Source organism: Grammomys surdaster, unplaced genomic scaffold, assembly GCF_004785775.1.
Source record: "Grammomys surdaster isolate TR1022 unplaced genomic scaffold, NIH_TR_1.0 233, whole genome shotgun sequence".
NCBI lineage: Eukaryota > Metazoa > Chordata > Mammalia > Rodentia > Muridae > Grammomys > Grammomys surdaster.
Genome location: NW_021604678.1, coordinates 6,288,454 through 6,360,542, shown reverse-complemented (window position 1 = coordinate 6,360,542; position 72,089 = coordinate 6,288,454). Strand labels below are relative to the sequence as shown.

Below are 72,089 nucleotides of genomic sequence, written 5' to 3'. Positions count from 1 at the left end.
CTATTATTATTCTTTAATCTTTTTTTATAGTCCAGTTCTTATCCACCTTCTTGTCTACCCTCTAACTGTTCCTCATCCCACTCCTCCTTCCCCGTGCCCCATCTCCAAGAGAATGTCCCCATCCCAACTCACCACACCAGACCTCTCACTCCCTGGGGCATTTTCTCTCACTGAGTCCATACCCAGCAGTCCTCTGCTGTATATGTGTCAGAAGTCTCATATCAGCTGGCATATGCTGCCTGGTTGGTGGTCCAGTGTTTGAGAGATCCCAGGGGTCCAAGTGAGTTGAGACTGCTGGTCTTTCTATAGGGTCGCCTTCCTCCTTAGCTTTTTCCAGTTTTTTCCTAATTCAACCCCAGGGGTCCCCTGCTTCTGTCTGTTGGTTGGATGCAAGTATCTGTATCTGTCTCAGTCAGCTGCTTGTTGGGCCTCTTAGAGGGCAGCCATGCTAGGCTCCTGTCTGTAAGCACACCATAGCATCAGTAATAGTGTCAGGCCTTGGAGCCTCCCCTTGAGCTGGATACCAATTTGGGCCTGTCACTGGATCACCTCTCCTTCAGCCTCTTCTCCATTTTTGTCCCTGCAGTTCTTTTAGACAGGAACTATAATGTTTATGTGTGTGCTGATTTCTTCTTGCTGGAGGATGGCATCTTGGGTCAGCTCATGGAAGTACCAAAGTACATGCCCCTTCCCAGCATTCTCATGGATCAATGTTTCCTGTGCTTTCTTCTAGCTTTTAAGGAGCTATAAGCAAAGACCCCTTAAGGCTTTGCTTGGCTAACAATTCTGGCAGGGATGGCAGCATATTAAATGTCAGAAAGTTACAAAGGCAGGTTGTAAATGTTTCCTATCAATGACCAGAAAGGTAGTAGAAATTCTTAATAATAATTTTAAATGTAAGGGGCAAACCAGTGTTAAAGCAGTCTTTAGCACTGACATAGACGGCTCCTTAATTCTCTTCTTAGCTCTTTTTTTGAAGCAGTTCGTGATGCTACCAGCCTTGCCCAATATGACTCTTTTTCTTAAAACATATTGATTTTTCAGAGTTCTAACTTGAATATGTTCAATTTCTTCACTATCAATGCCTATTATATCAGGCATACAGTAGTGTGTAACATCTGTCCAAACAAACCTCAGGCCATATCAGCTAGTGTGGTTAAAAAGTCCTAACGTACCTTGCAAATATATTTGAGAAAAATTCTTTAAGTTTAAATTTGTTCCTTGGTTTTTAATCGATGAAGAAATTGATGTGGAAATGAATGAAGAAGTGTTCATTTCTAGCAACTTATATGATATGAAGTCATTCGACTCAATCATAAGGTTTTCTATTTTTGAACTACTATGGCACCAGAGTACTTGCTGTAGAATATTCTAACATGGAGACCTGAAGTATAACCCCTCTTTTTAAAGAATAGACAGATGTCTATCCAGGGGCCCACACACTGCAAACTCCTGCAGCTGCTGGGGGCTTCTGAGTTAGAAGAGATGACGGCCACTTGTGGCTCTTACATAATTGCAGCAACAGAAACCAATGCTGTTGAAGACATTGGAAAATTCCCCTGGGTCTTTATGGTCATCACCTTTCTTTCCTTTGGTGTTGTCCTTCAGTAAAAAGGCAGCTACGACCCTCCCATGTTCACTGGAATTGCCTTTAACCAATCAACCACCCAGAAGGCTGCACATGCTTGTAAAATGATGCACCATCATCCCCTTCTACCATAAATCATGATGTTCAAAATCATTAATCTTACTTTCTTGTCTGCACTTCTCCAAGTCAAATGAATTAACTAAGAACTTTTTATCATTAGACTTATGCTTTTTGTATATTGTAATACTACATTATGTAGACATATGTAACGCAAAATTATATTTGTGTGGTGATTTCATATTTACAGTAACACTTAGGCTCTCATTTTCTGCTTAAAAAAACACAAAAGATGGCAAGATAAAAATTATTCCCTGATTTTACAGAGAAGGAGCACTAAGTTCTGAGGTTTGATAGAGGCTGGTGAGTTACTGTGTGTTCACGTCTTGGGGCGGTATGTAGATTGGTTCCTATCATCAGTCTTTAGTTTGAAGCACTATAGGCTTCCATCTTTCTCCACTCATACTTCTTTGCTTTGCTTTTGTGTAGGTAGCACAAAAAGCAAGGTGCATCTGTCACAATGTCCCTATCCTCTGGTGCCAAATCCAACTGCGTTTGATGGTCCTGTGAAATCCCCATAGGGAGTGAGCTCTCATAGGTTATGTGCTGTTAAGTGTGTGTGCACACGAGAGAGAGAGCAGGAGTGGATGCTCAAGGTGTCTCTCCTTCTTGTGTCCCTATCACAGATGCCTACCCATTTACCCAGTTGGTAGAATTGAAGAAAACTCCCCCAAAGTAGCACCATTGGGGCCATTTGCCTCCACATTCAAAAACATGAAACAGAATGCCTGTCCCCAGCTCTTCAAGTCTCCTGGGATGTAAATAGAGGCCCAGAGAATCAGATGTTCTGGCATGACCCCACTGAGCTTGTTTATGCACTCCACACACTTACTGGGTACCCATGTTGTGTCAAGGATAGTTTGTGTACATTGTCTAACTTTGGACAGAGGGAACATTCTGATTTCCATTGAGCTTACACAGTAAGCAACAGATTGAAACAGACAGCTCTCACAATCCTGAAATTCTCCTACAGCAGGTTAGAAGGTGATAAATTGCCACAAAGATTCAAAAGCCTAGCTTCTTGAACAGACTTCTGAGCTTGAACCTCAGCCTTACAAACTACGTAGAATAAGCATGTTTCTTAGCTTCTTTGTGCCTCGTATGTTGTAGATACCTAAAAGATGGTTCCTGTTTCTCAAAAATTTTGTGAGCATTCGATGAATTAGTACCTGACCAGAATGCTTATCTTATAGCACAGGCTTTGTAACATTTGTGAAAATAAAAATAAAGCAATTGCTGTTGGAAAAAGAACCAGAAAGTAGCACAGATTACCCAGAGGGGTTTTATACAGACTTGCTCAGATTTGAGAAGAAAACATCTGAGGAAAGACTTGGAGAGGTAAAGGAGTTAGCCAGATGCCTGTTCTGGAAAGCTCGGTCTCAGCAGAGGAAGCAGCCCTGGTGGCCATCTGGAGGTAAGGAGGTAGTTGCTGATTTGGAAGAACTGAGGGGAAGCCAGTGTGTCCTCAGTGGGGAAAACCTCACCATGAGTCTGAACATTCAAGCCTCGAGTTAGGGCTTGAAGGTCACTGATGACATTTTTATTTTGAATGAAATGATAAACAATGGGGAATTTAAGAAGGAGTATGTTATAAACTGATGCTAACTTTTAAAAAGATTACTTAGCTATGATGAGATCAAATTGCAATTGCCCAGGGCCCAGAGCAAGGACACCTGAGGTTGCAAACATCTACAAACAGTGTTCTGGCTGCTTTATTCTGTCTGAGTGCAATGGGAGAAGGTAAGGAGGATTTGCACCCAAGTTACATTTTGGAGATAAAAATATTCTTGACGAATTGAATCTGAAACATGCCAGAAAAGAAAACCCAGCAATGAACCCAAGAGTAAAAATCCTCTAAATGATTCTTCTGTCTTCCCTCCTCCCTGTGTTCAATATTTTTAACCTACCTTAAATTTCCCTTTGGAGTTAAGCACAAAGAGTGTTCTACTGAGAGTAGGAAGGACCATGGTGCAAGGAGAGGATCTTGGCTTTATGAGAGACAATGGGGCAGAGACAGGAAGCACATCCATCTGGAGGAAGAAGACCGGCTGACAGCTCCTCCCAGAGAACATCAGGGAGAACAGTTACAGCTTCAATAGGTGCAGGAGGATCCTTAGGCGACCCAGCTCTGTGGGCAGTCTTTCACGGCATGAGGCAGGCTCCAGAAGTTTCCCTGTGCCAGTATGAATTTCTGTACATACTGAGCCTGGGGAAGAGAAGGTTAGGACATCTGAGAGTGAATGGTGGTGCTGAAATCTCTTTGGAAAATAAAAACCTGTGAGCTTTTTATTTTTGCTCCTTTTCATCCTTTTACTGTTTGCTCCATGTTGTCTCCTTCCTTCTCCATATGAGGATATAAGCTACTGCCAGGGTCTAGCCTGTCCAGGAAATACTCATTACTTAAGGAACTGATTATGACTTTTTCCAGTGATGTCTAGCACAGCATATTTAACTGTGCTTCATTGCACCAGCCCAGTGCTACCAACTCCCTCAGAACGCTCCTTTTCTGGACTTCTATAGAGAACAAATTTGCTGGGCTTTCCTGTTAATATCATGGCTTCCTTTCCTTTCACACCCTTCATGCTACTCACATCAGGTGGACAATCACACACAAAATCATTCCTGTCTGCTAAACTCGAATCTCCTTTAAAAAGGAGTTCTCCTGGACTCTGAGCACGTTCCTTTGCTCATTAACAGATGTTGCAGCCCCAGGCTGCATTTCTCTGGGGTAGACAGAGGAAAACTGACAAACTCATGGACATCTTCTGTTAGAAGTCAGTAAGCTGCCATTTGTTCCTCCGGGGGCCCTAGGCAGTTGCTCCTCCTTTCTTCTGACAATTGAAAAGGTTTCCAAGCCCCCATGACAGTGTTGAGTGGCTCTCCTAACAGGTGTTCCTCTGAATCACCAGACAACAGGTGTTAGCCTGGAATGGCCTGCCAAAAGCCAGGGTATCTGGAATAGAAAACATAGTTCATTTTTGAACAATGATTACCATAATTAAGATCTATGGTAATGGAAATGATGAACACACACACACACACACACACACACACACACACACACGAATGCACACACACACACACACACGAATGCACACACACACACACGAATGCACACACACACAGACACGAATGCACACACACACACACACACACACACACACGCGAATGCACACACACACGCGCGCGAATGCACACATATTCATGTACCATATTCACCCAAATCCTCGGGCCGATTAGTTAAGGAAATGACAGAGAATAAATTAGCCAGCATTGCAATATACTTTCAAATGTTAAAAGTTCTTACTTCTTTTGAGGAGACCTTTAAACAATTATTCAGCATCACTAAAAAACATTTCCCGTAAGGACCCTACCCAGAATTTGCTTTCGATGGTGTATACGCAGGAAAAGTAAAATACTGGGGCACTAGGGAGAGCACCACAGTTTGTACGTTCAGGAGTGACTGTTACCACACCAAGTTTACTGTGTACCCTCTGGTCACCTAGAAAACTGCTTCTTCATTCATAAACAATAAACTTTTTGATTCTTGAGGAGCATGTCTTGTCTGCTCCTTACTTCTTTCCTTCAGAATCATGCAGAAACCTCTAAGAGAGGGCAGCCAGAGTGATTTACAAAAGCTAACACACACACCTCATTTCCCCTCCTCCCTCGCTCTTCCTTCTCTTCATGAGACAGGATTTTGCCATGTTGTCCAGGCCAGTCTCCAACTCCTGGGTTCCACGTGATCCACCTCCTCACTGAGCAGGAACTGCAGGCAAGCCTTACTGACTGCTGTGCCCAGAACTCCTTCCCTTTCTCCGTGCTGCCCCTCCTCATTCCCCTTCCCCTCTCCCTTCCCCTTCCCCCTTCCCCTTCCCCTCCCCTGCCCCCTCCCTCCCCTCCCTTTCTCCCTTCCCCTTTCTCCTCCCCCTCCCCCTTCCCTTTCCTCCTCCCCTTCTCTCCTCCGTCTTCCCCCTCTCTCTCCCCTCTCCCCCTCCCCTTTTTCCTCCTCCCCCCTTCCCCTGGTCTCTCATTCAGGAGCTAGGCTATGAAGGCTGGGAGCCTTTTATTGCTCTAAGCCAGTCAGCTACAGGGATGGAAAATAAATGTATCAGACCCAGGCAGGAATTATAGTAGCATGATTTTCTGGTTGTGTATCTATGGTCATAATAATCAAACTGACTCACATATGTTAGGTCTGTGTTCTACTTTAGATTTCTTGGTTTGCAAATGAGACAAATGAGGGTATTGGGTAGAGTTCAGTTCCAGCTATAATATACTATGGGTTATCAATAATTTCCACACTACTTTGAATAAACAGTTTGGACTTTTAAATTAGCTATTGCCTAGTTAGAAAAGAGTGGCTTGAAGAAACCAGAAGGACTGTCCAAGTAATCCTCTGTGTAGAGACTGCAGCTGGAGGATATTTTCTTTCTGTTTTCCCTTTCTTTCTTTCTTTTCTTTCTTTCTTTTCTCTCTTTCTCTCTTTCTTTCTTTCTCTCTTTCTTCCTTTCTTTTTTTCTCTTCCTTTCTTTCTCTTCCTTCCTTCCTTTCTTTTAATATTTATTTATTTATTTATTTATTTATTTTATTTTTTCTTAGCATCATTTGGCTAAGCTAAAACAATTTTTCAATTTCTAAAAGAAAGTATGCAACAATTCTTTCTCTAGAATGCTATGAGGTGCACACCTTTAATCCCAGCACTTGAAATACAATGACTAAGTGAGTTCAAGGTCAGCCCGGTCTACATAGAGAGTTCTAGGTCAGCTAGGGCTACATAGCAAAACCCTGTTTCAATAAACAAACAAATAAATATGTATTCATTTTTCTTGGAAGAACAAAAACTACCATCTTAACCAAACTTAAGGAAGTATTCTCACATGCTATTGTTGACAGCATCTTTCAAAGTTTGTATATACTCTCCAGATAGTTACCTGGCTAGGTCTTTCTCTTTTCCGATCACATGGAAAAAAATATCACCTGAGCATACACACCTAGTTTGAGAAGGCATCTTCAGAGTCCTTCTCTGAACAAAGGCTTTGGGTAGGCTGGTGAATAGACAACACTGTGAAGTCAGCACTCTCCTGTCAGCTTAGGGACTGTCGCTGCTGTTCACTTCCCTTTTCCATTTATATGAGAAGAATTTCCCAGGTGACAACTCAACACTTTTCTTCTTCCTACCCCATCCTCCATCTTCCTTAATGCTTTCCCGTTTGCCCTGGCTTGCCTCTCTGAATACAAATAAACTATTCAGAGTGCTAGATGGGCCTATCTGAAGAGCAGACCTGATTTTCTTCCTTCTCCTTCTTCACAGATGGGAAAAGCCCATGATTTTCCACCCAATGTCCCACGGTAACCTGCTGAGACTCTGGACACTGCACTCACCCCACGTGCACACAATATGTTCTTTGACCTGATTGGAAATAGATAGTACCCGTAACAACAATCTGCCCCATACTGCTGTTGTCTGTGGACCTTGCGCTGGGTTGCAGAGGGCTCTGTAGTGAAGGAGAGCTTGAGGTAAACTGTGAGTTATGATTCTTGCATCCATATGTAGTAAACACCAGACATCTCATCTTCTACAACTGACCATCTAGTACTCTTAGAGTAGTGATTTTTCCTCAGTTGGATCTTGTGCTCTGAGATAATTTGGCAGTGTTTTGAGGAACTGATGCATGACTTTGTGTAGAAGCTCAAACATGAACAGTCACTAGGTTAGCTCAAAAGCCTAGGAACTGAGCTATATTGAGAAAGATACAGCTGACTTCATTGAGTTCATTCAGGTTACAGAAGGTCTCTACATCTGACGCCACAAACGTTGAAGAGGGCAGTGACAAATTCCGACTGTCACCCCTTTGTAGAGAAACCAGTGGACTCTAAAGACAAGGGAAGAGAGCTAACCCCCTGCTGCTCTCCTTGGCTTTCTTCTCTCACAGAAGGCCCTGCCCACCCTTCTCAACCTGTTCAGCCTGCTCCTATAGCCATGAGCAATCTTACTGCTGTGGTGGCTGCCAACGTGGCTGGTGGGAAGCCAGGCCTGGAGGTGATTGACAGTCATGGCAACAGCATGGTCTGAGGGCCTTATAGGTCAGCTCCAAACTCTTCCCACAAGACAACCTTGTTGCCTTTTTGTCTTCAGCTGTTTTAACAAAGTATGGGAGAGTGGGTGGCTTAGAAAACGTATAACAGAGCTACACAGTCCCAGAGTCTGGGTAGTCTGAGATCAACATATCTTATGGCTATGCTCTTATTTTTTAGGTGGTGTCAGGGATGAGTCCGGAATCAGGTCTTTCCTATCCCTCCTTATAAGAACACCAATTCATGAGGAATCCATCCCCAGGGTCCACTTTCTCCTCAGAGTTACATTACCAAATACCATTACACTGGAATTTAGGGTTTCAATATGAACTTTGAGACAACATACATGTGAAGTCCACAGCAAACTTCTTGAAAAACTGTATGGCATCCCTGAGAACCTGGTTAGCCAAACATGATGTGTATTGTTCTTTGAATATAACCTCTGAGTCAGAAAGGGAGGCAGGAATGGTGGGAGCCTCATAGCCCTTTAAAACCAGAGTTAAGACAACTTTTGTAGGAAAAAAAATCTGATTGTCTCCTCATATCAAGGAGAGGCCTTACCTTCCAATTTTATGAGTCACAGACCCTCAAAAACACGAACTTCAGCAAGAACTTGCATCTTCAGGAACAGAGATTTGGCTCAAGTGAAGCTTTGGGGCAAAGGTTTAGTCTGCTTGCAGGTGGGAGGGCATCTGAGAGGGCTTACACTGCCTTGGGTGATGTACCCTAAGCCCTTATCTACATCTCTGCCTACATCCTGGTCCTAGCATGATACACATTTAAGAGGGATGCCTCAGCGAAGCTAGGCCTTGGCTTACAACCAGTGCAAGGTCATTAACAGTGAACCTGTTTCTTAAAGAAAAGGAAGTGTTTACCTGAACCTCTTCTGAGGTCTAAGCTTAGGGTAGGGCACTATGTCTTCCTTACAGATGAGTTTTAGGTCTAGAAACTGGATCAATGAAGTAGCTGATACTCTTCTCAAACAGGAGAGGCCTGGAAGGGCCTTCCTTGCCATGGTCAAGGAAAGGAGAGTCTGGGGCGTTGGGACTTTCAAATGTGAGGTTTAAATCAGTGAAGTGACAGCAAGGGAGCCTGAAGAAACAGGACAGTAGAAGGCTGCCATGATGAGATGGGGCCGAACAGACTGCACACCTCTACCCTGGAGCCTAGGTGATTGGTGGAATCAATCAGCTTCCTGAGCTTTTTATTGCTCTGTCAGGCAACACTGAATACATGCACAGGGCACTTCTAGAACTACTAGCTTTACAATGCTGACAGCTGAGAGCATGAGTTTTCCCCAGGTCCAGCTTCTCAGCTCTGAGAGACCGGGAAGTGGAGAACGACATCATGGTGCTGGCCATAAGCACAGGTTTTTAGGAATGATGTCCAGGTTTCAGTGGCTCATAAATAGCAACTGTGGAACTATCCCCAGCAGGGGACTTAGGGGGATTGCTTTACATATAGACTTGCACTCATTTTGGGAGCAAACAAGAGACTGAAAGGAGCGATTTTCGCCTCCAACAGTGAATGTTCTCTGAGCCCAGCTCTGGCTGAGACCAGCTAGTCATGTGTGAGGAAGGATGTGAACACTGTAGGCATGCACAGCACTGGTGTGTGGAGCTTTAGCTGAGCTGCAGAGGGAAGCTGGCTGGCTTGGTCACTCAGCTCACTGGCAGGTGACAGGCATGCTGTCACAGTCTCAGTTCCTCTGGCTAGGTTCTTGCATCTCCCACCCCTTAAATAAACACAATCCAAGTTTAATAGTCTTTCATAAATATTAAATTAATGGCGATTTCGCTATTTGCTTAGATGCAGCAACAGGGGCAGGGTTTTATACGCACATGTACACGTTTTTTTGCCTTCTGAGAAGAGAGCTAAGTTGCTTTGCCAAATTTAATCCCTTCCCAAAGCAGCTGAAGTTTGTCTCCTTTTAGTGAGTCTCACCCAAACTCTTGAATGCCAGAAAAAGTTCATCTTGCCAGGCCCTGAACTGAGACAGACTGAAGCCTGAGCAGGTGGTACCCTTTCTAGGTCTCCCTTAGATAAGGAATTGACCTTCAACTTGGTTCTTGCCAGGAGCAAGAGTAACAGAGATACTGCCTCAGTTAAGATGGAGCTCAAAGAGTAAAAAGTCAAGAGGCTGGGTTTCAGCTTTAGAAAACTCCCAGAGTCCTCTGCTTTCCCTGACCCTGCAGCAAAAGGAATGATCAGATACGATCAGATACCTAAGGGAGAAGTTACCCAGGTGCTCCTTCCATAGACTCCTTAGGATGGGGGCTGGTGACCCAAGTTAGTTATGGGCAGTGGATTGTGGGAGACTCAGAAGTCTTACTGATGTCATCCAGAGACACCAAAAGTGGCCTAAACCATGTAAGGCCCATAGTTTCCTCTTCAGAAGGGATACACAGTATGTCATCGTGCTAATTTCATCCACCTTGGAAGACATTACTCCTCAAAAGGACCCTTCGGTGGGAACCTGGTGTTGTTCTAAACACAACAGTCTATGGACTGTCCCATGAGAGACTGTGCTGAGGAGCACACCAGGGGCACCCAGTCTCAATCACAATCTTTTGTTTTGTATATTCCCTTTATTCCCTTTGGTGACTTACCTGTGTTGATCAGGTGGGTGGCTGTCTGTTATAAAGCTGACTTGCTATTCCACACTCTGTCGCCTTTCTATGGAAGATTTGCAATTCTGAAAACAAATCTACAACTGTTTTATAGGTTTTCACTATTAAGATAGGAAATCTGAAGCAGATACTCAGTAATGAGTAAAGTCAGGGACATCAAGCAAGATTGATGTGAGTTGACCCCATTGGCCCGCTTCATTGACTTCTCATTTAAATGACCAATGAGTGATATATCATAGCATAGTTTAAAATTTCAAATATGTTTTCAGACAGAAATATTCCAAGAATGCAAGCCAGGTATATTTCTCAGATAAGTAACAGCCATAGCATTAGGTACAAGGAAATTCTCCCTTCTCAGGTTTCCCTAGGTTGAGATTCAGGGGCCATCATTAATCATTCATTGGGGTCGGTCCTCCAGTCAATGGAAGTTGAAGAGAGCTCTTGGCTAATTCCTCCAGGCAAGGGATCATGGGGTCAGAGAGGACAACTGGGCAGTCCTGGTATTCAGACTCAATTCATTCTTGCTTGGAGTTCAAGTGGTGTGTGTGTGTGTGTGGGTGTGTGTGTGTGTGTGTTTGGTGTTCTTAGGGTGTTCATCTGTACCAACACAGACACAGAGTTTTCCTAAGAAAAAGTTGGACACATTGTGCATTGACAGAGTTTCTTACATGGCAGCCTCTGAGTCCTGGCATAATGATTCGGGGTGGCTTTCTAACGGAGAAATAAACTCACACCTTAGTTCTTTAATTCATCAATAACAGCAAGAAACCAATCTTCGAAACCACCTGGCCCACCCCAAAACCTTCCCAAGTTCTGCTGCCAATCAGTTTTTGGTTCCCTTCTGAAAAGTGGTTCCCAGGCTCCAGATAGCAGGGGCCAGCAACCTGGAAAGCGGGTGCTGGTGAAGAGTGAGTAGCTCGGGACACATGTGACCACGGAGGACGGGAACCCATGCCCACGCTGCCGGCCGGCCGTGCCCCTTGCGTGGAGAGCGGCGCGTGCAGAGCAGATTCTAGAGCCGCTGGCTTGGGCAGGGGGTGGGGTGACCCGGTGGATCCTGAGAACCACTGGATTGCCTGGCCCGTGCGTGGTGGCAGTCAGTGTCTCGGGGGCAGCTTCTGAGGGCAAGACACCTCCTCCCACTCCCGGGATAGCATCTCCCTCCTCCTTCACACCCCCGCCCCCGGGACCGCGGCGCTCCCTCCCCGCACCGGCCAGTGAGTACACAAAGCGGCGGGTGAGGGGAAGCTTCGCAGGCGTGCACGGAGCAGTGAGATCACTGGCGTTATAAATATCCCGGTGCCAGCGCCGAGATCCGCTCGGGTGGCCTCTCTCTCTCTCTCTCTTTCTCTCCCTCGCTGTCTCGCGCTCTCTCTCCCCCCCTCTCCCTCTCCCTTCCCCGAGGCTATGTCCACCCAGTGCGGCGAGGGAGGCAGCGCCAGAGGCACGCAGCCGCGCGGGGGCTACGGAGCCCGGAGCCAGCCCTGCAAGATGCACTTAGGACCCCCGCGACCGGAAGAATGAGCCTGTCCTTGCTCTTCCTCATCTTCTGCAGCCACCTGATCCTCAGCGCTCGGGCTCACGGGGAGAGGCGTCTCACTCCCGAAGGGCAACCCGTGCCTCCTAGGAACCCGGGGGACTCCAGCGGCAGCCGGGGCAGAAGTAGCGCGACGTTTTCTTCGTCTTCTGCCTCCTCCCCAGTCGCAGCTTCTCCGGGCAGCCAAGGAAGCAGCTCGGAGCACAGCAGTTTCCAGTGGAGCCCTTCGGGGCGCCGGACCGGCAGCCTGTACTGCAGAGTGGGCATCGGTTTCCATCTGCAGATCTACCCGGATGGCAAAGTCAATGGCTCCCACGAAGCCAGCGTGTTAAGTAAGTTGCTCACTGTCCAACAAAACCTGTTCTGGGAGGGGACGGTCAGTGTTCCCTTGGACCACGGGGCACCTTTAGGAGCCCCAGAGTCTGGACTCAGCTGGTTCTGGAAATAGTCTCGTAGGGTTTCGTGGAGATGCGAGCAGACGCACCCATGTCTTGGATTAGCAGGCATGGCTAACCCCAGGTGAGGTTACCGAGGTGAAACAGACAGCTAGCTCCTTTCCAGAATGCCCTGGCCGAAAAGACCAGCCGCCCACCAAAGCTGGAGGAAAAAATAAAACAATGAAAGAAGTATCAATCTTTCACTTGGTACAATTTCTTTCTACTTATGAACTAGAACCGCATTTTTCTTTAAGCGTCAAAGTATATCTCTATTCCCTGTACACAATTTACGTTAGTTTATGAAAAGAACCCATTTGAGTACTTCCAGTCTCCAACTACAAATGTCCTATATATCCCATATTATGTTTGCATATTAGTATCTCTGTGTAACTTTACATAGTCATCTCTCACACGTATACATACATATGTAGATACACACACACCAACTCCACATGTCTACGTAGAATTTATGTGTACATATATATTGGGAAAGCAAAGTTCTGCTTGCAAGAAAGTAACGTGATCTGGAAAACTAGACAGGCAGTGTGATGACTAAGTCCGGTGCTGGGTTTAACAACGTTTAAGTAGGCTGAGACCCTGACAATACCTTGTTAGCCTTTGGTTTCCAGGGACAGTTGGAGAAAAGTTCTTAATTTTAAAAGAAATGCAGAGGAGGCGGAAAAACGGTTGTAAACTGAGTATAACTTTAAAAAAAAATCAAAAATCCAACTTAAATTTTTTCTGAGTTCTCTCTTTCTCCTTTCCTCTTTGCTTACCCCACCCGCGTTCCATCCACCCCACCCGCTGTCCTTCCACTCCATCTGCCTTTCTGGACCATCACAATGGCCATTCGTACTGCCCTCGCCGCTCCTAGGCTGCTGAAGTGAATGGTGGTTTGCAGTAGTCGTCTCTGTAGTCCTGCGAGGTGTTTTCTCTCTCGGTTCAGGTCGCGTTTCCAGCAGGGCTCAGTCTTCCAGATAAAAGCCACAGCAGGGACCGCTCAGGCTCCCATGGAGAGCGGAAATGGGGCCAGGAGATAGTGCTGTGCAGTCACCTGGCCCCTCTTGTCTTTCTGGTGGCTCTCGGGTACACCTCACTACAACAGTGTCCCCTGAAACTAGAACACTTCTGTTTATTCATCTCCAAGAACCACGGACTTTATTTGTTGGGCTGACAGTCGGCTGGGGCCTGTGGAGAGGGTTTGGGAATTCAAGCATAGGTGGGATGGCTGACCAACCAGCCTCTTTCAATGAGTTAAGAGGATCAGGCACGTAAGATCTGGCAGTAGCAGTCCCGACAGGTGCTGTTCCAAGCCTGTTGGCTGCGTGCTTTGTCTTTGGAAAGCAGCCTTTCAGCGGACTGAAGTGCAGGTGGAGAGGCAGTGCACAACAGAGAGGGCCCTCATCTCTCAACCCATTGAGTCTGGGGCTTCCACTACGGTCTACATTGGACCCCCTTCCCTTCAGGTTCAAACTTCGGTCTCTGTGTATGAAGGGAAACAGTCTGCTCTGGTAAGGGTGGGTTTTCTGATGCTTCAGGGCGATATTACTTCTGTTTCAATATTTCTGCTCACTCTCCTCATTTTGCAGAATTCAGTTCTACCACAAGTCAGCCTTTAGTCTCTTCCTCCAGCAATCTTCCTAGCTCTTGTACAGAAACTTTTTCTAGTTTGTTGCTGTGAGTGAACACCAACTATACATAACCTTTGCTTGCTCTGGAGAGACCCCAGTAGCAGGTATCCAGCAGTAGATTGGGGTCTATTGTGGCTGGAGTAGCTTTAGGATACTAGGGAGTTCTGGAAGAGGAACAGTTCCTTCTTCATTACAAAAACCCACTGAAGCTAAACATGGCTGCAGCAAAGACCTTGCTAAAAGGGAATTTACAGAAACATAAATGAAGGAAAGCAAGAACAGATCAACAGACTTCATTTATCTAAAGTAGAAACTGGCCAGCTACATATTGTTTCTAGGGGCTAATTTATTTTAAAATCCTCATTGAAAGGTGGACACAAACCAGAGGAGATGTATCCTAGGCAGAGACTAATAAAACTTTGTAAGTAGCTTTTTCCTGAATACAAACATTGCAATTTTAAAGGCCATTCAGAGTTTAATTTGTATCTTTTAAAAGACTGGCATTCATTCATTCATTCATTCATTCATTCATCCATCCATGTAACTAATGTAGTGCACCTGCCTCAGAATGCATGTTTTGGTTACTTCTGTGCTACGTTTTCTTTTCCTTTTTGCATTTTTTCTGGCTTTGCCTTCCACAGTTTTTTTTTTCTTCAAAGGAAAGCATAACTTAAATCTCACAGTCACAGTCCTTTGGTATCAGGAGTTCCTAACACACCTCTATGAAACGATTTTATGTACAGCAGTGGAAAGGAATGGAATTTGGAAATTTAAAATGGCTCTTTACACTTAGGTAGTCATGGAAGAAAAAGCAATATCTACTTGCAATTGATTACTATAGTGCACTTTGAATGTCTGTCTATCTATCTATCTATCTATCTATCTATCTATCTATCTATCCATCCATCCATCCACCTTGGACTATGTATTGCTTAGAATATATATGGAAACATGTGTTTCTCTCACAAGAAAGGGTGAAATGCATTGGGGGAAAAAACCTCTTAGTAAAGGTTTTTGTTTTTTTAGATGCCACAATAAGACTTTTTTTTTGTCAAATAAAATGGCGATTTTTACTTGATAATAAATATATTTGCCAATCATAAAGATTTGTTTAGTTTTACTATCAAAGTCATGCTCTAGCCACAGATACTAAAACACCCCTTTAGGTACTTCAATTAGTAAGGCCCTGGTTTGCCTCATTCAGTAGTAGTACTATGCTTTAAAGACAGAGTACGGAATCTAGCATCTTGCATATGAACCCTTGTTGGAAGGAAAGAAATGCTGGGGATAGATGAAGAATAGACAAGACAAGGGGTGATAAACTCTAACCCTGAAGAGAAATGAACAGTTGCGTTAACTTACAAGCTTTCAAGTTTAGCTTCGATACAGTGCTTTCGTTGACATACCTTGTGCCATTAAAACTATGAAATTAGGTAGTTAGCAGTTCAGAGGGAAAACTTTAGGTGATGGCTATACAAAACAGTCACACAAAATATGAAAATTCCATTAACATTTTGACTAAGAGAGTCCTCAATTTTACACTTTGTTTTGAAAATCTGATTTGACTATCCATTTTGGTATCATATGCTCATCAGACATCTCCCCAAGCTGGATAAACCAGAACTTACTGTACAGAGAAAATCAAGGGAAAATTTTGTTACTAATTTAATCAGCAAAGACTGAGCTAAATTGGATCATTCAAGACTAAGATTTGATAACTTGGCAGAGGAGCATGTCTGTTACTATGGATGAGAGTAGAGAGACTTCAATGTTGCCATGTTTTTCTTTGGGAATTTTCAAATGCTTTATTGAAAAATGTGATATCTATGTTGTTCTAGCTTTTATTCTCCTACTCTATAATAATGTGTTCCCCATTATCGATAGCAGCACCTTCTTATATTAAGAGAGCTAAAGAGGAACAGGAAAGAAAGCTATCCATGTTTTTTGTGGGTTTTTTTTTGCAAGATAAACTTATTCATAAAGTGTAATCATTCTTTGAAGTAAGTAGATTAAGGACCAATGGTAGAGACACCAAGAAACTTTGTCTCTTTCAACCTTGATATCAACCTTGACATTTTACTAAGAAAGGCTTCTTCCTTCCATCTCGGTCTCTCCTTCTCTCTTCTAACCATAAACATCTTGGGAAAGAGGATACACCATCTTTAGTACCTGCATATGAATTGATTAATTCTCAAACAGGAAAGAGACACGATAAATAATAAGAGCAACTCAAAACACATGAACCCACATGGGGGATGTCCCCAAGACAGTGCAACATCAAAAACAGTCACTGACCCCAACAACAAGTCCACTTGGGTGTCCCTAAGACAGTACAGCATCGCAAACAGTCACTGACAGATCTGTGAGACAATTGCCTTCCACAATTTTGCTTATGGACTGTCTTAGCATCCACAGGGTGAACAAGAGATTTCCCTTCAGTTTGTTATCTCCAACTCCTAAAGATTAGTGCACAAAACCATTGAAGGTTTAAAAGTCAGCTTTATAGAAATGTTTCTTCGGATGCATTAATTCATGATTTAATAACAGATTTACAGTATTTTCTGGAATTCTTTAATGAGTTAGTGAGAACTGCATTATAAAGTAGATAACAGATAGCTTGTGCTGTTTTGGGGAGGAGAGAGATGGAAAGGCCATTTTGAGTCTTACAGAATTGTTTTGGTATCCTAGAAAACCAGACTGTGTGAAATCATTTTTGATATTAGTTTAGAAATTATGATTTTAACTATGATTCTAATATTATGTAAAAATTACATTAAGGTTTAGAAGATTAATTACAAAGTAGTCTGTGTGAAAAATTTCTTATGTGCACACATATACATACACATGCTCACATACGTGCATGCATGCATACATACATATACACACATTTATTAAGCTTTCAGGAACACTAAATCTTAAAATTACATAGTTTTTCCATTATAGGGCAATATGTGATTTTTATATTAGAGTTTATCATACAAACAATGCAATGTGTAATAAAATAACACTTTTATAGGCATTATTTCATCATTTCCCCATATTTAAAATTAATTGCAATGAAAAGGTATATAATCGACACATATAGAATAAAATACACAGTGTATTACGATACAAGTTAATTGAGCCAAAATGAGGCCTTACAAGAAGGTCTTGTGGTCAGAGAGCAGTCGCTTAGTTAAACAAGGACATGAGTCCTTACAAGAAGATCTTATGGGCAGAGAGCAGTCGTTAGTTAAACAAGGACATATTTTTTTAAACCAAGTAAATAAATTTATAAAAATTTATAAAACTATTTAATTTCAACATCTCACAAGGTAGACTGAAAATACGAGAGAATTTGATCTTTGATACTGCTGTATATTTTCATTAATATAGGACCAATTTACATTTATAAAGCTGAGTATTTATAAAGCTGAGTACATCCATAAGGAGAACAGAAAATTCTTCAAGTTCATTGTTGTGGCTTCCTAATAATTAAGATAAAGAAAATATTGAATTAAAAATGATAAGAAAAATGTTTATTGGGCTACATAAGTATGTGAGTTAATGCATCCTAGCAGTCTAGAGGCACGAGTACACTGAAGACCACCATGAAGAGCCCACGGTCCCATCTATTGTCTTCTTCTGTCAATCATTCCACACAGAAGAGCTCTCACAATGGCCCTTCGGAGCTTCTGATCACATACTCTGTGTTTACATGTTCATCTCCAATCAGCTAGACACTTGAACGCTTTACTGATGCTTCCAATATTAGTCTTAAATTCTGATTCAAATATAGCTTTTTATCAGATGTGCTAGTCTTTTTTTAATAATAATGATAATAAACTAAATCTTCATAATTTAGTTTTATAATGTTAAATATCATATGTGTGAAGTATATTTTAAATTTTAAAAGGTATGCTTAAAATTTTAAAATACACCATGTATGTATACCTATTATACTCTATATAAACCGATGTATGTAACTTTACAAAGTATTCTATGTGCTTTGCCAGTATCTCTTAAAATGATGATGCTTCTAAATCCTTGGATGTGTATCATAATCAAACAACTTTTATATTAAGTTCTACACAAATTAAATTTTAGAAATATTTTAAAGGAAATGATATGCAGGACACTAGTGTCTAATAACACTCCCTTACATAAGTTCTATGTTAGGTGGGCTTTGTTTTTGTTTTTCTAATTTTTTTGTTTCTTTTAATTCTCATGAAAAAACACAACACTAAAGTGGTGTCTGCAGTTTTCTGAGATTTTTTTTTTTATTCTGGGCTGAGACTGTTCAAAACAACAATAACAAAGCAGTATCCCAGGTGTTCTCTTTTCTCTGTGAAGTTTCTAAGTGTTTAGAAAGATGGAGCTGAGTGAGCACGAAGTAATATTTGTGAGATAGAGAAATGCTCCACTTCTGCTGTGCACCCTAAGTCTTCAGTAAATCGATTCACCTCTATATATACATTGTTTTTGTTGGTAAATTTAACCACTGTGCACAAGTCCTGCAGGGGAGAATGCTATTTCAAGGAAACCTGAGGAAAATATTACTTCTGTAGAGTTCTCACCACATACCATAATCAGGGTGCATGCATGCTTGAAACAGGTGTGTCCAAGTGTTGAGGTCTGCTTTCTCCTCTTCTGTTTTTGCTTTGTTTTGTTTTCTCCAGCTTTGATGAACTGTATTACTAAATTTCAGCTCTAATGAAATACACTGTTTTATATATTTTAACAATATCACATGTATAACTAACAAGAATATTGTCCTCACTCATATTTACATAAAGTCTTTTGTGACTGTATCAGTAGCACTAGGCAGGCTTTCTAGCTATGTGCAGAGTACACGTTGAACCTTACTAAAGCCCTCAATGAATTGCAGTGAACAGTGCCTTGAACTCAGTACACTTGGTTCTTGAAACGACTGTAGGAAATAAAGGGACAGTGGCTTGACACACAGACTGCAGCACACAGTGACAATATCATACAGATACTTCTCTAATGACACACAGACTGCACCAGACAGTGACAACACCATACAGATCATTATACTTTTCTAGAAAATAAAGCACAATATGTCTCAAGACATAATTCATTAAACAATTCACAGAAGTAATGTCATTTATATTTTGAGTATCTTAGGTGTAGTTTTTATGGTTTTAAAAGATTGTTTTATGTAAGAACTTATAACTTTCCAGGCTTTTGAACTTTTCATACTTGTGAAATAGTAACAAATTAGAATTATCTTAAAAATATTTTAAAAGCCACTTTCAATACTTTTAGGGCTTAAAAAGGATCCATTGTCAAATTTACTAAAAGCAATCTGCTATTTGCAAATACAGAATTACTGAGGAAGCAGAATAAAGTTTGTGAATCTTGAAATAAGTCATTCCAAGTGTACACTCAGTGCTAGCCATTCTGTAACATATTGGATGTCACAAAAGATCATTATGTGTTCTTTTATTTAATCTCAATAGTAAAGACTGAGAACAGTCTAAGTAGACATTGAATTCTTCACAGTTCTGTGTAGAAGAGTCTGTGTTTTATTTTGGGATTTTTTGTCATCCTAGGTATTTTGGAAATATTTGCTGTGTCTCAGGGGATTGTAGGAATACGAGGAGTTTTCAGCAACAAATTTTTAGCGATGTCAAAAAAAGGAAAACTCCATGCAAGTGTAAGTAGAAACCACTTTGTGTTTGTTAAAAGTGCTCCACAGGCTTTACGTTCGTAACAAAGTGAAGTGACTATTTTCAAAATGAGCAGACAAGATAGACAATTTGTTTAAGGAACATAATTTTTTTCTGGTAAAATTATATGTTTGTATAACCAATTGTGTATGCATCTGTAAGTAATCACTGGAACATTTTACTGTCTTGAAAACAAATAGAACCTTTTAAAGGGTAAATGTACTTGTAACCAGCCTATGCACACGGATCAACATGGTTAGCTTTCTAGAGAGCCCTGGGTGAGACTCGTCACAGCAATGAGCTATTCCATGGCATCACATAAACCTCACATTTGGTGGCATGTGCTTTTAATAGATAGAGGAATTCTTAATTGATTTTACAGGTTATTCATGATATCAGTTTAGGGGTCTAAGTAATATTACATATTTCCATGTAAGTAAGTAAAAGATAAAAATGAAGACTGCAAAGCCTCTCACCTCCCAGAGAAAAACTGCACTCGATGAAGCAGGGGGATTTCTGTCTTGTATTTTTTTGACACTTCAACTGTAATTACTTAATACTAATCTTGCATTCAAAATTTTTCTCAGAGTGATTACTCATTTTGTAATCATTTAAAAAATAATTGTTTCTTAGCTTTTACTACTTCTAGATTCTGTTCATTTGTGTTAGTGTATATGTATCACACTTAAAAGCAAGTTAGGGTATTTTTGTGATTTTCTTTTAACACTAAATAAATTTAAGAGTCAATTATTCGTTAAAATTAGTCCTCTAATTAGTAGGAAATGAGTAGCTGAATATTTCTTTTTGTAAATTTAAAATTATGCAGAAAATCTAACTTAAGAGTGAAATCAATTGACATTTGCTTCTTAGCCTTTTACTCTATGAATCTTTAAGAATTCAACCAGAATTCCACGCATTTGTATATGGAAAACTTTACAATTTCCTTTCCTTTACATCCGAAGGAATTAATACCTTCTGAAGAACATTATGGCTCTTTGAGGTTTTGTGAGATGGTACATATAAAGTCCTTAGGGCAGCATCTGGGACCTTGTGAGTGTTCAATAAACAGTGTGTTTTATTAAATGCAATAAGCTAAACATAACATAAATGTAGCAAACCACTACAATCTAGGATTAATGAGAAGCCTTTGTTAAACTTTTTAGTCATTAATTTCAAGAATTATAAAAGCAATTTATTTCATTTATGGGTTGTTTCATCCTAGCAAGGACTAACACAATTTTTTAAAATGAAGGCTATGCCTGAACAAGTAAAAGTAACATTTCACTCTTTTCTGTGGGAGAAAGCAGACATCCCTCGTTTTGTCAGGAATAATGTTTGATCACTAAAAATTCACACCCAAGTTGGAAAATAACGATTCTTCATTGTTCTACTTCAAGGCTGTAAAACCGTCAGAACCTCAGTATCCTAATATACGAGACAAGTAAAGCAAGGAAAGCGATTACCTCTTACGAGTTTGTCTGAGGGATGAAAAATTGTAACACTGAAAATGTACTCATCTGCGTACTAGTGCATACGAAATAGATGGAAACTCGGGCCAGCGAGAGGATAATTGCCACAGAAAGCAAAGTATTATAAATGGATGCCAATTAGAAGGGTCAAGCTGAGAGGTTAGGATACATGATTCCTCTGTCAAATGCAAGTAACTAATTTCTAGAAACTTGACCCAAATGTCTAAGGATGACTGGTGGAAATAATGCAGATAATGCAAAAACAGCATCTGTTATTCTTCCTCATCCTGGCAGGCCAAAGTTTTTTCATGGGATAATGACTTTTAACAGTACAAAGCAAATCTTGCTCTTGTCACTCAATGGGGCTCTTAGATACAACAGTCATTCTGATGACATTGAGCTGAACTGTAGATAAAAAAAAAATTAAGCCCCACGATTTTGTCCAAACCTTCATTCTCTTATCTGAGCTTTTATTAGCATGTTTTTTCCCCTCTAGATGGAAACCTAATTAAATTATGAAGTGATTTATTTTTAAAGAAGTCGAGTTTAGAAACAGCATTAATCATAGCAATTATCGGCTTTGTGCCCAGCTGCTTTGCTTCCTGTTTTCACTGTAGTGGAACACGTTAAAGACACGTTCTTCTAACTTTCAATGTGTTTACCTGACTTGGTTTTGATACTTACCCAATTATATTATCGCCCAAACTACTAACCCACACTCGGTAACACATAGTTTGTGAGTTGCTTTATATTAATAACCTTGCAGTGGCCTTAAAGAGCGCCTTTCTGCTCTTTCGTTGGAACTGAAAGTGAGTTAGAAGTGCAAAGTAGCCAGGTAACTCTGGTGAAAATGATCGCCCTAAGCGGCTTGTCAATTTCAACTCAGTTCCAATAACAGAGCCTAAGTTGTCGACAGGCTACAGCAATGTACTTTCACAGCTCTGCAAAGGACCCCCATTCACAGGACCTCATCAGACACTGAGGCAAGGAAAGAGGCTTGAGAGGGGTAGTTATTTCCCTAAGGTACACAGTTGTAGGATTGAAGGGAAACTGTGTCCTCTTCAAATTTCCTCTTTAGATATCCAAATGGTTTGCAGGCATTTGTTAGTTTAAGAGATAGCACTGTGTTTGGGAATGAATTATATTGTTTTCACGTGCTTATAGGAATTACTAAGTGACTGATTAAGTAATAGTTCTACACCATATATCAAAAATGAAGACTATGGCAGATCATTAAGAGCATTTATAGCACTCTGTAACTAGCAAAGAAGAGGGAACTCCTAGGCCAGATCTGTAAAGTTGTAAATTAATTTCCACCTTCTCGTCTTCCCTTGGACTCAAAACAATGATTTTGGCCCTAGCCTCCCCACCTCCTCAAACTCTCCAGTACTTGATTTTCATCTATAAAGGAGGAGATGTGTCTGCTGCAGAGCTTTACACAGACATACCTGTTCTGTGTGACACTGTATTGCTTAGAGAACCCCTCTCAAGGCTAATTTTCACATGGAAAAGAACTGTTTGGTTCCTAAAAATATTCATGTGCTGAATGCTCCTTTTTTTATGGATGAACACGAGGATGGCGTACTGCAGCGGACAGCCCTGAGCAGCATGAAGGAGGTAGCGCTGACGCTGACAGAATTGTCCCATTTGTCAATTTCACAATAGATGTTTTACTTGAACCTCAAGTGGACAGGTGGTGTTGCAAGCTCTCACCCCATCCCCTCATCTGTGTGCACCTCTCTTCAAAACCATTCACAGATTCCAAACATCAAGATACCCATATTCCCACTATATGAAATTCCCAGCAAGCTTTAGAAGAATCTAATTGGAAATATTTTTTCCATACAATATATTCTGATGTTGTTTTCCTTCCCCCAACTCCTCACAAGATCCTCTCTACTTCCCACTCACCCAAATCCACACTCTTTTTCTGTGACCTTGTGTTATGGGCTGGAAGTGTATGGTCTTTTTGTCAGGAGTTCTGGAGAATAAGAGAGAATGGTTGCCTCCTAGAGAGCCAGCAGGGTTAATCAGGCATCACCATGGCTCCCTTCTCTGTCTTAACCTCTTCTGGATGGAGGCACTTTCTGAGACTCGGTGTCTGCTCAGGCTTTCAGCTCTTCACCTTCACATTTGGGGTCTTTACGGAAAGTCCTCCAGAGGACCTTTTTGGCTTTCCTACACACTTGACGTGTGATTCGTGAATCCCTCCGGGTGTGCAGTTAAGCCCACTGGCCACTTTCGTAGTTCAATCCCACTCCACACTCATGTCATGTTATGGAATATTCTGTGTACTGCTTTTCTAGTTGAAACAAATAGGAAAATTTATAGCCTGCAGTGGTGACAGTGGTGTTTTACATGAGGTAGTATGTACAGAATTTTTGGTGTAACGCCTGGGAACTATTATCACTTTCGATTTAAACAAATCGTTCCAGAATGTGTTCTCTGGCAGCTGGTGGATGATCTCCACTGTCTCCTTCTGATTTCAAGGTCAAGTAGCTGTGGTTCCTGCGTTATTTAGATTTAGCCCAAATCCTACCTGCCATTAGGCCTTGCTCCCTGGGACACCACTGTTTGCACACACAACAGCCTCTTATCTGCTAGGTTTTCCTTTGGCCAAGGAATCAAATTTGAAGGCAAAGTTCCCAAGTTCACACTGGCACAGAGGCGGGGGTTCCTGTGCTCATGGTCTTCTAGTTCCTTTGATGTCCCACAGTCCATTTTATTACCAAAAACCCTAAAAAGAAAATTATGAATGTTAGGAAAGTTGGAAATCACATGTGCTTCAATGTTTTCATGACGTATGCACAATAGCTTGTTACACATTGGGGAAAAGTGTGTTGGCTTAGCTATCCAGAGAAAGGCATGTGGTCAAATGGTTATTTTCTTATGTCTCTGGGTTTTAGGGGATCATGTTTGGAAAGAAGGCTAATTGCAGAGTTTACGAAACAGGCTTGGAATGTGTGTTGATCAGCCCTGAGTGAGGACTAGAATATTCTCCTTTCCTGGGTTCAGAGGGTGCCAGCTGGCTAGCCAGGAGGATAGTCTGGACTGGACATTCGGTGCTGTGGGCAGTGAATGAGGAGCCAACAGCCCCCCAAGCTCAGCGTGTTTACTAAAAGGGGAAACAGAGAGACCCGAGCAACACTTAGGATCATCGCTTAGAAAAATAACCTATTATGAGCCCTCTTCCTGTCATGACTGGAGGTTCTAGGTATAGAAATATCATTAACACGGTAAGGCTCATTTATATGAAAAAACGGAAGGGCCTGTGATCTGCCATCCAGAATAGGTTTGCAATTAATTCCCATATCAGTCTTTAATTTTGCCTTCTGTCAGGTTGGTGAGAAGAACTTTGTTGAAGAAATGTGAGCAAAACGAGTAGACTCGTTGATTCAAAATCCAAGTTGTTTAAAGCAAGTTGTTTAAAGCCATTCCTCTGATGGCTGGGGGGGTGGTGGTGATTGCAGGTAATAATGTACCATTTCTCTGACGGCTTGGGGGGGCGGTGATGGAACTTAGCATTTATCAGTCTTAAAAAATGGAAGAAATTCAGAGTAAGTAGGCTACACAAATGTGAGGTGACAGGTCTTCATTTTCACTGTTATGGAAAGAACTGTCGTCTCAGTCAGGAGACGAGAGCTATGTGTCCAATCTGGTAGTTGAAAATGTGGGACTTTAGGTGGACAGTTCTTTATTCTTCTGATTTAAGGCCAAATAATAGTATCTTGATTGTTGCAGGAGGTAAATAATGCAGACTAATCAAGGTATATAGAGTAGTGCAGTTTTACAGGGCTATTACAGACACCAGAAATGAAGGACCTCTTTTCTATCCCTGGCCTCCATATAAGATCTTACCTCATCTCCATCACTTCTATCTAGCTGCTGGTGATTCAAGGCCAAACTCCCATTACACACTTACTAAAATAGAGTCCCTAGAGATACAGCCAGGAGAATAGGCATCTTAAATCTGCTCTATGATTTTTTTTAAAAAACTTATATTGATAGCCTTAAGTTGTTTATTCTTAAGCCATTTAGATATTTGTATAAAAATTTTAAGCCTTCTGAGGTTATGTAGAACTAAAATACAAATCTGCTATCTGATTGATTTTTAAGACAATTCCTAATTGACATTTACCACTGTCTTACTGGAATGGTTATTATTAAACTCAATAATCCTTTGCTTGTTCAATAGGAATAATGACATATAGAATGGTAAGGTGTTCAGCGTCAAGCAGGAGCTACGGCCCTGAGGGGATGGCATAGCAGGGACCTCCGTATGACTTACATGGTACAGGGTAAAGGGAAGCTCCTCTGGGCCCACGTTGCCCTACGTCAGGACACAGCTATACACAACAACATTGGTAAAACTGAAGGTGGGAGCCAGGCATTCCTGAACATGGGTAGAGAAACCGGAAGCTGGGAACCACGCAATTAGGAAACTGCTTAAAGCACACGTTGGTTGATACTTGCTTTTACTGCAGTACATAATATTTTAGTTACTTGGATTGAGTTAATTCTTTTTCAAAGAAACTAAAATTAACTTTCTCAAATTAACTCAGGAGAAAGAAGCCAAACAATGAAAACATGGTAAAAATAGATGAAATGCCTGATAAACTCCTTGTGTTAGGTGCCATCTTTCCAAATTCACTGAAGTTGACCCCTCTTTCATGCACTACATCTTCATCTGTTGCTGTGTGTTTTGAGCACTGGGGTTTGGGTAGCCTGATCTGTTGCTGTGCGTTTTGAGCACTGGGATTGGGGTAGCCTGATCTGTTGCTGTGCGTTTTGAGCACTGGGATTTGGGTAGCCTTATCTGTTGCTGTGCGTTTTGAGCACTGGGATTTGCATAGCCTGGCCTAAAACTAGAGAGCCTTGGATTCAGTTTTCCCAATGCGGAAACTACAGATCTGCGGCAAGAACCTTTAAAAAAGCACCCATAGTTTAGAATGGATTCCACACTGTGAGAACACACAGTAGAGTCAAAACACTTTATTTATTTACTTATTTGTTTGTTTACAAATTATCTCACAAAGTATTAGAGTTCACTATTTTCAGAGACAACTTGCAATTACTCATTCCTTTTCCTTTCCCTCAATGCCAACTCCTCCCTTGTGATCACGTGCTAACCCCCACAGCCAGTTTCTGTCTCATATTTGCTACCACGCTCACATTCTTTAACTCCCTCCACACTCTTCCGCTCTCCTTTCTAACTCCTTGGCCAGTACCTGCTCTTACTCTCACCCACATTAATAAAAACACCAAAATACTCAAGAGAACAACGTGAAGTTTGTCTTTCTGTGTATCGCCTACCTAGCTTGACATAATACTCATGACCAAATGTCTGAAACGTTCGTGAGTTCACCATTCTTTACAGCAGAATAAAATTCTACTTTGCATATGTACCACGTTTCACTTACCCATTCTTCTCTGGATCGTCATCTAGGAGGGTCGCATATACTGTGAATAAAGCAGCAATAAACATGGGTGTGTTTAGCGTCTCTGCGGCAGGTTACAGAGTGGTGGCTGAAGATGTCCAGGAGAATATGGCTGGGTCCGATAGTAGGTCAATATAAATTTCCATGATGTCCACACAAGTTTACAGTCTCAATAATGCATAAAGTTTACTTCTTCCTCCATCTCCACCATCATCTGCTGACTTTTGATGTCTTGATCTTGGCCATTCTGACCGGGATGAGATGAATCTCAGAGCAGTTTTAATTTGCGATTTCCCAATGTGCAGTTCCCCAGTGACTAGTGATGTTGAATGCCTGAAAAAAATACATATTGATAACTTGTATTTCCTTTTTGGGGAATTGTCTGTTCATACTCACTTATCAACTGGCAGTTTGATTTTCTTGGTGTTTATGTTTTACAGTTCTTTGTCTATTCTAGATACTACCTCTACAGCATCCTGCAGACTCCCTAGTAGCTTTCTTTGTGCATAGAAATGTTCCAATTTCAAATGATTCCACCCATTGATTCTGGGGCATTCCTTGGGCTACTGGAGTCCTGTTCAGGAAGCCCTTGCCAGGAGCTATAACTTGAAATATATTCCCTAGCGTTTTCCTCCGGGAGTTTCTGCACTTTGAGTTTTTAGTAAGGTCTTTGATCCACTTCACAGGTATCTTTGTGCCACTTGAGAGATGCACTTCTAACTTGATTCCTTTACAGGCAGAGGTCAGTTTTGCCAGCACTGTTTATTGATCCCTTTGTCAAAAATTAGGTAGCCATAGCCAAAAGTACAGCATTTGGCAATAAAAAAATTTTTGCTTTCATCAGCAGTGTATGTATCCCCTCCTTCCCTGCAACAATTTGGATATTTAAGCAAGATTAATTTAATTGCTTAAGATTTACTTGTTTTGACAGAAATAGTAAATTACAATAAATTAGTTGGTTTGGATATTTCACTTTAATGTTCAACTTAGGGCCTCTTGACTGTAACTTGTTCAGACGCTTGTAAAATGAAAGAGAAATACACAGATAATTTAATTCATTAAGGAAGACTGGAAGGGCTTATGGGCCTATATAGTTTTTCTCTGTAGAAGCTGCAAACGCCATAACATTTGTCTACACAGTCAGCAACAGTTATCAAATCAATTAAAACGTATCTAAAACAAAGATGGGGATAATCCCAGTTTTTATTTTTCTTTTGTTGCTGAGACAAAGTTTCATTGAACTCCTGGTTTCACCCTTATTCTCTTGTTTTACCCTCCTGAGTGCTGAGATTACAGATGTGTGCCATTCTGTCCAGCAAAGACAGAGCTCTGAGACGTTGCTGCCCTAGTGACAGACAGTGGATAAATACTAAAGTTATGGCTGATTTCAGTGGATCATTTAGCATTTGATTTATCTGTCTATATCATGCCTTTAATAAATGAAACCATGTATGCCAACTTCACTCTTCCCCCTAGGGAAATAATGCATGTCTATCATTTATAAACCATATACTTATTAGAAAATGTCCTATAATTTAAAGGAGAATGTAGCATGAAATTCCCCTAGAAACACTCAGTCCATGATAGGATGTCATCATTAGTCCCCACTGCCAGGACTCAGGGAAAGATGCTGAAGAGGAGGCAGAAAGAGTGTGAGCACTGAAGGGTACAGAGAACATCAAGGAAACAGTGCCTCCAGACACAACAGGACGAATGAACATTTGAACTCAGAGAGACTGTGGCAGCATGCATACGTCCTGCACAGTGCACAGGTTAAAGCTAGATGGGGTACCAGAAGGGAGAGGGGAATTGGACAATTTCTCATTCCTAGCCAAGAAGCTCCAGAGGACAGCTTGCTTGCCAATAAGAGTCAGTTTTCTCCAGTGGAGTCTCACTGGTGTATAAATCACACTTAAGGGCAGGCCCGGAGTAGACTCACACAAAATGAACTAAGGGTTACTTTTGTAGGGATTTTTGTTTGGTTGGTTTTTTTCCTTGTAATTTTTCTCATATTTCTTGTTTGGGCACTTAAAAAAATCACTTGTCTTTTGCTTGTGTTTTATGGTTTTTTTATTTTGTGTTTTTATGGGTTTTGTTCGTATGTGTTCCTTGCACTTTTTCTTTTTATAAATTCTCTCTTTTATTTGCCTGATTGTTTTTAAGAGAGAAAGAGAGGAAGAGGGAGAGAGAGAAGGGGGGCATGGGGTTGGATAGGTGGGAGATGTGGGATATGGAAGGAAGTGAGGGAGGGAAAAATGATCAAAATAGATTGTTTGAAAAATTTACTTTTAGTAAAAAAGTGGAAAAAAATCACTCTAGATAGTCATTTTCCAACATTTTTTAAAAAGTCTTTGTATTCACTTTGGTAAATGTACATGTTTTCCAGTCACTCGGCTCTCAAGATGTTCCACGCTGACCGTTGCATTAGAGATACTCTGTTTAGTAGCCATTAAATCTTAGAGAAGGTGAGACTATTGACAGGACCCACCAGTCCTCAGAGATGAAACTAGATTTCCTAGCGAAAGAGGCCGTGGAAAGGTTTGTTCAAATGATTCTGGTACGTTATAGATGGGGGACATTTTTCAGACAAAACACAAATTAGAAGTCAATTAAGAAAACCCATACAGTCTGACTGTCTTTGCTCTGGCTTTCAAGTAGGACGTGGAAGGAATAGGGGGCAGGGCTGCACACGTCCTACAGGGCATCAGCACAGTGTTATCTCGACGTGTGACCTCTGAAGAATGGCCATCCTCAATAGTCATCACCTTTGACAGACTTTCTAAAGAACTTTAGAGCAGGAAACCTTCAGAGTGGAGAAAGACTCTATGTTGAATAATTTTAGGGGTTGGATAAGTGGATTTTCACTCTAGGATGGAGCTGATACATATTTTAAAATATGCTGTGTGTGCTGCTCATACTAACATGTACATAAGTACATGTATGTGTCAGACATACCTTAGAAAGATGACGCGTCTCTACTTCCTTAGAAGCCATGGAGTAAACAAGACCAAACAATGAAGCCCACTTCGAAAACCAACAAGCCTGTGTATGCCCTTGTTATCTGGCAACATTGTTAAATAAAAAGAGTTTTATTGTATGAGATGCTAAAGATTAAACCCAGGTCCTCTCAAATACTAAGAATCTAACATGGACCCATTTGCAGCTCAGGCCTATTATTGTTTTAATGAAATGTTCCACGTCTTTCTAAAGCACTTATCCTTTTATGGAGCCACAAACAGCTGAGACGGTTAACATTTTTATTTTAAACTGTAACTGGAAGCCAGGTGTGGCACACACCTTTGCACCTTTAATCCCAGTATTAAAGGGAGGCAGAAGCAGGTGGATCTCTGTGACCTCAAGTCCAGCCTGGTCTACAGAGTGAGTTCCAGAACAGCCAAGGCCACTTAGAGAGCCCTCTCTCATAAAAGCATAATGTAAACAAACAAATAAACAAAACTCACTTTCTCTCAGGAGACAGTTTCTGTAAGTTTAATTTCTGGAAGTTAAAGGCCAGACTGGTCTACATAGAGTTCCAGTGTAGCAAGGGGTATGTAGTAAGCTTTTGACTCACAAAAAACAAAACAAAACAAAACAAAACATCAACCAAATAACAGAAATTAAAATCGTAAGTATGTTTTTTTTAAGTAGGAAAGTCTTTAAAGAGCTAAACAGCTATAGACAAAATTAAATTCAATTTATAAAGAAAGTCTCTTTAATAAAAACTGGGAACAAATAATGTTCAGCACTATTACAAGGGTCACTACAGCATCCTTTCTGCAGACACTGGCAGGCAATTTGGGAATTGACAAGAATATGTACATATAATATACATATACATACACATACATACATCCATTGCGAAGAAGCTTGCTTGAACCTAAGTGTAAAGACCACTGGGTAGTGTGATTAAAGTCACACAAGACTTTAATCCCAGAACTCCAGAGGCAGAAGCAGAGGTAGACAGATCTCTTTGAGTTCAAGGCTCTGGTATACAGAGCAAGTTCCCGGACAGCCAGAGACTACACAGACAAGAATATCTGGAATTCCCTGCCCCATATCTCCCAAAAAACAAACTTGGGGCATCTGTTACACATAGGTAAACATGTTGAAAACACTCTAAAGTTGGTTGTGTCTTTGGATTTGCAGAGGTAAAAAATTTGTTTATGGGAATGTTAGTAATGGGTTTGTATAATTTTCCTTGAGGGTCCAGATTTTCAGATTTCAGTGTGTACTGAACTTCATTGTAGAGAAAAGTTTGCTATTATTAAAAAAAAGCAAGGAACAGAACATTTTCTACACAGAAGCATACCACAGCAGGGGAAACCAACCGTTATTCTCAAACCCAGGAACTCTGAGCAAATGGGACTCTCTGAAATTGTGAGTCTTGTTAGTCTGGACTAGTACAGGAACTCCTAAACCATTCAAGGTTTGGGCTCTCTTATGTTTGTTGGGAACTGTTGACCCTTATCTTGGGAAAATGTGTTGGCTCACACAGTAGCCATGTAGGCAGGGCTTCTGCATAGGAGCCGAAAGATAAGAGCTTAGACGGCAGTCCCAGGGTATGGTAGGAAAATGGATTGTACACCCGCACTGTCCTTCTGTCATATACTTCCAGATTGCTCAGCTTGGCAGACAAGCTCTTTTGGGTGTGTCACTGGCTTGCTTTTGTCAGCCCCATCTCTTGTCCTTTCTGCCATACATCCCAAGTGGAAATCACATTGCAGCACTAGTAGGTGTTCACAGTGTGTGCACACACACTCACGTTCCCTGGGGGCTCTTTCTCACTCATACAACTTCTTACTGTCTCACCTGACACAGCCGCAATGCTGGCTGTCATAGGGCTCTCCTGCGCTCCTGCCTACCACCTCTGCTGCTGACTGTACTCTCTGTGCACCGAGGTCACATGACCTCTTATCGTAAGCTGCACCTTGACAGACTCTTCCCGACTACCTTCTGTGCATCCTAGCTAGCTTGACTGTGTGAGTGTGGAGAAGACGCAGGTGAAATGTTGCTGATGCGTTTTTTCTTCCTGGCATTTTCTCCCTTGCATTTTCTTCCTTACTTCCTTGAACCACATATGTGAAGATATATTTTTTTCCTAAAGAACTTTAACACATGCAATATTAATAGAGCCATATGCCACCCCTCTCTCGGCATCAAGAATCACTCGGGTAAAACTGAAAGTGTATGCCTGTTTAGAGGAGTCATATGACTCCGCTAACTACATCCCTATCGGGAGTGTGGCCCTCTGCAAACACAAACGCATGTTTGATTGGGCAATTGTTTCTTAGGAATATAGTTCTATTTTTCTTTTATGGCCTAGAGAGGAAAATCTTAAGTTAAATTTTAGGTACAATTTTCAAAGAATTTTAAAAGCAGTAACAATACTTATAACTATTGAAATGAGAGTTCATAATGCTTAAATTCAATAGTTCTAAGTATTTGCATTAACAATACTATATCATCTAAACATAATGAATAAAAGTTGTATAGTAGAGAAAACTTAGGAATATAGAACCCACCCCCAACACACACACACACACACACACACACACTAACTTTTAAAGGAACAAACATAACTTTATAAAAGGAAACAGAGTAAGAGGATCTGAGATCCATACAATTTTTGGATTTTCAAGACTTTATTGTATGCTGAAATATTATCACAACTTAAATATTCTCTTTTCCCCCCACCTCTAGGCCAAATTTACAGATGACTGTAAGTTCAGGGAGAGATTCCAAGAAAACAGCTATAACACCTATGCGTCAGCAATCTACAGAACTGAAAAGACAGGCCGAGAGTGGTACGTGGCCCTGAACAAGAGAGGGAAAGCCAAGAGAGGCTGCAGCCCACGGGTCAAACCCCAGCATGTCTCCACTCACTTCCTACCCAGATTCAAGCAGTCCGAGCAACCCGAACTTTCCTTCACGGTCACTGTTCCAGAAAAGAAAAAACCACCCAGTCCTGTGAAACCAAAGGTCCCCCTGTCTCCACCTCGCAGAAGTTCCAGCCCAGTGAAGTACAGATTGAAGTTTCGCTTTGGATGATGTTTATCCCGGCCTTCTGGGAAACCACTCTCTCGCCTCAGGACCTTCTTCTCTACAGGCGTCATCATCGGAGCCCTGAAGGAAGCTTTCGGACGGAGTGTCCATCCACTGTGCTTACAGGAGTACAAGTCAGGTCATTTGTTCTGCTTTGACTGAAACTAAACTGCTTTCTAAATTTTAATTAGAAACAGACGTGGGATTCTCTGTAGCGATCCAGGGAGCACATCCCTTCAGATCACTAAGGTTATAAAGGCCTCACGATTTGAGGATGGTTAGCATTCTGCATTCTCAGACCAGTTTAATACCCTGGACTATGGATTTCTCTGACTTTTACAGATCAACCAGAAAGAATATAAAGGATACATTTTTTTATTTTTGTTTTCCAAAGAATATTTTGATGCAGATTAAATATTTTATAAACTTTTGGTTTTTTTAAGGTACCTCAACATTGAGCATATTTTCTTACTTTTATTATTTTAATTGACGTGACACAAGCAGTCGGTTTATTGCTGTTCATGGATTATAAACATTTTGGTAGCTTGTGTGGTAGGATCTGGATCTCCTTGGCACTTTTCTCTTTACAGCATCGTTTATTTTAGCTATTACCTCAAATCGTATAAATTTAGTTCTACATTTAAAAAATTTTTTTAAAGTGTACTTTCAAAGTCCCAAAGGCTCAGCTTGGAGGTGTGTATTGTGTAAAAAGTCATGGCATTGTGTGAAATCTGGCCACGTTATCGGCTGAACTTATAATCAGAAGGGGGAAAATTTGAGGACTTTTTTTTTTGATGGATTTAAAGGTTTTATGTAAAGAAAAGGATGGAGGCAAATGCGCACTAGGTGTGCAGTGTCTGTGGAGATTTAACTCTGTCTTTTGCTTCTTCTCCTTTTATCTGCCCACTGCCCTCGTTCAAGAACAGCTGAAGGAATAAGTTTTATTCTGTCCATCAAGCATACACTATGAAACTGGAGTGCTTAAAAATAATTCTTCGACTCCCTGTCATCCTTACTATATGGACTCACAGGGAGCAACTAATCAGGGTGTGTGTGTGTGTGTGTGTGTGTGTGTGTGTAGCTGAAGGAGATGAATCACTAACCATGTTTTCATGTCAAGTCTCATGGTCAAAAATACTTCTATTATTCAGTCAAATACCCTTTGAGCTTTCTATCCTGAAAGGAATGACTAGAATGAGTGGGTCTGCTCTGCTCTAAGAAAACCTGATGTACTCTAGAAACACACTGCCCATGCGATGCAGGAGCCTAATTTGGGAATTTGATGAGCTGAAAACGAGACTTCATTCTCAGCCCAACTTCCAAACCCAGAATGGAAATCACAGAAAGTTTAACTTACAAAGAGTTACAAAATTTATTTTCTTGGATAATCATTTTTATGGAGATCTGTGAAGCATAAGTGTTCACCTAATATTCCTAAATGCTGCAATAAAGAGGTATAGATGACCATTAGACGTGTGTCTTTCATAAAGCAAAAGCGTTCACACGAAGTCTGTACTTCACACTCTGGTCTATTTGAGGAATACTGATCAACTCTTAAAACCAAGTATGGCTTACTTTGAAACACAAATACAGTTGAGACATTAGAACTGAGCTCAATGGCACACACAAGTTGTATTATTTTAATGGGAACAAACTGTACTTGTATGTGTTATACATAATTTGCTCAGAATTAAAGTCAATAAGTTGATTGAATATCGCACTCAACACATAAAGTAATGAGTTGCTACAAATTTTAATTAGCATATACATGAGAATTCTCCTGATTTAAGTGAGACAATGATGTTCTGCACAAAAACAGATTATGTCAAACTCCTGTATAACTGCCACAGGACCCTGTCTACAAAGGACCATGTTACAAATCCTCTGTATTTAAGTGTCTTGTTAAAAAATGTGAAGTATTCATTAAGTTATTAGACTACACAAAGAAACAGATTAGTAATCTTGTTAATAAGTTGGGAAGGAACAGATGATAGTTAACATATTAGTATATATCAAATCAGCTAAATATCACTCTACATTAAGTGTGACTTATCTTGCACTTTGAGTTTGATTTAATTAACATATGAAGGTTAAGTTAGGAGAGCGACCAAATATGTAGTATATACAAGTCAGGACTCATTACTTTCAGAATTTAAAGCCACACTAAAATTGAAAATAAATTAAATTACACGTATCTGGAATTTACTGGCACTATACGGTTACATTTAATTGATGCACAATTAAACAGAAAGCTCCGTAAGTTAAGGGAATCATGTACAGTTGATATGCATGCAAACAATTTTTTCTTAGAACAACTTCCAAAGAGAGACGATGTTTATGTGGTTTCTGATTATTTTTAAATAACTAGCCCATGTCACCAGTCAAACAAAGCTGCCTGATTACGATTCTGTTCACCCCAAAGCACTAATATTTAGGAAGCCAATTTGTGCCAAACAGACATAAACATCATCAGACAGATACTTCAGCTTTGCCAACTGTTTTATGTTTGGCTTTTAGTTCATGATACTTATCGTCTGAAACACACAGGGACACAGAGAGGAGTCTACATAAGATGATGGGCATGAGAGCTCCTCTAATAACCTCTGCTCCCTTCTAAAGAAACCAAGTATGTAAAACTCTGAACATGAAACACCTCCGTCCTTTTAGCTGAATTACAGTGGCCCCACAGTGTGAAGCTGTACAACAATAATAAAAGAGAGATGCCAGTGGGAATCATTTCCAAATAACACACAGTGTAGGAACAGAAAAGAAAGCACAGATCAGATAGGAAAATTTATTATACAAATTACCTATAAAGTGTTTAAAAGAAAGAAATTTTAAAGTAAAGTATAATGGCTCTCAATTTTCTTTAATAGTGTGATTTAATTATACAAAAATATTTTCATGAGAAAAGTTTCATCTCACGAAAGCAGAGACAGTATTGCTTCCAATCTTGAGCTCTTTGCCCTGTTTGAAAGTCCTGGAGAAAGAAGACACAGAAGTCAGTGGAGGCCATGTTTAGACCTAATAGTCAAAGACAGTGGTTCTCAACCTTCATAATGCTAACGATGTTGTGGTGGCCCCAACCATGAAATTGTTTTGCTGCTACTTCAAAACTGTAATTTTGCTACTGTTATAATCCTAATTGTAAATATCTGATATGCAGGATGATCTTAGGCGACCCCTGTGAAAGGCTTGTTTGACACTCCAAAGGCTCGCAACCCACAGGTTATGAACCACTGATCTAAGCAGGACGAGATCATTCAAGTGTGCCTCAAGTCATCAACTGGCATTTAAATGGCTATAAATTAAGAAATGCAGTAGTTAATAAATCAAGAACTCTTCAACACCGTTCCGCTTACTCTTTTCACCTTTAACTCTTATCAAGACACTAAGTTACTCAGTCCTGACATGACATCTACTGTCTGATCTTTAACGTCATCTCCTGCTTTATTACAGTAAATAAATTTTAAAATATTAACAATCCTAGTTAGGTTTCAAAAAGGGACATGGTTCTTGTTTAGATGCAACTAATAATCTACATCTAGATGACACAAGGCAATCACTGGGGAAAAACATCAATGAAATAATAAATACACATTTATCTTTTACTTATTCACTTTAAATCCCATTCTTTGCCACCTTTCTGGTCAACTCCTCCCACAATCCTTCCCCGACTCCCCTTCTCCTCTTAGCTGGTGGGGTCACCCTGGGTATCTCCCACTCACTGCCGCATCTAATTTCTTTGAATCTAGGTGCATCCTTTCTCACTGAGGCCAGCCCTGCTAGAAGACTATATCCCACATTCAGGCAACAGCTTTTGGGATAGCCCCCACTCAAGTTGTTTGGAACCCATATGAAGACCAAGCTGTACATCTGCTACATATGTGTGGGGAGGCCTAGGTCCAGCCAATGTACATTCTTTGATTGGTAGTTCAGTCTCTGAGATCCCAAAGGGTCAAGATTAGCTGACTCTGTTGGTCTTCTTTAAGAGTTCCTATCTTCTTAGAGGCTGCAATCCTTCCTCCTATTCTTCCATAAGAGTCCCCATGCTCCACCCACTGTTTGGCTGTGGGTGTTTGCATCTGAGTCAGCTGCTGGGTGGAGCCTCTCAGAGGAAAGTCATGCTAGACTCCTGTCTGGGAGCACAACAGAGTATCATTAATAGTGTTAGGGATTGGTGCTTGCCCATGGGATGGGTCTCAGGTTGGGCTGGTTATTGGTTGGCCATTCCCTCAGTTTCTGCTCCATCTCCTGTCCCTGCAAGAAAATATACATATTTTTAAAAGACAAATTCTTAGTTTAAAAAAAAATTGCTGGGGATAGAAGTCAGTGGAAGAGTATTGATTAGAATTCAGAGAGCTCTATGTTTGATCCCTAGACTTAACAAATGGCCAAGATGGAGACTGGATCAATAGATTCACAACACTGAGATCATACCTGGAATCCAGTATTTTAGAGACTATAACAGGAAAGTGTGAATTAATACAGAGGACAATGGTTGGAGCAGCAGCATTGCTCACAATAAACAGTTCTCAGACCCCATGTCATCTTTTAATGTTCCTTTTGTGATGATAATTCTGTGTTTTGTAAACCTTAAAGACACTCTTTCTTGCTGTCATTCCTCCAAATAAGGATAGCTCACCACAAACACCAGGTCACTTTTTTCCTTTCCTGTCATTCAGGAAGTTTTCTCTAAAGTTCTAACTTGCACAAGACACTTAGTGAGGTGTTTGATTTGCCCAATTCTTTTTTTTTAATTACTTTATTTATTTCCATTCCAGTTGTTGCCACCACCACCCTGTCTCCATCTCCTCCCACAGTTCCTCATCCCATTCCTACTCCTCCTTGCCTCCAAGATGGTGCTCTCCCCCATCAGGTCTCCCTCTTCCCTAGGGCCTCAAGGATTAAGCACATCTTTTCCCACTGAGGCCAGACCAGGCAGAAGTATATATGCTCATGGTTGATGTCTCAGTCTCTGGGAGCTCTCTGGGGTCTGGGTTAGTTGATACTGTTCGTCTTTCCAAGGGGCCACTCCCCCCTACAGTTTCTTAAATCCTTCCCCCAGTTCAACCATAGGGATCTCCAACTTAAGTCCAGTAGTTTGATGCAATAATCTGTCTCAGTCAGCTGCTGGTAGGGCCTCTCAAAGGACAGCCATGCCAGGCTCCTGTAAACACATTATAACATCAGTAATAGTGTCAGGTCTATCTGATGCCCCACCATGAGATACGTCCCAAGTTAGACCTGTCATTGGACCACCCTTCCCTCAGTCTCTTTTCCATTTTTGTCCCTGTAGTTCTTTTAAACAGGAACAATTCGGGGTCAGAAATTTTGATTGTGGGTTGGTGACCCAGTCCCTCCACTTGAGGCACCGTCTATCTACGAGAGGTGGACTCTTCAAGTTCACTATTCCCAATGTTGGGCAATTTGGCAAACGTGACTCCCATTGAGTCTTAAGAGTCTCTCTCCTCAGGTCTTTCGCTACTTTCCAGGGGATCCTCCCATCTCCTACCCATGAGGCTGCCTATTTCCATTCTTCATCCTGCCCCCTTGATTTTGCCCAATGCTTATTCAATATATTCTTTGCACTCTTTTATGCTTACATTTTGGAAGGATCTTATCTGCACTTATTACCCTTTACAATGTGACATTAGGCAAGTCTTTCATCAGAAAGCTCTTGTGAAATTCTCTCAGCTGGTAGTAATTTCAAATATGTTTCTGTAACATATTTTGTAGAGACCAACAGATACGCGACTTATCCACACAGCTTAATATACACATATAGGTCTAGGTTCCTGGCATATGTTAGCTGTTCAGAAATTTTAGGACGAAATGGTGAGTAGCATGTATTTGAGGAGGTCTATCCCAGGTAGATGAATTTCATGTTAGGTGTAGGATAGCCCCTTCAATATGAGTGAGACAATCCACTCTCCCTGGTGTTATACTTACACACATATTGTGAGCCAAACTAAAAATGCCAGACATTTATGAGCTGGCTTAGGTACCAATACATAAGTTAGCATGTGACTCTTCAGTTTCATTGACCATCATAAAAATAGGTCACTAGGCAAATCCCTATGTTTTTTCTATTTGTAAATCAAAGAAGCTGTCTAGTGAACCAGTTGGCAGGTATCAGTGGGGGAGTGGAGACATTTCTCTTTTGGCAATTTATTTCTTGATGTGTTTTTCCCCTTCTCAGATAAACTCTCTCAGAGATGACTGAGTTTTTCTGTCCCCCTACAGTGAGATTAGTGAATGCATAATCACACGGTGACAGGTCCTGTTCCAATGTGTTTCTCATTAAATTCACTGTCGTTCTCTCTGTGGGAAACTGGGAAATTTATCAGATTTTCATACAGGGAGGTGAATTTCTGCTGAGGAGGCAATGGGACTGCTTTTACTCTCCGGAGAGCAATTATGGCTGTGCATCCGCCCGCAGTCCTGCATTTTATGGCAGCTTTCTGTAGAATGTGTGCATTCCGCACGCTGACACATGCTATATATTTACCTTCTTTTTGTAAAGTTTGACTGTTGTCCTACATCTGCCTCCACAAAGGGCCCCAGAGAGTAAGGGTACCTGCATGCCTGATTAATTAATGTATAAAAATATACTACTTCTGTAGCAGTCCCTATTCGATCAGAGCATGTAAAAACTGAGTTTAAATTTTGAAGAGGAAAACAACATACAAGCAGCACATTTTCCATTAATGTCAATTCTGATTTTTTTATTTTTATTTTTTTGTGGGTTTTGTTTGTTTGTTTGTTTGCATTAAGGATGCATTACAATGGGGTGAAGATGTGGTTTAGTTTAGTGAAAATAATTTAAGTCATCCACATGACTTCTACAAATATCTTTTGAGTGATGGAGCTCCTGAAAATGATAACTAGGAAGGAAGCCATGCTATTTGTATCATTGAGGGTTAAAATAGGGTTGCCTCGGAAAGCTCATTTTTACCTTGGAAATGATGTTGTCTAAACCATTATGGAGGGAGAGAAGGAGGCAGGGAGGGAGGGAGGGAGGGAGGGAGGGAGGGAGGGAGAGAGAGAGAGAGAGAGAGAGAGAGAGAGAGAGAGGAAACAAGCACACACTTACATAAGGCAATTCATGGTGCAGAGCTCAGACCACAAGACCCCTCTCTCTAGTCCTGAGAATTTAATGTTCAATGCTATAAAATCAACTCAGTCAAACAAAACTCCAAGGTCCGAAGGAGCCAATGACATAAACTAAAGGAATAATGACTTCCTGGTTGCTGATAATGTGTGCTAGACACCACTAATACATTTCAAGCAAACACTCAATGCCCAGTTCACCTCATACCTGGCAGAGTGAGGGTCTAGGGATGAAATTAAACACAATACCTGTTTGAAGAAGACTTACATTCTTATTCACATTATCACGAGGGTGAATCCTAGCCTTAGAATGTTATATTCCATTCTTGGTATATTAAAATCCTTTCTTTTTCCCTAAGTAATTTAACATTGAAATACTGTTTACCATCATAGACCCAAAGCCTAAGTTGTAGGTTATGCTACCTATTTTGGAAATAATACATAAGTGGCCTTGATATTCCCTTTTAAGAATGTACAGCATATTTCCCACATCTATTGATTTACAGGATATTATCCTATGCTCATTTAAAGATAACCAGGCATCATGAGGATATTGAAAATAGTACCTGACTTTTAAAAGGACGACTTTATAGTCCATCTGTTTTAGCAAACACTTGACACTGAGAATTAGAAAAAACAAAACAAAACAAAAAAAAAAAAAAACAGAGTTTCTCAGAAAGTGAATATATGACCTGTGCTTTCTAGAGTCTCATTATTTTCAAGATGTCTGTAGTGCAGAAACAGGTAGAGAATTAAAACATCAGGAAGTGAATCTGGCCCAAAATACACTGTAACTTTCCAGCTGCTTTTGTACCTGCTTGCTGCAGGAAAAAAAAATGTTAACAATTTAGCACATTTTAAATAAAACATCACCTCCCACTGTCGGTCTTAAGCAAGGGATTATGTATCAGACTCCTTTGAGAACAGCTGCTGCACTTTGGACTGCTGGGGTTCGTGCAACTGAACCTCCCCCAGGACATGTGAGGGGGCTGGCAGATGCTGCTGAGTCTACCATCGGTGTTAGAAGCACCCTTACCCGTGGTGGTTTCCGCCAGCGTTCCTCTCACATTGGCTTGCTGTCAATAAATATTTCATGTCTTTTTTCCCCCGGGGGTGTGCTCAGAGGACCACCCTGGAAGTATCTGGCTCAGTGGCCACAGCTTCATGCCGTGGGCGGTGAGTGGGTGTGGAGCCGGAGGCAAGATGTGCAGGCAAGATCCAATGTGGTTAAAGTTTGGGATCACTAGTCTGGCTTTAGGGAATCTGGAGCCTACTCTGTGTCAACACTTGTTCAAGGAGGAGAAGCAAGTCCACCAGAGGATTAGCATCAAGCATCAGCGTGACTCACGGAAGGGCTAATGGAAGGAGACATTCATAAGAGGTGAGGTTTCAGGTTAAAAGAGAAATAGAGGCCTCCCTAGGTAACATATGACTTTTCAGTTTAGGCAGGTGACTGAGTTTTCAAACGGTTTCAAAGGTACTCAAATGAGGAAAGGGACTATTTCCCCTCGGTTCCTTAAAATAGGCCATGGGCTCTCCATCGGACTATACAAGTGAGCATACAGCAAGCTGAACAATACAAGGACTGGCCAAGAGTTTGGTTGCCTAATGAAGAGACTCAAGGGCAGACGAGAACAGGCTGTAGATCAGCTGATTCAGAGCTACAGTGGCTCAGTTTTAGTTTCAGAGTTCCCCATTATCATGAAGCCATAGCAGCTTCAAAGCAGCTATGGGGTTAGCTAAGGCTCAGCTGCCACCATGTCCTAAGTCTCATTGTCCTTCTGTCTGTCTCTTTCCACTTCTTTACAGGTAGACACCTCAAAATCCTGAGAAAACAACCATTTAAGAACAACACAAATTTAATGTAAACACTGAATAAATGTTCTTCATTTTTATTTGTCACATCTGAGAGATGGACTGGACTTACAAGGATCCTTTTCAAGAGAACTCCCGGTTAAACCCTCTGTGCCACTCTCAACCTTAGCATTCCCAGGAAACCCAGGAAGAATTGTTATGCTTAGTACAAACAGGGGGCTTCACGGATGAAGGAAGAAAACTTGGGACAGAGTTAGAAAAGGACCCGTAGGGGACTCTGCTTTTATATTCAGGAGGCAAACTTGACATTCTTATACATATGTTATAGGACAATCATGAATTCAAAGCTGCCTTGTCTGTACAGTTCTAAAATATTCCTTCCCCAAGGCATGCTTCTGAGGCATCAACTCTGGCTGTAGTGTCACAACATGAGACTCTATGTATCCCCCATATCATATGAAAGCTTATGGGTTGTGTTTTCCAAAATCACAGAAAGCATGTACTCAGTTTAGGGCTCATCAATATTTCTGACAAGTCTACCTAGAGTAAGCCCATGTCCCTGGTCTTTGTGCTCACCTCTCACACGCCTGCTCCTTTCTCTCGTTAATACCGTCTCTTCTGACTCGCCTTGGACCTCAGGTCTCTGCTCAGCTTCTGCTCCCTTTCTTTTGCCCTGCACTCAGCTTGTGATTTCCTCTCGGCCTTGCTCACCATGTGCATGATGATGGCTCCATGTTTAAATCCCCACCCTCAACTCCACTTAGCGTGTCTCAAGCTTAACTCTTGTTCCAAAATGACCTAAAGTCCCAGGCATCTACAGTTCAGTCAACAGCATGGCGACTTACTCAGGTATTTGAGCAAGCTGTCTGGGATCATTTTCCTGTCTTTTTTGTTTTGCTCACAACCCTTATTCAAGCTACTAGTGACAACTTTTATTTAAACCTTCAAAATAAGTAAATCCTGTCCCTTCTATCAGTCCTTTATACCTGAGTCTAAAATACTCTTAACTTTAGCTTGATCTATTTATTCTACCTTCCACCTGCTTTGCCTTCTTATTACAGTATATTTTCTGCCAGTGAAATTTATAGCATAGAAGGTTTTTGTTGTTGTTTTTGTTGTTGTTGTTTTGTTTTGTTTTGTTTTCTGCTCAGAAATCTTCAGTGGCTTCAGTAGGGTGGTTTGGGTCCTTACCTCATTCTCCTCTTATGTCTGTCTTTGGTCTCAGGAGCTCTGTTTTAACTACAGATGTTTAGGATGCCTCTCCTCTGGTGTTTCACCCCTTGCACCCTCTCCCCAGGGATGTCTGTACTGATGGTTCTGTTTAAAGTATCTCTTCCACCTACTCCATCAATGTAAGTGATCTGCCTCCCACTCAGCTTCTTCATGGCAGCAGTGTTTCTGGTCCCTAGCAACATACTTAGTACGAAGGAGGTACCCAAACATTGTTGACTGAATAAACTGATCACACACAGTCATTCTGTTACAACACTTGTTCAGTGGAAGAGCAAGGGGAAGGACTGAAGGATCTGAAGGGGATTGCAACCTCAGAGGAAGAGCAGCATCAGTCAACTAGACCCCCCCCCAGAGCTCCCAGGGACTAAACCACCAACCAAAGAGTACACATGGAGGGACCCATGGCTCCAGATACATATGTAGCAGAGGGTGGCCTTATCTGACATCAACTCGAGGGGAGGCCCTTGGTCCTGTGGAGCCCCAACGTAGGGGGATTCTGGAGCAGTGAGGTGGGAGTGGATGGGTGAGTGGAGGAGTACCCTCATAGAGACAAAGGAGAAAGAGGAAAGGAGGGATGGTGGAGATTGTGGGGAGGTAACTGGGAAGGGGGATGTAATTTGAAATGTAAATGAATAAAATAATAATAATAAAAATAACTATTTCCTCCCAACTTGATACATTAGAGAGCAATTGGAGCATAGTGTGAACCTTGCGTTTGCACGTGTCATTTCACCTGTGAGAATCATTAGAGGCTTCAGTTGGGCTAAACTGAGTACACACTGTGTGCCCACAAAAACCAGTGAGCCATGCCTGTCTGCTCTTATTGGCACAGCATTCCTCCTGCTTCAGCCTTATGATGGATTGAATGCACTGTGTGCCTCCTAACATTCATATGTTGAAGCCCTGACCACCAATGGATACATAATGACATCACAGAGACAACTACGAGTAAATGAAGTCACAAGGTGGGGTCCTAATTTGGGAGGATGAATGCCCTAAGAAATGTAGGAGTAAAGACAGAGCTTCCTCTCTGCCTTGTGTAGAGGAAAGGCATATGCAGGGTGGGGTGGGGGTGGGGGACAAAGCTCTATGACAGCCATTTGGAGCCAGTCAGTGTTCTTAAGCACCTCCCCAGCCCACTTTATGTTTCTTACTATTACTGTGAAGGGTTTGTCTGTGTCATATTTATTATAGCAATTCATGCTTTTTTTTTTTCATCATTTGACATATCCAAAACATTTAACACTATTTTGATTAGGCTCCTGTTCCCGTCCTCTTGAAGTCTGTGCTCTTAATCCTATTTTCTTGTAGGTCCTGTGATTTTGATGGAACAATTTTCCATGTAGTAGTGGCTCTCAGAATATGGTATGTTGTGCTCAACAGAAAACAAAAACTATGGTCTTTTTTTTTTCTTTCTGAGGTAGAAAAACTTACCCTTGTTCTACAGATGGTGCAGAGAATTGATGCCTAAGGCTTAGTAAGAAGGTAGTGTATATGCTCTGTGATGTACCTTCTGATATCAATTTTCATTTAAGATTATAGAACAGCTTTCATCCAATCATCTCCAAAGTTATCTTATTTGTGGTGATATTTACTAAGAAAAGGAAATGGAAGATACGCTATTTAGGTCATTTAAATCCAAAGTCTGCGATTGACAATAGAGTTTAAAATGAAAATTTGGTAGTACATCCTTGTTACTGGGTTCAAAAATTGAGTTAACAATTGCCTGATGCATACTTTATTTTATTTTAGGTCACACACACATTAATTATTCAATCATATCAGTTTCAAGTTGTATAGATCAGCAGCAATTAAAAATAAATACATAAATATATAAATAGCCACATTTTTTCTTTTTGAGATAGCCTCTCGCATCTTAAGCTGGCCTTGATTCTGATTCTCCATCTCCATCTCCCAAGGACTGAGATTATGGGTGGGTCTCATCATGCTGAGCCTTAACCACAGTTTCGCAAAGTTGTGCATCTTATTATCAGATAGTATTTGTCCTAGTTGCCATACGAAGATCTGCAAAAGGAACTAGAGTGGACTCATGGGTCCTCTACTGTTTTGTGTGTTTGTCTGGCCTCTTGCTTATCAAAACCCCTCTGTTCTGAATGCATTCACTGTAACTGAGAGGAGCAGACACTGGCTCGGAAGTAGATCCACTGGGAATTAGCTAGGAAGGTCTAGGCATCTTGTTGGATTTGACCTGATAATTTATAAAAACTCTCTCGAAGTTTAAGCTGGTATTTTTTTTCCTGTTAGAGATCCTCCAGGCCAGTTTTTAAATTGAGTACATGTCACACTGACCTTTCTGTTCACATGGTACATACTACTATGGAGAAGACTTGGGTCCCCTCTCCTAACTCTGCAGGTATCTGCAGGCACCTGTTAGAAAGGACCTGGTAAACAGACATGATGAAGAGAAAGTTATGAGTATAGCATTCTTAGGTATTATCTATTCAACATGAAATAACAAACTACTCTGGGTCAGGGGATGATGCTAATAAAACTTTGTTAGTTTAATTATTAGAGATAATTGAATGAATAAAAAGAGTATCAAGTATTTCCTCACCCCCTTTGCTGGGGCACATTAATTCGTAGAGGTCTTTCAACATTCCATTCTGGTTACTAAGGATCAATGATTCTAATTTAGAATCTACTAAAACCTTAAACTCTCCTACTAGATTAAACTTCCCCTTCATCTTGAGTCTCTTGAGAGAACAACACGATACATTCTAATGTGGTCACTCTCTTCTACTGACATTCATTTCAGTTCTAAAAATCCTTTTAGTCTTTCTCAGGGTGAATTTCCTTTTTTCCAAATTACAAAAGGGAGCCAACAATCGTAGAACAGCTAAAAACACGACCACTAACAAGACAAAGTACAAACACAATCACAGATAGGAAGTTGGGCTAGGCTGCTGCTACCACACTCTCTAAATCTAGGCTTTAAAATTATCATGAAGATAAATGTCAGTGGTATACTCAGCCACATTATGGGACATCCACACTACCCTCTCCCTACAAGGCTCAGGGACCATCTCAAAGGAAGAGCTCGGAGGATTGTGAGCACCAGATTGAGGAGGACTGCTGCAAGGCAGGATCTTCTAGACACAATAGGATCCCTATACTCACGAGCTCACAGTACCTGTGGTTGTCTGTTCAAAGCCTGAGCAATACCAAACCAGTAGACATTCTAGCATGGAGTGAGAAGGGATTCATGATCCTCCATTGCTATCTGAGGAGCTATGGACAGTTGATGGCCTCTGGGAAGGGCAGATTTCCTAAAGGGTGTGGCTCATGATAAGCTGACCATACTCAAATGGATGCCCCTGAAGTGTTTGGCAGGTCAAAATTGGGTTTTAAAATGAGAACACAAAGTTGGTGGGGGAAGGACATGGGATTGGATTTGGGAGAACTTAGGGGGAGGAGTATGGTGTGAATGCAGTCAAAATACATTGTATAAAAGTCTCGAAAAATTAATAAAATAATTTTAAGGCCTTCATTAAATAGACTCACTGGTAACACAAGATGAAAACATCTTGACTAGTTAGCTACTACATTAATCATTATTTAAAGTCCTCAATCAAAAGCTCACTACAGAGGAAAACCATGGCAATAATACTCAGAAGTGACCTTACAATGTGACCTTAAGACTTTAAGATGGAATGTTTCAGTGACATGACACATATTCAATAAGAAGTTATTCACTCAGAAAACTTGGTCATGACTCTAAGAGGTTTGGCCAGACTAATTTCTGACATTTCAAAAGTCTCAAAAAAATGAGAGCAGTATTGTCAACAACAACAATGAAATGCGCCAGACTGTTGAACTCTACAAAAGATGTCTTGTTTTGTCTTCAAAATCCAGTCCGAGTCAAGCAAAAGGTCACCTGAACAAGGACGTGTGTATTTTTAGCAGAAGTTATGACCACGCATGATTCAGTGTGAAATGTGTCACATCTGCATAGTAGACTCGTATGGCTATTGTGCTAACTCAGTGTGTGCCTTTGATGCATTCCCGTTTGTGCTGAAGCGCAGTAAGCAGTGATAGAGGCACAGTCATGGCAATTGGACACACTGGATATCTTTCTTCTAGGACTCTGAGTCAGTCGCCACAGTGGATTACTAAACACATTCCAGAAATCTCATGAGTTACTACTGCTCTAAAAATGGATATAATTAAAGATGAGCAAACCTACCGCAGAGCTTGATGTAATCTTTAAGCTAATTAACACAAGCTATTCGCAACAGGCTTTACTCCACTTTTCTAAAGATTGCATATATGTTACTACAAGTTCATAGACCTTACCATTACAAACATGGCCCCTCCCCAGCATACCGAGATCCAGAACGGAGAGACTGACCTTGAAGGATAGACAGAGGCGGCAGCTCCAATAACTGTAGTTGTTTACTTCGACTGGCCCAAGCCAGAGGTGTGGGATCCTTTACAAACCTCATCATTTTAAGGGTTTACCAGTAGATTCCTCTGGGTGTGGGAGTACTAAGATCTGGAGCATGCAACACCTAAGATCCCTGACTGCCTCAACAGCAGTGTTTTTATTGCTATGCGACCAGCTGCTTTCTAAGGTGGTGAAGGCAATGATTCATCCCCGAAATTCTTCTTTTTGGGGACTGACTGACTGTTACTAAATTCTTGAAAATGAGGATTTTTTTTTTTCTCTCCAAAGGTGTTCTTAACTCAGGCACTCATAGCCACAGTAAGGCTTTCGGTTCTCCAAGGGTTTCCTGAAAGAGCTGTTTGTAGAATGTCCTATCTTTATGTTCATATCTAGGTGGTGTTTGGTATAAGCCAGAGAGTGTGTTAGGTGCTTTGACTTCAGAACCAAAGAATGTGTAGTTTTCCTTCAGGTTGAACATGAGACTGGAATACTGCTTCAGCCTCCCAAGATCTGGAGGCAAAATTTAGAAACTGTTTCCCCTCCCCACCCCACCTCCCATCCTTTCCTTCAGTGCCACACAGAGGTTATTCATTTCTGTTTTAATTTCTGTAATATGCTTATCTTTGAGGCTCATATAAAAGTACATATAAAGTACATATAATTCAAAACCTTAGCTTCCTCTTTTCTATTGAGACAGCTATAGGGAGGGAAGGCTTTTTAGCCAGGGTTCAGGAAGAGGGGAGTATTAGATATAAATTCAATTAGCTGAACTAGAACACAGAAAGTATATGATTTGCATGCTTGTATATACAAGAGATGCCTCAGCACTGAGGATGAACTTGACCAAATCAAAGGCTGCAGATGGCTCATGGACACTTGCTTAGTTACTCTTCCTTCCTGTGTACCCTGCAATGAGGCTTTGGTTGTGCTGAGTCCTTTGTTCATTTTGATCTTTAAATATGTATAATATATGAGAATGTTCCAAACATACCTAAAGCTGTGTTTACATATGCTTTTATATCAGGGATTCAAATCACATTTACTTTTAACATCAAAGAACCAGAAAACAAATTGCAGGTGTCAATTGTCACAAAGCCCAGCACCCGAAGCCTATCTTTGAGATACTTTCTTCTCATTATAATTTGACCCGGGCTTTACTTTAGGAGTAGTCCAGAATATTGCTCTTTTTTTTTTCTTCGCTGTCAAGATTCAGTTGATCCATCACAGATCCCTAAAGCTATGTAGGGAACTCTCTCCTTAATTCCAGCCGCTTCATTTCTAAGCATCTGTAATAGTCCCTGCTGGGTTCAGGGAGAGTTTTGCTTGCTCTGAGCATGAGATCACGCCCTCGGTAATTACAATGAGCGTGCGGTGAAAATATGTGGTGAATATAATGTCAGGGAATCATGCAAATTTTATTATCACCGGTGAAGTGGTGGCTGGTGGAGAACTTGTCAGTATTTGCAACGTGAAGCCTAATTACCTTGATTTACTTGTACTGCCATTCATAACCTTGCTGCGATGTTGCTCTTGACAGCGCTTCTGCATTTTACAAGGAAGGAATAACGCCATGTAAATAATTTAAAAACAATAAATCATTTAGAATGGCTTTAAACCAAAACCTAATGCAGTAGCTGGCTGAGTACTTGCTACCCTTGACGGGTAGCTGGCATGCAGAATTCATCTGTGTCTAGGAATATTTACTCCTAAATTCTATAAATGCGGAGAAGGCGAGTCCAAAAAGACGGACGCTCAAAGCGTATGAGCACATCCGCCCTTTGACCTTTTGGACACGGTATTGAAGTTCGAGAAATCAAACTCTAATCAGGGTCCTCCCACTTCAAACAGAAATTTGCTGAGTTACGCTAGGCAAATGACTAATTAAGGCTGCCTCTCCGAGCAGAGCTGGCTGAGCTCTGGAGAAGGGGTATCTAACTTGCCCTGGGCTGCATCTTCCCCCTCCCCCTCCACCCTCACACCAGAGCTGGAGCAAAAAGGACAGGAAAGGTTAGGAGCAGGGAGAGGAAACAGCTGACAGGTAAGCAGCTCCAGGAGGGCAACACTCTTTTCTCTCTGGTCATTTCTCCACACAAAGCAGATAATGAAAAGCAAAAACCCATCGGAAAAAGCTTCTACTTAAGAAGAAAGGTAGGAGGATTCGCTTTGTGCCTTAGGGAGCTCGGGGCTGCCAGCTGCTTCTGGACAATTGCGTTCCTACTGGGTGCCAAGCATGTCATTATCTCTTTTAATCCTCACAACAATTCTCTGAGGTAGGTATGATTATCCCCTTTTATAGATAAGGACAAAACCAGAGTTAGATTAAGTAATTTGCCTGAGATCACCAGCTAGGGAGGGACTATCAGGATTAAGTCTGAATCCTTCTGACTCAGGCAACACTCCCTCCATCTCAACTCTGCTCCCTCCCCCACAAGTGGACTTCTTAATTTTGGGAATTCACATATAATTTAGACACACCTTTGACGTTGTCCTGTGAACATTCAGACTAATGGAATAAGTGATAAAGGATCCTGAAGGCCATCAGTCCAGCTATGTCTCAAATACCCTCTGCTCTACTTCCCAGAAAGGTGTCTTGGCTGATTCTGCCCTGTTACTCCCCAGGCAAGGGCAAAGGTGCTTGATACAGGTGATAACAGCATTTCTTCTACACTGATTCCACTGCCTAACAGCCCCTCCACCCTGAGTTCTGGGGCAGCTGTTCCCCCTTATTCGTTTTTCTTCAGGAAAGACAGAGTATGTTTACTGTTTCTTCCTAAAGTATTTGAATACTTTTTCCCTTAGACTCGTGGTTCTGAGTTCTGTCTGCCCAAGATCCACCCAAAGGGCTTGCTCTCTGGTCAATCAAAAATCCCCAGTGCCATACTTTGGCCCATCCTAGGCATTAGTAAATGCCATGGTATGTCATGTACTTTGACCATGAGCACCCCATACTGCCTTCTGTTACCTGCTCTCACTACATTCCTTTCTTTTCCTAAGTTCTTAGTGGTAAAGGTTCCAAAAGGCAACTGTCTCTTGTTTTCCCTCATATGCAGGATGGAGGCTTATTTTAAAGAATTTCACTCCTGAAGAACTAAGGTGAAATGACAGGTCTGTCAGTGCAGACTTGCTGATTCCCTCGGGGGGAGGGGAGGGGCAACATTAACTGGCTGTATCCCTACTGAGGAGCCTTGGGAGCTACTTAGACAAGACTCTTGTCTTCTGCGGTTCAAGACCTTTATGGAAAGAACCTGGTGGGTTTTTATCAATGGACTGTCCTTCTCAAAATCCCATCCCAGGACTAGCTTGCACAGTACCTGAGATCTTCTTGGAAATGCAAATTTTCAGACTTACTCAATCAGAACCTGTGGGCAGAAGGCTTAGGAATCTGTCTCAGCAAGTCCTGCAGAGGGTTCTGGTGAGTAAGGACGTTGAAGAACATGGTCTTGGGATAACTTTTTAAAATTAACTATCCAAAAGTTAGAATGGAGGGCTAGCAAGATGGCCCAGTAAGTGAAGGGGCCTTCTGAAGGACCTGATGACCTGAGGGCAGTTCCTAGAACCCAGAGGGTGGGAGAGGACTGGCTCTGGAAGTTGTTCTGTGAGATCTATGTGCACAGCATGCTACATATGTGCTTCTAAGCTCATATGTGTGTAGGTGGATGTGTGTAGACACACATCACACTGCACACACATACACACACACACACACACAGCATGCACTCATACTGAATTACACACACATACATATCCATACACACCGCATCACACACATACACACACACATACACACTATACACACACACACACACACACACACACACACTACACACAAAATGTAACTTTTTAAAAGGTTAGAAACAAAACATTTTTTATTGGCTATTTTAGTTATTTACATTTTGAATGTTATCACCTTTCCCTATTTCCCCTCCACAAATCCTCATCACATCTTCCTCCCTCCTGCTTCTATGAGGGCTCTCCCCCACCACCCACCCACTCCAGCCTCACTGCCCTAGCATTCCCCTACACTGGAACATTGAGCCTTCACAGGACCAAGGGCATCCCACCCATAGTCTAAACCAGGGAAGAGGGCTTGACTCCACACTGGGGCTTGAGTGTCCTCGTTCTGGCTGACATACTTCACATGCCTCAGGTGCCCTCTTGGTGGTGTTCTTCCGCCCCTGACATGACCTGGAAGTATTGCATATGCAGCTAAGGATGGACTTGAACTTCTGATCTTCCTTCTTCTACCTCTCAAGTGTTGGGATTACAGGTGCCTTCCGGTTTTCATCTGAGCTGACCCTGTGCCACAACTCTCGGGATCCCAATTCCGCCTGGAGAGAGCTGGTCTCCCAGGAGTGCTGAAATTCAACTTATGACCTAAGATTTTAACTGTGATGCTTGTCTACAAGTGCTGTTAAGTCTAGAAGAGAGAAAACAAAAGCCCCAGGTAGTTTTGCTCTGGTTAGCAGTGAGTCTCAACTCTGACTGCACACTAGAACTATGTGAAGGCGCTTTAAATACTATTCATACATGTTTTGTTGTTGTTGGTTTTTAAATAATAAAGCCCGGGCTTTGTAGTTCATACCGTTAATTCCAGCATGTAAGAGGCAGAGGCAGGTGGATCTCCATGAGTTTGAGGCCAGCCTGGTCTACATACTAAGTATATTCAGAATAGCCAAAATACATTGATAAACATTTAATTATAGAAATGATGCTTTATTCAGCAGTAGAGAAAGCATATATAAAAACCTCGATGGTATAGCCTATCACACTGGATACACTGGGGTAGAGCTTGTGGTGTGTGTGCGTGTGTGTGTGTGTGTGTATGTGCATAAGTGTAGTGTAGCCTATCTACAATAGGCTAAGCGGCCAGTAGATGATCAACCTTAGGGGAAATGAAGCTGAAGAAAAAATTATTCTATAAAGAGACTAGGTAAAGGCAAGAGATCTGAAAGCTGCTTCAGCTATAATATGCCATGCTCTTTTACAGTACGCTAAAACTCTAAAAAAGAAAATGACAGTGTATCATAAATATATAAACTAACAACAGTTGCTTAGTCTTGTCATCAAATATTATCCCTGTGCATGAGTGTCCCTGCTACCTGTTTATACAAGTGACAGCACAGTACATTTATTTGCATGAATAATGATGAGTTATCATAGCACAGAAGTGAAGAATGGCAGGTCAACTTGGTGGCTGCTATGACGTCATCAGGAGGCCCAGTACATCAGCCCCATTATAGACCATGAGAATACCATAAACAGTCTGTTAATTGATCCTAATGCTACCAGATGGTTCATGAATGACCTACCCCAGGTCACTTCCTAGACACTGCTAGCTCATTGTCCTAAGGTAGTACCCCAGACTTCTGCATTTCTCAAGCTGAGATTCTCAGCTTATATACAGTTCAAACACTCTCAATTGTGCTGACTCATGTATCTTGAGTTTGACAGTCACTGTTGTAGATGCTTCTGAACTGGGGGATCACAAAATTTAAAGCACATGAGGAAAAGTTACAGAGGTTTTGTTTGTTTGTTTGTTTTATGTATGAGTGCTTTATCTGCATGTACACCTACACGTCAGAAGAGGACATTAGATCCCATTACAGATGGTTGTGAGCCACCATGTGATTGCTGGGAAGTGAACTCAGGACCTCTGGAAGAGCACTCAGTGCTCTTAACCACTGAACCATCTCTCCAGCTGCTACAGGGGTTTTCGTATGCTACAAATTTATTAAGTACAGGAAGGTAACTGTGTCCATTCAGGAGAGTCTGTGGGGCTTGTATTGGTTCTTGAACCAATGTTTGATCCCTCCAGACTGCAAAGCCACTGTCTCTGTTCCTAGAGGACCAACAGGTCCTCTACATGACAGTAGTCCACATAACAATGTCGTCTTCATAAAACTGATGGTACAGATGTTCATTCTTAACCTAATCCAAATGACTCACTGGTACCTCTCCTCTGTGTAAGAGGAGAGAAGAAGAGTGCATAAAGAGAAGTCTGAGTTTCAGAGTTAGAACATTAATGTTGGAGGGAGGGCTGTTCCTTTAACAAGCTCCAGGACTGGCTCAAGTAACATAAATGTTTTGCACCTGTTCCCATATTTGTACTGCGCAACTTGAAATAAAAATCATTCCCTTTGTTCCATGTAAAGTGGCCACCAAGTGCTCATATATTAGATGTACATGTGTATCAAGTATACATATGTATACTGTCCATTAGGTACTGCACAGTCCACTGTACGGTACATCTTGCATCATATTCCTTCATCTTACACAATTATTAACATTTTTCTCCACTTGTCCGGGAGTAATACTGATGTTGTATGGCAAACATAGAAATGACCAGATATGTGTTTACACTGCGAACCGATAGGCCCCACTTCACCTCTTCCAACAGAGAAAAACAAAACCCACAAAAGCTACCAGTAGCATTAAATTACTGCTAAAAGCAAGTTTTCATGAAACAAATAGCCCTGCCCATAGAAAGTAAGACGTTTCTCAAGCTTTTTCCCTCCTACTGCTTGGTTTCGTGATCTGTTTTTATTATGAAGCCAACTTAGAAGTGAAGGCTAGGGAGGGCTTGGCTGCTGCACATTCCTTTTCGCCCATAAATGATGCTCCAGATACGATGCGACTCTGAAAGGTACCATATGAAGCGTATCACACAACCATTACACGCTGTTCATCATGTGGGTTTCAGATGCCAAGTCTGGAAACCATGCAAGGATCAGACTCTAAATGAGTACTTAGTAAGAAGGTAAATACAGCCGCTACCTTTATCGCCCTGTGCACAACCCCTCTTACGGCCCATGATGTGAACATTCTCTCTGTTATAGTCTCTTACGCTAATGTTTCTGATTAAGTTCTGAGAGGCCATATCAAACTCTTGCAGACTTTTATTGATGTCTAAGAGAAAACCAATCCATAAGCACCAATGTTCATTTATGTGACTTTTAAACAAATTTTGATGCACATTCGTATGTCTCTGCAACCTCTGTAGCAAATAATTTCTTCTCTTCAGCAGAAGCGTGGCAACAAAGAGTTAATTAGCAAATATGAGACAGGGAGAGCAAGGCTTCCATCAGACAGAGGCTAATTAATTAGCATGAAAAGTAAGTGCTGGTTCTCAGGAAAGAGAAATTTTACAAAAAATGTTTTATGTAAGTATAAGGTGGAGTAAAAATACTTTCTATAAGAAGAATGTGGAATGAAAATGTCACTATAGTAAACAGAACCCACATCATACCAATCTCATTTGGATCAATATACTTTTGTAAAGAATATTTTTTGGTTAGGACAATTAAAATAACCCTGAAACATACTAAATTTAGGAATATTGCTTTTAATTGCTAAAACATGACAAGTAAACTAACTGACTTTATAAAATCATATTGCTCTCAGTGGAATGGTAACATTCACAAGGGCAAAGGGATCTTAGCTATTGCTAAAGATTATTTTAAAATAGACTATTTTATTTAATAATTTTCAATTTCTAAATCATTTGTATTTTAGTGCAGATATTAGTTATTTAAATGTATGCTACATATATAGCTATTGATATTTCATGCTTATAAGGGAAGACTACTTTTTCACTGAGTAATTGATAACTGAAAACCAGGAGGATTCTAGGTTGATAAATTAGAGTATTGGGTCATCAATGTTCAAAGTCAACTACACACACACACACACACACACACACACACACGAAATAAATTTATAAAAGATTGAAAGTACTTCAACAAACACCCTCAATTCTTATAAAAATGATGCTTATAAATTACACATGCTATGATGGAAAAATAATTACCGACAATACATATTCAAAGGCAAAATATTTTATATTTGTTTCTGCTGTACCTCACATGACATTTTCCTTATGATAGACTGCATTTGAATTTGCTCTGCCATCTTCTATTTTCCATTAGAAGGCACAGTGACTCTTGATCACTGTATCAGTCAGGGTTCTCTAGAGGAACAGAACCAGTAAACAGAATATATATTAAAAGGAAGTGGTAGATTGACTTACACAATCCAGTCTGGGTAGTTGAACAAAAGTTGTTTTGACCCTGGAGAGGATGAGACCCTGTAGTTGCTCAGTCCACATAAGGAAAAGTACCTCAGCAGTCTTTACCTGGTGTGGAAGGTCTGGTAGATTCCTACAGAGGCATGAGGTTTTCAGTCCATGCTAGAAGGCCAAAGAAGTGAGGTTCCAATATCAGTGAAGGATGGAGACAGTGGCAACAGGGACAGCAACAAAGTTGATGCACTAATCAGCAAACATCAAATGCAAACAGGCAAAGAGCTCCAGCTTTTCCCTTGGACCTCTTTACTTCTGTGCAGTCACTACTGGAAGGTGCTGCCAACATGGAGGTGGGTCTTCCTGCTTCAGTTAACCTAATTAGGAAAACCTTTTACTGATGTACCCTGAGAGCTGCATCTCAGTGGACTTCAGATCCAGTAATGATAACAACCAAGATTAGCTCCACAGCCACCAGAGCACCCCTACAGAGCCTATGTGCTAAGCTCAGTTATGTCAGTGACACAGGGAGCAAGATGGTCACAATCAATCTTATTGTCTAGTGCCTCTTCAAGAGGTACAGCTGTTGAATGTTAAAATATGATGTAGCCTTATGTTTTAATGCTTTATGTGGTTGTTCCTATCTTTCATCCATAGAGTACTGCCAACCTGGGAGTAAGGCAGCCAGGAAATCAAATGCTAAGGTAGCAAAGTTAGAGGATAACCTTATTCCTACAGATGTAGATAGGCATTCATATATATATATATATATATATATATATTAATATATTACATTTAAAGTGTTTCATTAATATCAATGATGAACATTGTCAACAAATAGAATTCACAATATATTTCTATTATATCACAATTATAACTAAAATCAGTAAAAATGGATGTATAAATGATCTGCATTTCCAGGGAAATAGGCTAATACCAGGAATAGAATTCAAAGCCATTTTGAGGATAATGTCTCATACTTTACATATTTATATACATTTTCTTATTTGTCATTCTAAAACATCTCATAAAGTAGCCAATTTTATTGCTATCAGTTAAAAAAAATAGCAAAACAGGCACAGGAGATATTCTTTAATTTTCCCAGCATAACAGTCATGGAAGGCAGATCTGTCTTTCAAGTGCAGATCATCCTGTTACTAGCTGCTGTCTAGCTAGAGTTGATTTGAGATCTGTTTCCTGCCTCTGTACTAATGTGGACAAGCCAGTGCTTCGCAGAGATTAAGATCAACAGTATTTAAGCACCACTTAAGGGGCATGTTCGAATACGTCACTTGTAATAAGCATTCTTGTGGTTTGCTTTGTTATGAATTAATGATAGCTTGAGATATCAACTTTGCCAAAGTTTAATATACATTCAATAACTATTTTCATAACAGCTGAAAACGTGGTCTTAAAAATGTATGCATAGCTAGTTACTAAAAATGTGGATACAACTGTCCAGCTTATAAGACTAATTGCTTAAGCCTTTCCTGTGCTTGCCTATATTCCCTTTAAAGAAACTCAAATGTAAAAGACCCTCAATGGGGGGATGAAGTGTACTACATACAAATCGATCTAATCTTCCATCAGGGATTCACATTATCTGTGAGCAACTCCGCTGTCTGTTTCCCAGGCTTTGTCCAGGTCTATCTTTCCATGATTTTGTTTAAAACTCTTTGTAAGAAATTATTTTCATGGATGAATGTCACATAGCTGCCCACCATGCTACATGCCCTGGTTCTGGAGGGTATCCCTGAGGCTGAGAGGTTGTGTCTAAACTCAGTCCTCTCTGTGTTTTGTAAACTACTAACTCATCAGCCAAGTTGCCTAATAAGCGTCTCAGAAATATCGCTCAAGACAACTATTTCTATGGATGATAGACAGACTCAACAGAAACAGGGAGACATATTGAAAGCTTCAGAGTACTCTTTGAATCATTTTATTAGTTTTTATGGCTTGTGGTATTCATTTTAGTTTATGACTTATGTCAGATGCTGGCAGCTTTTAATAACAAAAAATTCAATATTCTGCAAAGTGATTTAAGAAGTTTTCCATGTATACGAGAAAAGTTGCCATGTGTGACAAGTATTTATATTGTGTGGTGTAAAAGATGTGTATGTTAAGAACTCAGAAGTGGGACATGTTGGGTTACAATGGAAGTCAAAGGGTAAAATGGGTGTGAACATGATCACATTTTATCATATACATGTATGAAATTCTCAAAGAATAAAAAATTGTAATAATGACAAAGAACTGAATTAACCTCCAAAGACAGATGTCCATATACATATATACATATCTGTGTGTGTGTTCTTATGTACAAACTTACTGCCACTGGGATACAATCATGCCTTTCTGTAATCTTCCATGTATTTTTTTTTACAAAGAAATGTGTCTCACTTTATTGAATCAAAGATGACTGCTGTTGTGATTTGTTAAATAATATATACTCTTTAGAATCATACCATTTACTTTAGAAGAAAAGTAGAAGTTATTCTGTGAGTAGAGTCATCAAAGGAGGAGGACAAATAAATGATATTTATAATAAATAACAGCAGGCAATGGGAAGACAAAAGGAATATTTTATCAGGTATAGTAATCTATTGGTAAAAAGATTTTCTCTGAGATAAAAATTTCAGATGAGTATCTAAGAAGGAAAAATTGTCTTTGTTTGAAAAGACATTGTAATGTGGACACAAAGTTATAAGCAATCCATGATATATTAACTAGAACTAGTAAATCCAGCAAGGCTGGATTAAGATTAAAATATAAGATTGGCTGTAAGATTAAGATTAAGGCTGGATTAAGATTAAAATGTAAGATTGTAGTGTGGCTGTAAGATTAAAATGTAAAATCAATTGTATTTCCAGATTCTTGCAATGAATGAGTCAAAAAGTTGAGAAATCACTCTTTCTCATGATGAGTGCTGATTTTAACAAAGTCAATGAAAAACTAGCACTCATAAAATATAAGTTTACGCACACAGATACATTCTGCTCCTATGGGCCAAAGTTAAATTTGTCAGATGGTTTCCTAGATATATTATTAGAATGAAATTTTAAAAAGATAAATTAGATTTATAACAGTACCAAAGGATACTGTCAGAAAGCTTAAAAAAAAACCCAGCTCTTAGAATGATACAGTTTATTTGAAAATTATGTGTTTGATAAGGATATTATATGTAGAATGTAAGAAAGTCCTATAATTTAATGGTATGGCAAAGTCAATACCTACCAGAGTTCTTATTGGCTTGTTTATGTATACTAATTGAATGAGGTTGAAGATTGGATACAGACACACATCACTGAGTGAGCATGAAGACTGGATGCAGATACATATTACTGAATGAATATGGAGATAGGATAGGATTTATCACTAAATGAATGTGAAGACTGGACATAGACATGTATCAATGAATGAGTGTGAAGACTGGACATAGGCGTGTATCAATGAATGAGTGTGAAGACTGGACATAGGCATGTATCAATGAATGAGTGTGAAGACTGGACATAGGCATGTATCAATGAATGAGTGTGAAGATTGGACATAGGCATGTATCAATGAATGAGTGTGAAGACTGGATACAGACACTTATCATTGAATAAGTGTGGAGACTGGAGGGACCTACCATCCTAAGCACTTTAGAAAAGAACATATAAGGAGAAGTTCTCCATTTTTAAACCTACCATAAAGCAGTAATAACCACCACGATGGTCAATTATTGTTATATGTATGTATATATATAAAATGCATTATATATCAACATGTGAGTTATATATGAATATATGTTATATATGAACAAGTGAACATATACCACCATAGTATAAGATTAAAAGTTCAGAAATAGTCATATATAATGTGGTCAGTGGATTGTTTCTACTTTCTCTTCCTCTATCCACATTGTCCCTCCCCTCCCTCGCCTTGCGTCTCCTCTTCTCCCTCCTTTTCTTTCCTCTCCTCCCCTTCCCTTCTGACACAAAGTTCAGGATAGCTGTGGACTGAGGGCCTCATTTCTCAGCTCCTGGATGCTGTATCTACAGGTCTGTGCCACAAGATCTAATCCAATCAATGTTCAATAAAACACCAAGAAGACTATAAAAAGAAAGATGTTTTCAACAAACATATCTGGAAAGTCACAGGAGAAAAGAATGACATTGGACAGTGTATTTCTCATCTGAATGAAAAGCAGTCTGAGATGCTTAAAGAGACTGAATGTAAAAGTGAAAAGTAAAGACACTTTAGATATGAACTGTTGTTTTCAAATTAGGGCTTCAATTTTCTCCTGGTTTTATCAAGAGAAGTGCTAGGCATTGTGGGAGACTTAGAGAAATATAACCCATGGCCCGTGTCCACGAATGGCTACATCATACCCAAAGGTATTTCCTAGCAGAACCTGAGCTAATGCCCCCAGAAGGGAAGTGATAAAGGCAAATGTTCCATGTGAGAACTATGCTCTTACATACGATTTCTTTCTAAAGACTAACAGTTTTTCCCTTATATTGAATTTGTTGATTGTTTTTAATAATCAATAGAAGTTGCTTTCTGCCTTTTGTTTTAGAAAAACTAAAATTAAAAAGATAAGAATATACAACCCTTAGAAGTAAGCAAGGCAAAGCAAACAAACAAACAAAAAACCAGGTGCACACTGGACTTGGCAGCTTTCTGGATATGTTCCTAAAGCATTAGCATCAGGGTTAAGAAAGATAAGTTGAACTTTTTCACAATTTAAGACCCAGAAGATACTGGAGGGGAATAAAAAGATGACTCTTAGAATGATTTCATTTATTTGTACATATATCTGTTAAAGAGAGTGTATGTAGAATATGGAAAAAGTCCTACAATTTAATTATCAAGACATACAAATGCAGTTAAAATGAACACAGAATATAAATAAATAAATACACATATTATAAATAGAAACACACAAAAAACTCATTGTTTTTTTTTTCACTAAAGACATGCAATTCAAAAACAGAGACACTCGTTCAGTTCACTAGAGATGCCATAGTCAAAATGTCTGTCAGTAGCTGGACAGAAAGGAGAAGAAATCAAACCTGTACCACTTACCTTGTGAGAGTGTAGATCAACTGAGTTTAGAAAGCTGTGTGGTAGTTCTATGCAGAGGACCATCTGACAGAGAATTCCTACTCTTGGGAGTCTGTCAAGAAAAGTGGACCAATATCCATACAAATATCATCCAACATCATAGCAGTGATACTCATAAAAAGAATATGCAAACAAGCCAAATGCCTTCCACCTGGTAAATCAACAGAATGTGGGTAGTGTATAAAATGGAACACTAGGCAATCAGAATAGGTATGAAGTGATGGAGATTTGCTGTGGCATGGATGGATTTAAATTTTTAAAAAATTAGTTACATTGGTGTTCTGCCTCCATGTATATCTGTGTGAGGGTATCAGATCCCTGGAACTGGAATTGCAGACAGTTGTGAACTGCCAGGGAGTAGGGGCTGGGATTTGAACACAGATCCTTTGGAAGAACAGCCAGCGATCTTGCTCTTAACCAATGACTCATCTCTCCAGTCCACATGGATGTGTCTTAAAACCATGCTAAGAGAAAGTGGATAAAACCCCATATGATTCTCTTTATACAAATGTTTTGAATAGGCAAGTGCCCTGGTTAGGAATAGGAACCTGGGAATATTGGGAGGTGTCTGTAGAGAGGAACTAAAGGATGAAGAGTTTCTTCAGGGGCTACTGAGATGTTCTGAAACTGATTGTGTTGGTGGATAATCTGTGACTATGCTAAAACCCACGATGCATAACACCCTGAATTTACAAATTATAAGATACTTGAGTTATGCCCCAGTAATGTTATTGCTGATAAAAATATAATATTTCTGTATATACTTCTAGATTTTGGAGTCCAACCTTCAGCATGTAGGTTTGAGTTGCTTGTGCAAATAAGGTGAGATCACAGACTACTTTTAGAAGGGAATTTCAATTGGTCTGGATGAAAAATGCTCTGTTCTAAACTACAGATGCATAAGCTTCATTTGTTACTTACCAGAACCAAGAAGCTGATGGCTGGAGAGGTCAAAGGGCCTGAAATAGGAGAGCACATTCTTTGGACTTTTTTTTTTTTTTCATTTTAAAACAGGTGCACTCTATCCTCAGAAACAGTTGGTGCAGCCTGTAGATTCATTTTTTTGGTGCCTTGATTTGTCAGTAGAAAAGACTATTTTCAGAATATGTTCCCTTCTAATGAATTATACATTCACAACTTATTATTCTTACCCAGCTATGAAAACAATTGTAGAGCATCTCACCGGAATCCTCAAGAGCTGGCGTGAGAGCCAATTCTGTTTGTCTCTTGTCTCCTCTGCCTGCGAGCCTTTCCAGTTAATAAATCTGAAAAATGTATTAGTCACAGCAGTTTGGAGTCTGCTTTCCTAATGCTGTGTTTACAGTGAGCCTGTGCACTTCTGAACTGAGCTTCCCCGGCTCTTTGCTGTCTTTCACCCCATGCTTTTCCAGACTCAAAGTGTCAAAGTATCAAGCAGATGGAATTACAGCCGGAACATTGGCTTGGTGGAGAATGGCTCTGTGCTTTTAGCAAATGTGCTCTAGTATTACTTAAAAAACAAAAAAACAATGGACGATTAACAGAAGATTCGCTGAATTTGGTTTTCTATCCTAATTATCGTATTTTGATAAAATATGTGATGCAGTAAAATAAAATCAGCTATCTGCTGATATGACGAGGTGGTACTAGTAGGCTTGAATTTATTTATGTTTTTCAAAGTTGCACTTAAGAGGAGAAAGATTCTGAGCCCTTGTATACATTAGTATAGGATATTGTTTATTTGTTTGTTTAATTTGGCCAAAGATGTGAAAGCACGTCTCTGATGCCTTAAGAAGGCGAGCATGACTCTCCTGCTTGGTTGGTTTCCTACAGAGCATCAGGCTGGCTGTTTCCTTACACGTCTTAGAAGGACCGGCTCTGCAATTGCTTTACAGGTACACAGAGCGGCACATAGCCGCATTGCTGTGATGGACAGTGTGTTCTTTCATCTTTGATTTTTGTCTCTGCACCTCACAGAGTGAAGATAGGGAGGATGTAATGAGAGCTGGACAAGCAAGTGCCCAGGAGTCAGGTCTCCAGGCTCAGCACTGGCTCTGCCACTGACTCTCCAGTTCAGTATGTCTTCTGTACTCACACTATTTCCTTGGCTGAACAAGTATTTTTCATTACGTACCATATGGATGATATTGTTTAGATGTCTGGACTTCCTCATATATAAAATGAAATATGAGTAAAGCTATGGCAATTCTAGTAAGAGTCAGAGAACAGGTATTAACACATTTTGCTTGTACAATGCCCATCTACTCCCCAATTGGAATTTCTTACTCATATTTGTAGTTTTCGCTACCATTTCTTCTCTCTGATGTGACTCCTAATGTTCTATAGTGTGGATGAAGCATCAGGGCTAGACTGCCCTTTCCCCTCCTTTCTTTTCTCTCTCTCCCTGTTCTGCTTTTTTTCTCTTCTTCTTCTGCAATATTGAAGACCTTCACACGTGGAAGTGCTCTACCAGTAAGCTTTACTTCAGCCTTCCTTTTACTCTTTTTAGGTTAAGACAGAATCCTATTAAGCTATCTAGGCTGTCACTATGTAGCAAAGGCTTGCCTTGAAATTACACTGTAGCCTAGGCTAGTCTTAGACCCATTGTGTAGCCTAGGCGTACCTTGAAGTCACATTGTAGCCTAGGTTGGCCTTGGACTCACTCTGTAACCTAGCCTGGCCTTGAATTTGGCATTCTTCTGCATCATCTTCCCAAGTAGCTGCGATTACAGGCCTATCCTACCTGACACAGCTTGGATATGCTTTTAAGTAAACTCTCTGTGTGTGTATGTGTGTGTGTGTGTGTGTGTGTGTGTGTGTGTGCAGCACGATAGCAAGAGGTCTTTTTTTTTTAGATTTATTTATTTATATCAGTACACTGTAGCTGTCTTCAGACACACCAGAAGCGGCATTGGATACCATTATGGTTGTGAGACACCATGTGGTTGTTGGAAATTAAACTCAGGAATTCTGGAAGAGCAGTCAGTGCTCTTAACTGCTGAGCCATCCCTCCAGCCCCATGATGACAAGTTAATCAGTGGAATTGAGTATTAGACAATGTATAATATACTGTCATAATTCCACAATGCTTGGAAATTCCTTCTAGTTTGAATAATGGGGGATTAGTTTTATATTGAAAAAAATTTTGATTCTATGTATATTCTATCTATTCCCCTTTGCAGAAAAAAAAAAAGCAATGGCCAGATTTCTGACACATGATTTCTGAGATTGTCCAATAGTCGGTGACAAACGCTCTTGATTGCAGACACAGAAATATTATTTGATATATGAACCATTCTATAAGGTCCTCTGCAACAACACTTGTAACTGTTGCAGCCTTGCTCTGGGCCAATGTACTTCTTTATGATGAGAGATGGAGTCCAGAAATAGTTCCTACTCTCTTTCCTCCTGTACACCCATTGAGAATGTAAGTGGCCCAAAGGACACACCTACCTCAGCCTACATTCTTCTCCTGAGCCTACACCTAGATCCCCAGAAATCCCTGTCAACACTGGCTCTATGAGCCCCATCCCACTGCGGGTACATGAACCCTGGCTAAGGGATGGTCAGAAGGGGAATGGGGAGGACAGGTATCTGATGTGTAGATGAGAGAAAAGAGGAGCAGTCTCCAGACTGTGCCAATAGAGAAGCTAGCCTGGGAGTCTGTATTAACTCTTCACTATATCATATATGTTTCTGTGATTGCTCCCCATCCCCAAGTTTTGAAGACACAAAGATATAAGATGGATACTTGCAGATCAATTTGACTGCAAATGTTTTAAGTTAGTTAAAAATCCACCTTGGATCTCTCCCCCTGCCTTTATGTATCCTTTAGTCTTATTAGAGTTTAACTCAAATAATCTAAAACATCACATCATATTCTCATGTTTTGTCCTGGTTGCTTCTAGTCACCAACTCCAGTAGGAGATTCTACCTGGCCTATGATCCTGTTCCTAGGGCCTTCTTCACACTTCCTGATCCAAATCAACAAGAATTTCCCCTCTGGAAGTTCTGTGTTGGTGTAAGTATCTTAATGAATTAATTGACCATATTTTTCATGATACATTTTCTAATTCAAAAGTTCTTCCTTATAGACAATAAAGGTCATAGTCATATTTAAATATAAATTGTTCAAAATGTAATTAACAGAAAAACAACCTCCATAGTTAGACAGAAATTCAGACTGCACAGGCTTTTGAGAAGTTTATCTCTAGGTAGTCTTGATCCTGCCCACTCTGCTGGAATCTCTCTCCTGATTACAGTTACAGTTTCTGTCACCTTCCCCACGGAGCATTCCAGGTCCTTTCCACCAACCAATGAGGACAACTTTTTAAAATACAACTTTTCTCCTTCCTATTTGCTAACGTCTAACAAAAGGGAGATAAAGAGATTAGAAGCAATAGAGCTTTGCTCCGGAAACTCGAGTTTTCAGTAATCATGTAAGACAACAACTATTTCAGTAGGAATAGGTGGGAGTAGGGGTTTGAAGAGTTAAGATGCAAAACAACAAAGTTATTTTAAGGAGCCACCCTAATGATCCTTGGCTGGAACTCCGGGCAGGCTGCCAGGCGAGCTTTTGGTTGGCAGGCTTGGTGCCCTTCGAACCATCCCATAGTATGGCTTGCACCTGTGGGAAAAGCTGATCCTGTGGAGAACCTGGGGCAAAGGAAAGGAGACTGGATGCTGTGTTCTTGCTGGGGAGACTCAGGCAGGAGCACCACCCACAGGAAGCTGGGATAAATGTATTTCTCAGAGAGGCAAAGCCACTCAGCCTGTGGGCAAAGGCATCCATCCGAAGTAGAAGCAGCAGTAAAGGCTGTAGTTTGGACAGTGGTCAGACAAGCCCTGTGACAAAGGCAGACTTCAAAAGTATATAGTACTTGAAGATCTAACTAGAGCAATAAGACAACAAAAGGAGACCAAGGGGATACAGATTGGCAAAGAAGAGATTAAGGTATCACTATTTGCAGATGATATGATAGTCCACACACACACACACACGTGCACACACACGTGTGTGTGAACAGCCCCCTCCCCAAATTCTACCAGAGAACTTCTACAGCTGATAAACAACTTCAGCAAAGTTAACCCAAACAAACCAGTAGCATTTTTTATACAAATGATAAACAGACTGAGAAAGAAGCTAGGAAAACAACACCCTTCACAATAGTCACAAATAATATAAAATATCTTGGGGTAACTCTTACCAAACAAGCAAAAGATCTGTATGACAAGAACATCAAGTTTCTCAAGAAGGAAATCCAAGAAAACCTCAGAAAAATGGAGAGATCTCCCATGCTCATGGATTGGTAGGATTATCATAGTAAAAATGACCATCCTACCAAAAGCAATCTACAGATTCAATGCAATCCCCATCAAAATTCCAACACAATTCTTCAAAGATATGGAGAGAGCAATTCTCAATTTCATATGGAAAAACAAAACAGGTTAGAAGCCACCTGCTCTGGACTGTCATCCTGGACAGTATGATGGAAAGCTGACTGTCTTTTCTTATCATGGGTGCAGACCTTGCAGTCTAAAGAATAATACAACATAAAGGAAACAAAGGGAAAAGAGGAAACAGACTCTCTGTTTTATGCATTTTGCTTCTTTCCATTTCCTTCAGTTGTCTAACCACAACTTGAAAGGACTTATAAATTATTGGAAAGACTGTCAACAAAGAAAGTAAGAGGTAAATAGCTTACAGTTTGGTCATGGATTCTAAATAAATAAATAAATAAATAAAGGAAGGAAGGAACTAGAATTAAGCCTTAATTTTCTAAAAATCTAAACCCAAACCATGTAGCTATTAAATATTGACTTAGGATTGTATAAATCACTTAAATACTTATTAATTGTCTTAAATGTTTCTTTCTCTTAGTGACCAAAGACATACCTAAAAATCGTATTAGCCTAGGGTCTGGGGAGATGGCTCAGCCAGTAAAGTATGGGTCACCAAAGCAGGAGGACCTAATTCTGATTCCTGAATCTACAAAAAAGCAAAGTGTAGTGGCCTCCATCTGTAATTTCACTATTCAGGAGGAGAGGCAGGAGGTTCCTTGGGAATGGTTGGGCAACCACATTAGTCAGATAGATCAACTCCAGGATCAGTGAGAGGCCTTGTCTTAAAAATGAGGTGAAGACTTGTTGGTGAAAACACTTGGTGGGCTGGAGAGATGGCTTATCAGTTAAGAGCACTGACTGCTCTTCCTGAGGTCCTCAGTTCAATTCCCAGCAACCACATGGTGGCTCACAACCATCTATAATGGTATCTGATGCCCTCTTCTGATATGTATGAAGACAGCTGTGGTGTCCTTATATAAAAAATAAATGAAAGAAAGAAATAAAGAAAGGAAGGAAGGAAGGAAGGAAGGAAGGAAGGAAGGAAGGAAGGAAGGAAGAAAAGACAAGACTTGACATTGATCTCTGGCCATTATATAGATATATACACATGTGCGAATACACAAAAGAACATGTGTACACACACACACACACACACACACACACACATGCACACGGAGGAAAAGTTAGTTGTATAATCATGTATTTTAATGGTCAGTCTTGTGTTTGAATGAGAATGCCCCCATAGATGCATCTTTTTGAATACTTGGTCCCTATTTGGTGGAACTATTTGGGAAGGGTCAGAAGGAGGTGGGTCACTGGGTATGGCCTTTGAAATTTGCAAACACTTACTCCATTCCCAGTTAGCTTTTTTTGCTTTGTTGTTGTGTTTGAGGACATGAGCTCTCAGCTGCTCCTCCAACACCATAGCCTCCCACTATGCTCCCAGCTGTGCTGATCATAGACTCTAAGCCTGTGAATTTATAAACCCCAAATATATTCTTTCTTCTATAAGTTGTCTTTATCATGGTGTCTTATCACAGCAATAGAAAAGTAACTAAGATAGTCAACAAATCGTATAAGCCTATAATGGAAAGCATTGGAATATTCGATAAAATTAATATAATTCTTCACTCATGAATAGTTATGCAGGCCAAACTTCCAGAAAACAGTCCAAGCATTAATTTTATCTTTAATTATGTTTTAGGCTGTTTTGAATTAACAATTAGACTCTTCCTCATGTATCAGTAATTTATTTGGAAATTTTACACGATGTAGGTGGATTAGAATGATTGTCAACAGTCACGGTCTTCAGGATCTTCAGATGAGCTCTGTTTTAACAATGATTTCAGGGAATTACTGGATCCTTAGTTGAAAGAAGAGATAATATTATTAAAATACATTTAAAAAGTTCAAAAGCTGACTATGCTGCATGTACTTCTGGAATATATAATGTAATGGGAGACATAAAAAAATAAGGATAAATAATTGTTTTGCTTTCTAGAGTGGACATTAAGAAAGAATCTTAAAGTATGATGCTGTCAGTTTTTATATCATCCCTTTACAAAGTTCCACAAAGTCCAGTAATTGTTTTAGTAAACAATTAAAATTACAAAAGAGAAGAAACTCTACAGTACCTGATTCATTACATTGCATCACAGAGTGAGGTCTACTTCATCATTACTAATGTATTCAGCTACTGATAGTCACATAGACAGCCCTACTCAAAGCTTTGCCCTTCATTTTGTCACCAATGTAACAAAATTGCAATTGTGTAGCTGCCCTGACTCTATTATGCAAATCCAGAGATAACTACCACTGATGTGCCTGGGAGAAAGACATTTCCAAAGAAATTAAAAATTGTGAGGGTAGGAGCAATTTAAAAAAGATAAGATATCTAATGGTGAGTGTCTTAGAGTTTTACTGCTGTGAACAGACACCATGGCCAATGCAAGTCTTATAAAGGTCAACATTTGATTGGGGCTGGCTTACAGGGTCAGAGGTTCAGTCCATTATCATCAAGGTGGGAACATGGCAGCATCCAGGCAGCCATGGTGCAGGCAGAGCTGAGAGTTCTACATCTTTATCTGAAGGCTGCTAGGAGAATACTGGCTTCCAGACAGCTAGGATGAGGGTCTTAAAGCCCACACCCACAGTGACACACTTACTCCAACAGGGACACACCTTCTAATAGTGCCAATCCCTGAGCCGAGCACATACAAACTATAACATTCCACTTCCTGTTCCCTACAAGCTTGTTCAAATATATGAGTCTATGGGGGGCATACCTAAACACAGCATACTGCAAAAATACATTTAGTCCAACTTTAAAAGTCCCCATAATCTATAGCAGTCTGAACAATGTTAAAAGTCCAAAGTTCAAAGTCTCTTCTGACATTCATCCAATCATGTAACTGTAATCCCCAAAGCAAGACAGGAAACCACCTGGGCAAACTCTAAACTCTGCATCTCCATGGCTGATGTCAAAGCTGTCTTCAGATCTCCAACTCCTTTTGAATATTTTTTGACTGAAACAAACTTTCTCCTGGGCTGGTTCTATTCATTTAGCAGCTTTCCACAGCAGATACCTCACTGCTCTGTCATCTTGAACATCTTGAGGTCTCCAAGGCAACTTCAACATTACGGCTTCTGGTTTCAATGTCTGGGATCTACACAAGATCTTCTGGGCTCCTCCAAAGGGCTGGCATCACTTCTCCAGCTCTGCCCTCTGTAGCACTCTAAGCTCAGGTTGATCCGTTCCATTGTTGCTGCTCTTGGTGATGATCCCATGGTACTGGCATCTCTAATATGTTGGGGTCTTCTGCTGGAACTAGGCTTCACTAATAGCCTCTTGTAGGCTCTCTTCATGGTGCCAAGTTTCACCTCCTTTACATGACCCTTTCAGTTCTAGGCTGTCAACTGCAACTGGGGCTGCACCTTCACCAATGGCCTTTCATGGCCTCTCACAGTGCCAAGCCTCGGCTGTTCTTCATGATGCCTTCAAAACCAGTACCACCTGAGTGACTCTTACACATTACCAAGTACAGGTGCAGTGCAAGGTACAACCTTGGCTATCTCTGGAACAAAGCTTCTTTATGTTCTCAGAAAACACTTCCCAGAAGATTTCACCTCAGTGATGGTGGTCTCTTCTTAATCACGGTAAATTTCTTAGCTCCAGCCGACCAGCATCAATTGTCTGAGTAGTTTCTTCTATTCTTGACTGTAAAGTCAGAGACAAATGGCAGAAACTGCTGAGTTCTGCTGCTTGCTGAAGCTGGAACCTGCCCCCAACCCAGTTCCATTACTTTATAAATGCTGGGTTTAAAGGTGTGTACCACCACACCTGGACTTAAGCTTTTCTTCACTTAGAACTTGCTTTGTCCCTGGCTGGCTTTGAACTCAGAGGTCTGTTTCGTTTCAGGGATTAAAGATGTGTACCACCATGCCTGGATCTAAACTTAGCTGGGTAGGAGCTTGCCCCAAAGTCCTAGTCCCTTCATCAGCTAGCTCCTAGAACACAGGATTCAGCTCCATTCTACTTCCTAGTGCCCACTGAATATTTAAATCATATACTTTATATTTTTTCTGTCTAAACTTGCTACACTTGTTCAAAACACTTTATATGAGACTTAATCTGAGAACAACGTCTATGCTGGGTGTTTCTGAGACTTCCTTTGTCAATGCAATTAATATAAATCTCTTTACCTTAGCTTTAGGTAGACTGTTCAGAGAAGGGCAAAAAAACAGCCACATTCTCCACCAAATAATCACAAAACAGTCTCCTGGTCACATATTAAAATTCGTCTCCTCTGAAATCTCTAGAGCCAGGCTTCCACAATTCAAATCAACAACAAGGGGTTGATCAACAAGAGGGTTCAGCAACAAAGTCTTCCATATTCCTACTAGGATGGCCCACTAAGCCCCACTTAAAGCATTCTATTGCTTTCCAAATCCAAAGTTCCAAAATCCACATTCTGCCAAACAAAAGTATGGTCAGGTCTATCACAGCAATACCCTAGTCCTTGGTACCAACTTCTGTCTTAATTAGGGTTTTACTGCTGTGAACAGACACCATGACCAAGGCAAGTCTTATAAAGGTCAACATTTAATTGGGGCTGGCTTACAGGGTCAGAGGTTCAGCCCATTATCATCAAGGTGGAAGAATGGCAGCATCCAGGCAGCCATGGTGCAGGCAGAGCTGAGAGTTCTACATCTTTATCTGAAGGCTGCTAGGAGAATACTGGCTTCCAGACAGCTAGGATGAGGGTCTTAAAGCCCACACCCACAGTGACACACTTACTCCAACAGGGACACACCTTCTAATAGTGCCACTCCCTGGGCTGAGCATATACAAACCATAACAGTGAGTATATATAAAACATGAATATGACAATAGGTGTTCTGAGTAGCCATGGAAACTAGTACATTTAGAGAAAAAGATTAGACAATCAGGCATGAAGATCTCAATGAGATACTGGTTCTGATGGAAATAAGTATATCTCCTATAACATGGCCACATAAGTACACATTTGTTAACCTCTCCTTAAGTATAGACTTACAATGTTTACTGATGAAACACAGTAGAAATACATAGACCTTTAAACTATTTTAGTTTTTAAAAAAATATATACATACACACCCACACACACACACTCACATATATATATATATGCCATACACATGTGGGTGGCCCAAAGAAGAGAGAAGATGCGTTGGATCCTCTGGAACTGGAGGCAGTAGAGAGTTCTGGCCCCCTCCTCTGCCTGTGAATGCTGAAGGCCAAACACCCTCGGGAAGAACAGTGAGCACTCTTAGTAACAAAACTATTTCTTCCATACTCCCCGTCTTTGGAGAAGCACACTTTTCAGTGTATTTTCTTTTCCTCCATAGGGCAGACCTTCTTTAGGCCTTAAGAACCCTGTTTTGTACACCAGCTTTGCACCAGGCTGGGGGTCTTCAGGCTTCCCTTCCCTTGAGAAGAACAATTCCTAACAACACTGCTGTGGATGTTGTAGCTCCTGTGGTCAAACAGCCTCACACTCAGCTTGGGAAGTCCATAGGAATTTAAGGCTCTTTCTTCAGAGATGGTCCTGGAAGCCATGGCTGCTACTCAATTTCAAGTAAGTTTTTGAATGGCTTCATCCCTGGTTATGATAGAACAAAGCCTGTTCCTGTGGTGAAGGGGCTGGAGTATTTGTTGGCATTACAATTTTTTTTTCTTTTTCTTGTTGTTATCTCCCCTTTCATCAATACTCTGTTTTTGGTTAATGAAATCTTTATCATCTCATGTTTGGCTATTGACAACAGGAGCAGTTTGCTTGGTTTATGAAAGCTCTTCATTTTTTACCTATAAATAATGTTCTAAGAGACTAATATGTTTAGTGTTCAATTTATCTGGTGGGTGCTGTCATTTATTATACTTGAGCTATCCTAAACAATAATATCTCCTATCTATTCTGTCATCTGGAAATTGAACTGCTGATGGTAAACATTTGTTTTCCTACAGTGGCAGCAGCTGATTTCCTAAGTGCATTTGAAGCACTTTTGGTTTCTTGATAAAGTAGTGTCCCTGTTCCAAATTAGCACTTCAGTTTCATTGCCACACTGTTGCTCACAAATCATACCATACTGTTGGCAAATTTAATCCCACTTCTAATGTGACTTGCCAGCCATCTGGGCATATATTGTAGAAGCATATTTTAATAAATGCATCTTTGAAAGCAAGCACGCAGAAGAGTCCTATGGTCTAAGTCTCTGGATGAAGGATGAGGCATCTTCTTGCATTACTTTAGGACTGTCTTAGTTAGGGTTTTACTGCTGTGAACAGACACCATGAACAAGGCAACTCTTATAAAGGACAACATTTAATTGGGGCTGGCTTACAGGTTCAGAGGTTCAGTCCATTATTATCCAGGCAGGAACGTGGCAGCATCCAGGCAGG

At 40.6% G+C, this 72,089-nt stretch overlaps 1 protein-coding gene across 1 annotated transcript; it reads left to right on the top strand.

Annotated features, from left to right (window-relative positions):
• Positions 1–11,933: 11,933 nt before the first annotated feature.
• Positions 11,934–32,645, top strand: Fgf5 (fibroblast growth factor 5). The gene is made up of 3 exons (XM_028773752.1): positions 11,934–12,282; positions 19,574–19,677; positions 32,298–32,645. Exons 1-3 carry the CDS (start codon positions 11,934–11,936, stop codon positions 32,643–32,645), a joined length of 801 nt encoding a protein of 266 aa, XP_028629585.1.
• The last annotated feature ends 39,444 nt before the right edge of the window (positions 32,646–72,089 follow it).

Excerpts from the sequence above, each read along its gene's own strand:
- Fgf5 (XM_028773752.1), top strand. The coding sequence starts at position 11,934 with ATGAGCCTGTCCTTGCTCTTCCTCATCTTCTGCAGCCACCTGATCCTC. Across the intron at positions 12,283-19,573 it reads CCACGAAGCCAGCGTGTTAA|GTATTTTGGAAATATTTGCT; the intron begins GTAAGTTGCTCA and ends TTGTCATCCTAG. Across the intron at positions 19,678-32,297 it reads AAGGAAAACTCCATGCAAGT|GCCAAATTTACAGATGACTG; the intron begins GTAAGTAGAAAC and ends CCCCACCTCTAG.